Consider the following 60948-nt stretch of genomic DNA (forward strand, 5'->3'; position numbering starts at 1 on the left):
CTTGTCGTTGTAAACTCTTGTTATTGAAATCAAGTGTTACGTTCTATATCTCTCCTTCTCACTTCGCGTATCTACAAGTCTCTCTCTCTCTCTCTCTCTCTCTCTCTCTCTCTCTCTCTCTCTCTCTCTCGCTCCTCGGTTCAAGACCCCCGTGGTCCCGCCCCTTCTACACGCACGCGCGTAACAACGCGACATATTTGGTGAACCCGACGTGAACGGGGCACTGTTCTTCTCTCTTCCCATCCGGAGGGACCTGTCTCCCAACAAGGCGGTCTCTTTTGACGACACCTTGGGAGAACTGCGAGAGGTGATCGGTGAAGACCTTAGAGAAGACCGGATCGTTCCGGTCGGGTCAATGGGAATGTACGAAGTCATCGCGGACTTCGGGGAAAGGATCGGGTCAGATTGGATGGCCCGCGTGGATACAAAGTACAAGACTATGGACCGGAAGGTGAGGCCAGTTGCGGCACCCTTGCCAGAGGGCAGTGAGGAGCGGATAAAAGGGGTCGCGTCGGACCCAAGTTTACAGAATCCAGCTGGCATAGGGCACCGGTTCACCGACATAACGCTACGGGAGCTCAAGGTCGGTGGGGGCGGCTTTCTACTGCCAGCGGAGGAGGACCGGTTTCGGAGAATGCTCGGGAGGCACGGGAAGGCTTTCGCATTCTCACCGGAGGAGATCGGGTGCGTAGACCCGACAATTGTCGAACCGATGGTGATCTTCATGGTACCGCATGTACCGTGGAATCTCAAGCCGATTCCGGTGCCGAGAGTTCACATCCCGAAGTTGATGGAGCTCCTGAAGCAAAAGCTGGAGATGGGCATCCTCGAACCGTCGAGTGCCCCGTATTCGAATCGGTGGTTTACGATGCCGAAGAATGGCACGCTGCGCTTCATTCAGGACCTGCAACCGGTCAACAAGGTGACCATCCGTAATGCAAGAATCGGACCGACCATAGACGAGTTCGCGGAGGCCTTCGCTGGAAGGTCGATCTATTCTGTCGGTGATCTGTACTCGGGGTACGATCAGTTCCAACTAGCTGTGGAGAGCAGAGACATTACGACGATGCAGACTCCTCTCGGCCTAGTGCGAATGTGTACCCTGCCACAAGGAGGGATGAACTCAGTGGCTCACATGGTGAACGCGATGAACAAAGTGCTCAGGGATTGTATCCCGGACATCACCATGCCATTCTTAGAGGACATCCCGATCAAGAGATGCCTAGTGGAGAAAAAGGATGAGGCAATCGGGCCAGACGGATGTCGGAATTTCGTGGCGTCCCACATCGATTACTGCGAGAAGGTGCTGCAGAGACTAGAAGGTGTGAGGCTCACCTTCTCCGGGGAAAAGTCGGCCTTCGGGCAATTAGAGATCATGGTCGTCGGGCACCTATGCAGACCATACGGTTGGAAACCGTCTCCGACCAAGGTGGAAGCCATCTCCGCGATGAAGCATGACTGCAATTCGGTCACGGAGGTCCGCAGATTCTTGGGAGCATGCGCGTTCTACCACATCTGGATCCCGCACTACACACATGTCGCGGAACCCCTCTACGGACTATTGAAAAAGGGGCGTAGCTTTGAGTGGAGAATGGAGCACACGGAGTCCGTACGGAGACTAAAGGAGGCGCTTACAGTAGCATCTGCTCTCCGTAAAGTGGTTTACGGCAAGGATGTTCCCATCTGCGTGACGGTGGACACCAGCCCGACCGGGATCAGGTGGGTAATCAGTCAGGAGGACAAGGATGGCGTACGATTTCCAATCCGGTTCGGGGCAAAGGTATTGAGTGAGCGGTAGCGAGGATACGCCCAAGTTAAGCGCGAGCTTTGGGGTGTCGTTTCGGCAGTCAAGGCCGACAAGGATTATCTGATCGGGACGGAGGTGATCATCGAGACGGACTGCCTGTCGATACTCGGCATGGTTTCCGGATGCACGACGCCGGACCTAGCAATGCTCCGGTGGATAGCGTACATTAAGTCCATGAACCCGGTGATACGACACATCTCCGGAAAAGACAACGCCATGGCCGACATGCTTTCGAGGGCATGGTTCAACGACGAAGACGGCATGGTTTCGGATGACGAAGAAGTTGGCGAGGACTTCTTCGGGTCGACTAACATAACAACGAGGAAAAGGGACACTCCGGCGCTTAACGAATTTGACGAAAGCAGGTACGATGGGGAGTGGCTCCAAATCGGGAGGTTCCTACAGACGATGACGCCGAACGCAGCATGGGCGAGAGAGGAGGCGAACCGGGTCCGGAAGAAGGCGTATCGATTCTTCCTGTGGGACGGGTGCATATGGAGGCACCCAAAGAAGAGAAGCGGCATCCCACTCCGAGTAGTGGCAAAGAAAGAAGAACAGGGGAAACTACTGTCGGCATTTCACGAGAGCCCATGGGCCATACACCGCGGAACGTGGGCCACGTTCGAGAAGCTGAAGGAGAAGTACTAGTGGTCGGGGCTATACCAGGACGTGCATCGGTTCGTAACGACTTGCGAGAGCTATCAGATGCACTCCACAGTCCGACACCGGGACAAGCTACACCCGACCTACCCGCCTACGGTCCATTTCAAGTGGATGGTAGACTTGGTGACGATGCCGATGGGGGTAGGACAGATGCGATACCTGGTGCTTGCACGGGAAGACTTAACGAACCAGGTGGAAGGTCGTGCACTGCAAAGCAAGCCAACCACGGCGGTATGCCGCTTCCTGATCGAAGAAGTGGTGTGTTGGTACGAGTGTGTCAGGAGGATCGTGGCGGACCGGGGAGAGCTGGATGCGCGGGAAGCTGAGGAGTTGTTCGACCGGCTAGGCGTCAAACTCTCCCTCACTATGGCGTACAATCCGGAGGTGAACGGAAAGGTGGAACGTGGGCACGGGCCGATCGTAAAGGCGTTGGTGCGTGCATGCGGAGGGCAGGTCGGGAATTGGCTGCGACTCCTTCCTTACGCATTGTGGGCGGACCGAACTACGCACAGTTCGGTGACAAGGTTTATGCCGGCAGAGCTGATGTACGGACAGAAGCCGATCATGCCGGTGGAACGGACGGTTTCTTCATGGGCGGCGGTAGATTGGAAGGAAGAAATGAGCCGGGAGGAGTTGCTGGCGGCGCGGTGTCGTGAAGATTTTCATCCACAAGCGGAAACCCGAGCAACGAGAGCCAAAGAGCGATGTGCAACGTTGCACACGTACATAATGTATTTGTAATAGTAATAAGGGAAAAGTGTATGGTGCTAGAAATGCCCCATAGGATCCCTAAGGTATAAAGGTGATGTGGTCTTGTGCGCACATCCACGCGAGAGAGAGAGAGAGGTACTATGCGGTACATGGGTACCTAGTTGTTTGTGTGGAGGTGGGAGTAAAGGGGCCATCAATCTCACCCTCCCCAAATCAAGGAAAATATCTCCTTTGAATGAAAGGGGATATTTTAGTCTCACTCTTGTAAACGGTCTTCCCTCCTTGTGCTATAAAAGGAGAGGGAAGGCACCATTGTGGGGGTTGCCTATTTTGAGTGTGCGAGGTATACCACATAGGTCGAGCGTTAGGGTTAGGGTTAGGGTTTCTTTATCTTTATCTTCATCTTCGTCGGTTAGGGTTTCGAGTAGTCGTTTGGTGCAGCCTATGCGGCCACCATTTTGTAATCGTTCATTTCGTTTTAATACATCTTGTTGATCATCTTGTCTCCATCTTCCTCTTGTTCGATCTAATCTCTTGTTCATTCTTCTTCTTCTTGAGCAAAGCTTCCATTCCATGTCCGATTCCTTCTCCTCTACTCCTTAGTCCAAGACCCACGTGGTCCTGCCCTTCTCCACACACACGCGTAGCAACGCGACAGCGGATTCGGCAACTCGAGCGAAGGCCGGAGGACGTGATACAGGCGAAGGAAAAGCTGCGAGCGGCAAGGGAGCGGAACAAGACCCGGTTCAATCGGACGCACCAGTTGCGACCAAAGAAGATCGAGGAAGGTGACTGGGTCATGGTGTTCGACAGCAGCCTCGACAATCAGCACAAGGCGGTGCGAAAGTTCGCTAGGAGATGGTTCGGGCCCTACACGATGATGAGCACGAACGACAACGGCACGTACCACCTCGCGGAACTCGACGGTACATGGTTAGCAGTGCCGGTGGCCGGGAAGCGGATCAAAGAGTTCAAGAAGCAGTTCGAAGACGAGCCGAAGCCGGCGAGCGAGAGTAACAACGACGATCAGTTCGGGTCCGGCGGAGAATTGGAGACCGACGAGTGAAGGCAGTTTTCTTCGGTGTCTACCCTTCTCTAGCGCATGCCGATGGATGCGCGGTTTGGTGGGGGTGGATGTCGTGAAGAAAACCGGCCATAGGCGGAATCGAAGAAAAAGGCGCATGAACTGGCTCTTACACGGGTGGACGCGAGGATTGATATATTGTACATATTTCGTATTTAAGAGGACTGGTGTAAATACTAGGTAGTGCACATTTATTAGGGGATTTTGTGCGTATCTCTGTCGACAAGAACAAGGAATAAAGCAGTTTGGCTAAGGAAGGGGGCACCCCTTTTGGGGGGAACTATTTAAGGAGGGAGAGAAGGAAGGAACAGGTATCGTGCACTAGGGAGGAGGAAGTGTTGCTGCAGATCTGGGGTGCCAAGCTCTCTCTCCTCCGGCGGTCGGTCTCTGTGGGTTGGAAGCTTGCTACCTCTGCTTCATGGACAACCCGTGCGCTTCCAGCAGAGGCTCTCCCCCTTTTTGTTTGTTTTTGGGAGTCGAGCGAGTGTGGTCTGTGCGTGTGAGTAGGATCCCTGTGTCGGGTCCATCGCCGCCTTGCCTGTTGTAACCGTCAGAGTCGTATTCTCTTGTATTCTCTTGTTATTGTATTCTCTAGTCGTAAACTCTTGTTATTGAAATCGAGTGTTACGTTCTATATCTCTCCTTCTCACTTCGCGTATCTACAAGTCTCTCTCTCTCTCTCTCTCTCTCCTCGGTTCAAGATCCCCGTGGTCCCGCCCCTTCTACACGCACGCGTGTAACAACACGACAACGGCGTGACTGGGGTTGTTGGCATAGGAAATATAATTCTGACCACAGGCATGGGTTGCAAACTAGTATTAAAATATGTTAGGCATGTACCATACATTCGGTTGAATATTATTTCAGCCGGTAAGCTTGATGATGAGGGTTACACAAATTCCTTTGGTGAAGGAAAATGGAAGCTCATCAAAGGCTCGCTAGTATTAGCAAAATGTCTAAAACATAATTCCCTCTATGTACTTCATGTTGTGGTTTCCGGTGGAGGGGTAAATGTAGCCAACAAGGATGCCTCGATTGAGCTATGGCATAAGAGACTTGGGCACATGAGTCAAAATGGATTCGATGTTCTAGCAAGGAAGAACATCCTACCAGACATAAAAGGTATGCACTTCGAAACTTGTGTTGATTGCTTGGCCGGCAAACAACACAGAGTTGCCTTTCAACATCTGCCCCCCAAAAGAAAATTTCAGCCATTGGAATTGGTGCACAAGGATTTGTGCTATATGAAAGATAGAACTCTTGGGGGAGCATTGTACTTTGCCACATTTATCGATGACTTCTCAAGGAAGTTGTGGTGCTTTGCATTAAAGACTAAAGATCAAGTGTTTGAAATCTTTAGGAACTTTCATGTAAGTGTGGAAAGAGAAACTGGAAGAAAGCTTAAATGTATCTGTGCCGATAACGGCGGTGAATATCAGGGACGATTTGAGGAATATTGTCATGAGCCTGGTATTAGACTAGAGAGAAGTGTCCCGAAAACACCTCATCACAATGGTGTGGCTGAGAGGACGAATAGGACAATTTGTGAGCGGATAAGATGTATGTTATCCCACTCAAAATTGCCTAAATCCTTTTGGAGTGAAGCAATGAGGACTACAATTGACCTCATAAACCTGTCTCAATCAACCCCCTTGGATGGCGATGTTCCTGAGAGGGTTTGGACAGGTAAAGATGTGCCATACAAACACTTGAGAGTGTTTGGATGTTGGGCCTACGTTCACATCCCAAAATATGAAAGATTCAAGCTTGATGACAAATGCAAACCATGCATATTCTTGGGATATGGCCATGAGGAATTCGGCTATAGACTTTATGAACTAGTAGAGAAGAAGGTCATTAGAAGCAGGGATGTGGGATTCCTTGAGGATCAAACCTTACAAGATCCGAAGCCGAATGAAATGCTGAATCTCACCCTTGATTTTTCAGTCACCGAACACCCAATGCCTGCCCTAGACACACAAGGTCATGGGGGAGATACCGAGGAGTATGATGATACGGCTGATGATGCAGCTGATGATGATGATGGCCAGAATCATGACCATCATACTCTAGGTGACATTTCAATAGCTCCTCCGGAAGAGGAAGAGGTTAGAAGGTCTATGAGACAAAGAAGACCTTCTACTAGATACAACCCACATGAATATGTGATGCTTTCAGATGGAGGAGAGCCAGAAAGCTTTAGAGAAGCTATGGAAAAATATCATAAGGAGGAATGGCTTGACGCCATGAATGATGAGATGAAGTCTTTGCAAGACAATCACAATTATGATCTTGTAAAGCTGCCTAAGGGCAAGAGAGCGTTGAAAAACAAATGGGTTTGCAGGCTCAAGACTGAGGAACATTGCTCACAACCAAGATACAAGGCAAGATTGGTTGTGAAGGGGTTCAACCAAAAAAAGGGAATTGATTTCGAGGAGATTTTCTCACTAGTGGTGAAGATGTCCTCGATCAGAGTTGTACTTGGGATCGCAACCAGTCTCGATCTAGAAATCGAGCAACTCGATGCAAAAACCGCCTTCCTCCATGGCGATTTGGAAGAACAGATTTACATGGATCAACCCGAGGCGTTTGGAATCAAAAGGTAAGATAAACCTAGTATGCAAGTTAAAGAAGAACTTGTACAGCCTAAAACAAGCTCCTAGACTTTGGTACAAAAAGTTTGACTCCTTTATATTGAACCATGGGTATAATAGAACAAACACATACCATTGTGTGCTTGGTAAGAAATTCCCAGATGGGGATTTTGTCATTTTTCTCTTGTATGTTGATGAGATGTTGATCATTGGTCAAGACGGCAACAAGATTGAGAAGCTGAAAAAGGAACTCAACAAATCTTTTGCCATGAAAGACTTGGGACTAGCCAAGCAAATCCTTGGGATGAAGATAACCAGGGACAAGGCAAGCAAAAGACTTTGGTTGTCTCAAGAAAAGTACATTGAGAAGGTACTTGAGAGATTCAACATGGCTAAGAGTAAGCCGGTCAACACTCCACTCAGCTCAATGCCCTACGAGTGATGAAGAGCAAGAAAGAATGAAACAAATACCATATGCCTCTGCAGTCGGTAGTTTAATGTTTGCTATGGTATGCACGAGGCTGGATATTGCTCACGCAGTTGGTGTAGTGAGCCGTTTTCTCTCGAACCCTAGAAAAGATCATTGGGAAGCAGTGAAATGGATCCTGAGATATCTGAGGGGTACCTCAAGAGTCTGTCTAAAATTTGACCTTGAGAACCAAACTATATTAGATGAATATACAAATGCTGATATGGTTGGTAATGTTGACTCCAGAAAGTATACATCTGATTACCTAATGATCTTTGCAGGGGGAGCGGTCTCTTGGCAATCGAGATTGCAAAAATGTGTTGCATTATCCACAACGGAGGCCAAGTATATTGCTACCACAGAAGCTAGTAAGGAATTGTTATGGCTAAAGAAATTCCTACAAGAGTTGGGGCTGACCCAAGAAAGGTACATTTTGTATTGTGATAGCCAAAGTGCTATCCACTTAAACAAGAATTCTTGCTTTCACCTTAAGTCAAAGCACATTGATGTTAGATACCATTGGATTAGAGATGTGCTTGAAGAAAAGAAAATGCACATTGAGAAGATACATACCAATGAGAATGGTTCCGACATGATGACTAAAAGTTTGTCAAGGGAGAAGCTTGAAGTTTACAAACAAAAGGCAAACTTGGTTGTGCCCCCCACTTGAGACGGAGGGGGAGAATTTTTGGGGCTTGTCCACTCAAGTGAAGCCCACAACATTGAGTCGGCTGAACGCCAAATAGGCTTAAGGAAAAGTATAAGAAAAGTTATAATTAGTTGTATTTATATATGTATATGTATGTATGTATGTATGCCTTTTTTCTTTTTTGTATGTTTTTTTGGGTGTGTGTCTTTTGTGTGTGTGTGTGTGTGTGTGTGTGTGTGTGTGTGTGTGTGTGTGTGTGTGTGTGTGTGTGTGTGTGTGTGTGTGTGTGTGTGTGTGTGTGTGTGTGTGTGTGTGTGTGTGTGAACACAGATATAGACATTGGACTACAAGAAGACAGAAAGAGAAAAACAGAGAATAGAAAAAGGGAGATAGCGTGACCTGTTTTTTTACACACAAAAAATAGAAAACAGAGTGAGAGAAAAACAGAGAACGAAAGAGTGAGAGCAAGAGGAAGAGTGTTCTACCAAAGTGCAAAAGTGGAGACAGAGACCTACGAGGGGTTGTTCGTGCTATCAAAGAACCATGATTGAACAGCAACTATCCTGTCTACTTTGCATCAAGTTTCTTTGTTTCATGTTTTTCCTTGTTTCCATTTTTTGTTAGTTTTTCTATCCACCCAGTTGGGTGAGGAATTGTAATCAAGGCTACTGCCTTAGCATACAGATCCCTCTAGTCAAAGCTAGAGAGGTTGTATTCCTTTGTACTAAGAAAAATAGTGAACTTGTTTTGAACCCGAAGGGGTTCTGTGGTTTTTCCCTATTTTGGGATTTCCACGTTAAAATTTTTGGTGTACTCTCATTTTCGTCTTGTGGTTTCATCTATTGTTTAATTTGTTTTGATTGAGTTGGTGGTCCAAATCATCCCAATTCGGATCCATATTCCTAACACCAAATTCAAGGACATTACGTGTTCTGCGTTACACATATCCAAGGAATCTTTGTGCCTTCGTTTGAGGTAAGGTGATTGTGTTTAGGTGTGGGATGATAGTACTCCTGATTTGTTTGTGCCTATTTTGGTTAGTGTATGAAGTCTGACCATCTAAATATATGAAGTCCTTGAGATAGCCTTCCTAAACCTCATTTACTGACTACATCTATCTAATACATTGGTCAATCCATATAGTATGCACTATAAGCATTGCTCATATCGCTCCAAGCCTTTAGAGGGAATGATTCAGTCTCACCTTGTACTTGTTAGTTATATGAGGGAGCTCTTGGACAAGTTTTTTCTTGGCCTTTGATTAATGGGGGCGATCCTTCTGACCTGCTAATCTCAACGTGTAATGAGTGATCAAACACTATTGAGTACATCATGTAATTACTCTCAAAAGAAAGAGATTGGACGCTACCAGCAAATCATTCCTAGCTTTGCTACAATCAATTTTGTCGATTGGTCAAATTATCATGTCTTGCTTTTTGTGACTCTATGCTTGCCAAATCTTGTTAAGTACTTTCACCCAAAACCATATCAAAATGCTAACACTAAATTTATGAAAGAAGTCTTACAAAGTTACACTTGTCAGAGACATATAAGTCTACAAAGCCTTCAACTAAAATGGTCTTAGCTAATCCATTAGATATTGTGACTATTATTTCCGCTAGATATTCTGGGTACATGTAGGGACTACTTTGTAGGCTTACTTGGGCTGGGACTCCACTTGTAGGAGGGTTTCTACTTCTGACGTAATGTTTTATAATTTGGTCAAGTAACAAGTCTCCTCCACATATATAAGACTACATAAAACATAAAACAACTTCTTCCCAAATAGTGCACCTGGCTACATATTGTGATTGATTATATAAAATAATCAAATCAAGATATTGTTGTGCTTTTGGTCAATTCAGAGAAAATAGTTGATCATCTTGTTTGGTCCATTTTTGCTTAACCCACACAAAAAATGAGTTTTGGTCCATGCATTTCTCCCTTGATTTACATCCTTGAGAGGGGTTCTTCTTGCAAAGACATGCTTAACAAGGGTTTATAGGGCCATTTTTCATTTCAAGGTCTGTTAGACAATGGTGGCTACTCATTACTTTATGGAAATGGAGCAATTTTGGTATCCATTTGAGTACCTCCCTCCTTTTACTATCAAGCAAGGAGTTTCTCAGTGTTGAAGTGTCAAATAATCGCAACAATGGTGTAATTTTGGTATCCACTTGAGTACCTCCCTCTTTTTAGTGTGACACAAAGTGGAATCTCTTAGTGTTGGTTTTTCTCAATCGTCCACTTTGCATGAACTTTGGGATCTTCCATAAATGGTTCTTGTTTGGGTTAATCAAAAGTGACACCATACAAACAAGTGGTAAGTAGATCGTCTTGTAGCTTGGTGCAACCTTATACTTACATCATTGACACTAGTCCTATCCCAGAATAGAGGATTCTTGAGGTATTCCTAGAGGCATCACCCTTACTTGTACTTGGCTTTTTCCATTTATGGAATAGGACTCTACTCTCCCATGGCTGATGTTACTATAGAAACTAACCAATAAAAGGTTGTTCCCTGGTTGTTTGCATGTTCCTTTCAAACATAAGAAAACTACACCTTCCCCAAGTTTACTACAAATCATCAATACCATTGCAAATTGCTAATAATGTATATAGCCCCTTCCCTTGATAATGCCTTGGAAATGATTGTCTCATATCATCGCATACATTGTTTGTTCTTTACTTATACGACCTTGAGGGTCTTTATCATGCAACTATAGTTGGACGCTTCTTTCTTAACCAAAGAGTTATGTACTTCAATCTAAACAAAGCTTCAATGCAACTTGGTGAATAATAAAGCACCGAAACTGAATTGCACCTAATGTTATGCCTCAAAGAGATGTAAATCCAATGATGCGATACAAAAGAATTGAAGTTTACAAAATTATCTAGTGCAAAAAATTCAGTTCAGAAATATACTTCCCCCTCTTTTCTACAAAGAGTTGACTCAATGTTAGTATATGAATCCACCGGTTCCCGTAATTACCAAAACAGAATAGGCAGACTAAGAGAATATCACAAAAAAATTGAGCTAACCTATTGAGATGAATTGAAGAAAAAAAACATCACCACAAATCCTCTTTCCTTCCATTATCACATAAATTTCAAAGCGATGATAATGGTGATGATGGTCACAACTATGATGGAGAGTTATCCTCTACATTCTTAGAAATTTTGAAAGAGAGAAAGAAGGCGGGTCATCCTGTTAATTAAAACAGCTAGAGCACAAAGACTTTAGAAAGAATCCCTTCAACGAAGTGCTAAAACATTTGTGCATATTTGTTTACCTCTTCGCCATCTGGATTTGTGCAGGACATAACCAGAATCAGTTGCCGTAAGAGCCTCTCCAAAGAAGGATACCTTGGGCGTTTATAATAAGCTGACAGAAGCTTACTCTACGAAATTAATTAGACCATTGATTATTTGAATATTATAGCATTATTAATCGATCTTGTTTCACCTAGAATGCTCTGGTTTAAACTGTCTGCAACATTTTGTCGATGATTTATGCTCAGAAGTTCAAATACAGGTGACATCTCTGGTTCCTCATATGCGAGAAGCATCATGTAATTCTGAACAAGGTTTCAGATGAGAGGATTAATATGCAGAAAACTGTACGATCAAAAGAAGATCCTTTTACATAGCAGACTATAAACCATGAAAGAAGTTTGAATTTTGTAATCATGTTCAGATGTCACATTTACCCATCTTCATTTGTTTCATTGAACATGCTGAAAATGTGTGCACACACATGTAGACATTAAAATAATATTGACCATACAACAAAACTGGGGCTCAGAGAAAGATCTACTTTTTGTTTTGGGACTGATTACCATGCTCTTTTAAAGATGTGTCCATGTGTCCAAAGATTTTAAGAAAATTTGAAGAACTGCTAATACATATCAGGTAAAGTTAGAAAAGGCGCTCTCATTTCCCGTATAGACAAAATCATAGGTTTCAAATATGTAATTTATTCAAAGAGAACGTTGGAAAAGGATAAGATAAGACAATGAACGTACAAATATTCTCACATTTGGCAAACAAATTTCCAAGATTTTTAGAAATATTTCCATCATCAGAAACAAAAAATTCATTTAAAAACATAGTTCATCACATTATGCAGTGGTGAAAAAGTAGGGCACGACAGTAAAGAGAACAGATAGATTGCTGCATACGCCAATAAGGATACCAAGCTCAACATATCAGAATAGCTTGGTAATGGCCTCGATTCAAATTTCATTAATGGTGGTGACTCGGTGAGGTTGGGTAAATCAGGCCCCAATGTGTGGATGAATCTTCCCAGATGGACAATTGTGGAATAACTAAAATTTACTAAAAGCAACAATAATGTAAATAATACTGGGATTCCACCTATGAGGTTGAGGGCCTCCTTACTTGCCTCATGTTTCTTTATCTTTTTTTCTGAGATTTCTTTAAGTTTCCACAAAAAATATTTTCTTAGAATTATTCCATCTATTTATTTTTGGTTTTGGTTTTCTTTTTCTCATGTTTTTTTTTTTCAGTTCCATTGCGTTATTCACAGGCTCAGTTCGATTTTATACTTTCATTTTCATTGTTCTCTTTTACCTTTTACCATCGAATAATAGTTTCTATGCATAGATTACATCTACAGAAAACTCTGTGACAAAACGTCAATAGAAGCAGCAAGGAGGATTTTCCAAGCTCAAAAATAAGGAAAATGCTCTTAAACAATGTTGAATGAAGAAGCCTTTGAAATGAATACCAAGCTGTGCACTCATAAATTAGCTTGATTTCCAATAAATGTACAGTTTTGATCACTTTTTCAATAACAACGAATGCAAAAACAATTCACTCATCTACATCTAAAAAGCACTGTTTGAACATGTAGACATACCATAGTCAGACCATTCTCATGGGGATAGGAATATTCTACGTGTCTTTTCCAAAATGCCACATTGATTTAAAATCAATTACGAATATGTTATTGTTTTAGAATACTATATAGGTAGCTTCCGTTTATATGTTGATAAAACAGAAAAGAAAATCTTACCATGGGAAAAAGAAACCTATGTTTAATTGCGTCCGTGGCATTCATATGGTGCGGCTGTATCTAAGTTATCTTAACTAAAAAAGTATCTACAACACATTTTAAAGCATTGGAGTATGAAGCTCTTTGCATATGGTTAAGCATTAAGCTAAAGTTTTCTGCTACAGTTAATACCTCTAGCTTTTCATTATATTTTCCCATTTTTCCATAGTCTGACAACTTCGTTTGAGCAAATTCCAATGCACCTATACTGTTCACTTACATCTAATTATCACTCTCATCAAATGAACTGTGATCAAATATAATAGCCAAAGATACCACTTTTTACCATTTGTTAGCTCGAACTAGCTCCACAAAGTATTGCGCCAAAAGGTCAAAGAGTACATCTTTACTACTTTCAAACATATCAGGAGAAATCAGAAGTGAGCATTCAATAGCTTTCAAAGGATCTCCCTCCATGACATGGTTGTAAATTCCTGAGAACAAGTAAAATCATGCAAAATGATAAGGATTCATTTTAAACATGACTTTTTCAAAAACTTTGGAAACTGAGAATTCATATGTCATTCACATGGTCTGCCCAGTGTAATGTTGTCGGCAAATAAAACAGAATATAGAAGGAAAAAGTATTGACGTTATCTTTCCAAACTTCCAAAAATTACTTCCTTACAAATTATGTATTCACATAAAGAATGCAAAATGACAAGGATTCATTCATGTGATTTTCCAAAAAACAATACTTCCCTCACATAGTTGATAGGATACAATGTCTTCTCAAGTAAAAGAGATGCAGAAAAGGAAGAAAAAGATTAACTTCAGATGATTTCATCAAAAATAATGTTTCCATTACATAAAAGAGCAATCAAGGCGAAGAAAAATTTGCTAATGAGTCATTCACATGATTTGCCAAAACCAATGCTAACGTTCACATGATTTGTTAAAAACACTGTTTCTTTCCTCCCATAAAAGCAAGTATAGGAAGAAATACGTTTCCGTGTGTAAACATCTGCGAAGGTATCGGGACTACATTCCAGCTCTGTGCAGCTAATAAAAGCCTCTGCGGTCTCTGTAAAACAGTTATGCACGAGATAATCCAGCAAAATTTTGCGAACATCAATATCCTGTCATTAAACTTCAAGATTAGCATTGATTACAAAGAGAGAGAGAAAGCCTACATAGTTCTAAATCAGGATATAAAGAAGCCGTGTAGCATGATGTAGAGAAGGACGATAGAGAGGAAATTCAGACATGTCCATAATTTCCAGAGGAAACAACTTCGTATATATCTGTGAGATATTCAGAAGAAGAGACTGCATACACTTGAAGAAGAACAGGCTTCAAAGATTTCCGTGGCATTCAGAAGAAGAATCTGCAGAAATATAACATTTAATCCGTGGCTTTCATGAGCAGAAACTGCAGATATATTTCAACATTACCAAGTTTTGTTTTAAAATTACAATAAGTGTGATATTTTCTCCATAATTTATATCTGAATGTAATAACTGCTTCAAAATTCATATCTGAATGTAAAACTTGTGCCAGAATCTACATCTAAGTAAGGATTTGCTTCATCTCATTTGCTCCGAAAGTTATGTTGAGATGAAGATTTGCTTAGAAATTTACACCTAAATGCAAGATTTCCCTCAAATAGATTAAATTACTGCAAAATTCATGAAAACGCAAGGTTGTGCTTCAACATTCATATGCAGCAGCGTATCTGGTCCAAATTACATTTCGATGAACTGTTTTATACCAGAATTTATAGTTCAGCTGCAATTATTGCTCCACATCTTACATTGATATGCAAAATAGTTCGAAATTATAACAAAACACAAGATTAGCTAGATAGTTTCCATATGAATGCAAGATATCCTCAATATTTACGCCAAAACTTTGCATTCAGATGCAAATATTTGCTCCTAGCTTTGCACCTGAACGAAAGAATTGCTCCAATACTTGCACCGTTTCTCTCTAATTTACTAGGGAATCTAGATTTACTGCATATATTACATCGAAATGCAAGATTTTCTCGAAGACTTGACATGGAAATGCAAGATTCGGACCTGGAATGTTACATCAAAATGCAAAATTTCCTCCAAATCTAAAGAACGACAGTCTCCAGAATTTAAACCTAAGCGCTTAATTTGTTCCAATTTTCACGTAGAAACGAAATGTTTGGTCTAAAGTCTACAATATCGAAACGTAAGGTGGCAAACTAGACCAGGATATCACTTCTCCTTGCGACTATGTGAAAGTTTCATTTATGCGTGATTAAAACAAGAAGGTGAAAGTTTCATTTATGCGTGATTAGGGATAGTGAGAAGGAAGAAGAGTAAACACCATGTTTGAGGGATCGTTGGGATCATCTTCCATAGCTGTGCAGAGCCAATATTACACGGATGGCGATGAAGAAAACGGTTTCTTGAATATCAGAAATGCAATGAGGTGGGAAAGACTAGATAGAGAGACCGTCATTCATTGAGAAACTGCAGATCCCATGGAAGGAATATGGAGTTGAAGAAAAGAAGAAAGAGCCATGGAGATGGAGAATTCACGTTTCAACAGTAGACCAGAGTTATTGACATGAAGGTGGTTAACGAAAGAGCTAAACGCTCGATTTTCTAACTCTTGAAAATGCCCCTCGGTTTTCGCTATTTCCTCCACATGCCCTTGCGCAAAACGAGCGAGAAATTGCATTGCTATTTGAGCTATTGAAACTTTTATGTGTTATGTAGTAGCCTAAAACCCCCAAACCTTACTACCTCTTCTATTTCCCCGAAATGCCCCTGCAATTCTTCATTATTCCCCACTACATAACCCTTGCAAAACAAGCAATTATATGCGAGGTTCGAGCGTAATTCTATGACTCATTTTCCACCATGTTTATTCTACATTATGCCCTATAGTAGATTCAATGTGTGTGTGTTTTCTTTTGCTATTGTTATATTGTATTATAGATTGACAATTTAGCATAGATAATTGCAAGCAAATAAGAATGACACAATTTCAAGATGGTAATAGAGTTGGTTCTCATTCTCAAGCCACATTACAGAAACTTGGTGAAAACAACCTATTAACCTTTATTCTCAAAGTAATTATTCTTGTAAAAGAAATTAACGGAAATAATAAAAAAAGGTGTATGCTTGCATCAATCATCCATAGCTGAAAACTACAAAGGTATGGCCCATGATTGAATACTTGTACCATTGTACAATCCACTAGCCTAGCTACAAGTGTTGTATCCTGCATCATATTCCCAAACATTGCGCCAGAATTTCGTAGCATCCATCAACCAAGTTAACTTAGGTTTAATGCTTTAAGCTTGCACAATCTCCCATCATACAAAGGTTCTAATTTGAATATATTGAGCTTCGTCACATTGGTCGAAAGAGTGTGAGCTCAGTTGTATCAATGCCAATAAGACTATAAAACTTTGCATCATTATACATAGAGTCAAAAACTTTGCATCAACATTCACCATTGAACTATGTTAAAGTGACATGGATTGAAACTTTTAAGGTGGCATGCGTAGACTAGAGTCGAAGACTTTTATGAACTCCAAAGGCTTTCCTTATTCACTGAAAATGCCCTAAGTTGACCTCATGTCCATGATATGACATGGTGAAGACATTCCTTTTCTTCTCAATTACATATGGGGGAGGAGGGGTAGACTTGAGGCTATTATCGAAATAAAAAAAAGCACAGAATTATATTATAATTCCACTCCTCCATCACTAGCTACCCTTTGAATTTGGATCAAGATATACAGGTCAACCCTAATTAGGGCTTCCTTTTCTTGCTTCCTTGGCGATGGCAACCCCTACCTCGAATTCTCTCCTCAACTCCTTCCGCCATAGCTCATCTCGCTTCTCCTTCCGCATCAATTCGTTAAGCAACAATACTAACTTCTCCTCATCCATTCCTTCTTCTGCCAACCCTCTTCTGCAGCTCCTCGATTCAAGGCTAACAGATCAACTAAACGATCTCAACCTCGATCAAGATGAAGAAACAGACGATGAAAAGGAAAAGTGCTCTACTTATCTCTCTGCAAAGTGGCTTGTCAGAGCCATGGATGTTGCAATCTCTGCAAACTCAAATGTCAAAGCCTTCTTACCGGATCTGCTGCGAGAATTCGTTTCTTCTTCGCCCTCCTATCACTTAAAAGAAAGAATGGAAGACAATGTGAGGCTTCTTGACGTCTGCAAAGCTCTGCAAATCGCAGTTTCTACCTTGAAAGCTCGTCATAACTTGGCCAGATTAGTATCTCAGATCTTGAACATTTCTGCTTCATCATCGTCATCCTCTTGTTCTTCTCGGCAATCGCTGAGGAGAGCGAGGCACGCCATAGCCGAGTACAAGAAGCTTTCTTCATCATCATCATCTTCTTCTTCTTCTACAAAGAAAACGAGGACCAACGATCTGGTGACACGTGGAGCTGTGGTGAAGAAGATGGGGGAGAAGCTCCATCATAGTCAGGTCGTCAATGATGGCGATTCCTCTAACTCTAAAGGCAATGGCATGAGCCATGCGGCCATGGGAGCCATGTATGCTTCCCACATTATCACCATCATCATCTCTGGATTCCTCATATGTGCCCTCGACATCCATGGCATTGACGTTGGCCGACACCCCATGAAAGGCTCATTCTCATCTACCCTCTTATGCATCCCCATCGCCAAGCACTCCCGTTGGTCCATCGAGCTCTCTGACCTCCAACGCCAAGTTAGAGACCAAGTCGAGCGGCAGAGAACCAACATAAATAGAACACCTTATTTGGAGGAGCTCGAGAATGTCGATACTCTCCTAGGCTTGTTAGAGATGTCAATCGAGGATGCCATTGCTTGCAAGTGCACTTGTATAGTCCCCGATGCCATCACTGGAGGCTTGTCCACGACTTTGTCCCATGACACTGCATGCACAACCTCCATTGGCATATTCCCTAGTGACATGCATACATCGACCCCTTGTGCCAATGCTCCCAACGACATGCACATCTCCACCTTGGGTGGTGCATGCACACTAAACTCATCTAGTGGCTCGTGCATGACCTCCATTGCCAGATCAACAATCCTACGTTTGGTCACTGACCTTGCAATATTTGTGGATGCGCTCGACGTTGGCTTATCCCAAATTGAGCAACACATCTCTGAGCTCTACCAAGTATTGATTACCATTAGGATGATGTTGCTTGAAGTTTCTTACAAGTCAACTCCATTTCCAAGTAGGTTATTTGTCTAGCAAAAGCAAAACTAATCATAGAAGGACAAATATAGTGCATCATATTCAACTATATTCACAAGATATTATGTTATATCAAGTCTAGCCAATTTATATTAAATGTCTAGTGTATCCATATGGATGTGCATATCATTTCAATTTCCCATCACTAATATTAATATTGTGCCCTTAGTTTCTATTGGGAATATAAGAGCAACTCAAATACATGGTTTAACCTATATGAGGAACCCACTATTGTTGGCATTTGTGTCATCTGAAGACATTTCCTAGGATGTTATAGATTTATCTACTTTTTGCCTCTCATAAGAGTATAGTTTGAAGAATGGAAATTTCTTTTCCTTCAATTATTAATGGGTGTCTTCATCCCCAAAAGCTTGACACTATAATGTCTTAAGAGTATAGCTAGAAGATAGAAAACTCTTTTCAGGTTCAATTATTAATGGGTGTCTTCGTCCCCAAAAAGCTTGACACTACATGGCCATATTTAAGTTGTAACAATGGTAGCAACCAAGAGGGATGTAACGGGAAAAAGTGACATCTTAATAAAGACAAAAAAGAGAACATTCACACTTCACAAAATGGGCATGTGTGTGTGTGTGTCTGTGTCTGTGAAAGAGAGAGGGGGGGGGACAATTGTGAAGTATCATGTGAAAATGATTTGATTCATCCTTAAAAGTGCATTGAAGATTTTCCAAATGACACGACTAATGAGGTGAAAGAACCAAGCAAGAACCAAGGAAGAATATGCTCATAAGGAGAATATGGAAGGAAGCTAAACTTTTCCATCAAGTTTGTGATCATATGTTTCTAGAAGAACATAGACGTGATGATATGCCAACATAGCTACGTGTTTATGATGTTCATGGTCAACAATAAAAAATGTTTAATGGACATGTGTCTCAGCAATATGATGTTGATGATCCTCATTGAAAAGGGTTCAAGGTTACCCAATTGAGCATACACATAACCTCACACTTCAGTGAATGTTCATTTACAATGTCAACATCCATCACATACCAATTAGGACGATCATTTTGGTGTAAAAATACAACTTTCTAGAAGAATGCTTTTACTTTAGCTATATATAGATAGTACTAACAATCAACAACGGTTCGGTTTACCCAACTGAACCGTGAAAGCGCGGCTTAACGGGTTCAACGGTTTGGTTCGGTTTTAACGGTCATAAACAGTGGTTTAACGGTTTTTTATTTTTTATTTTTTATTAAAATTTTTTTTAAATTGTTTTTAACCAATCTTTTCATTTTTAGACCTCATTCTCACATTTTAGGAACATCTTAAAAAGTTAAAAAATTAAAAATAATGAAATATTATAAATTTTGAATTTTGACCTATGTTGAAAACCGAAACCGAACCACGAAACCCCGGTTTTTACGGTTTAACGGTTTGAAATTTGTTTACCAGTTCAATTTAACGGTTTCGTGGTTCAGTTCGGTTCGGCTCAGGTTTCAAATAATTGAAACAGTTCGGTTCCAAACCGAACTAGTTTAGACCCTCTCGAACCAAACCAAACCGTTGCCAATTGGTAGATAGTACTATCTTAATACCATAAGTTACTACATTATGAACCAAGATGTTAAGGCTTCAACCCATTCAAAATTTCCTGTAAACATAGACACGACAAAGGTATATGATGCAATAGACCATGTACTTAACTACATTAGTACAAGTGAGCATGAGTGATGGAGCTAGCGAACTAGTGAAGAGTCCAAATCTAAAATCTAGAATTTGGGATTGACTTTACACCTAAGGGGTAACAAGCTTCATCCATGCATTGGGGTAAGGTCAACTTAACGTTAGATGTAATTACGCTTGGGGGAAATTTTATTTGAATTGTCAGCTTGGTAGTTGCATCGAGGATAGTCTAGGGTACTTTTGCTATGTGCTACCATGAATTGTCCAAGCAATCGAATGATTACATCATTTCGGGAATGTGATCCTCTAATTATATTTTCATCTAGAGGGCAAGGACAAGCATTTAGAGGTGGTGGTTGGGTCAAATATTCAAGTGGGGGTGGTGCATTCAAAGTGTCGTTGGTTGGGGGGTTAGAGTGTGAAGGGATACATCAACCAACTCGGGTGTATTAGGCTCCAATATCTAGGGGTGGGTGGTCATCGTCATCTAAGCTCGCCTTGGGCACATAGCTATGCTTTGTGGTCGGCACAAGTCTCGTCTAAGGTGCCAAGGAGCCTCTAAATTGGCTAAAATCAACATGGCTAAAAGCAAGTTAGAGCTTAGCCACTTCATCGATGTCCAAGAAACATACAACCCGACCAACCGTTTGGAACTACAATTCGTCTCAAAGGAGGTAATATTCTCTTTGATGTGAGATGAGACATTGGGGCATAAGCGAGGAGACTCGTTGACTATATTGCATATTTTTCCTAAACAAGTACGAGAGTTCGAGTATATAATTTGACCTTTAAGGGCAATAAAAACCTCTATGTCAAACCCACACCCACACAAAATCGCAATGTTCACTCTTGATTGTAACATTTATTAAAAAAATTCTTGAGTATCAAGAGTCGCTACTCAATTTTGCACATACAATGTAAAAATGATTCACTTTTGGTTCCATAGGTCATATTTGACCTCAAAGGATGATAATAATTTCTATTTCTCTCCTTTAACGTATACACACAGTCTAGATATATCTTGTGCATATATTCTTGATCTTCAATGGAATAAAATCTTATTTATTTACAATGAGAGTGGCTTAAGTTTCCCACACAACAATATTTTTTTCTTAAACAAGTGCTTTTACAAACTCACAGGGTTGAGAATGTTAACATTGGGGCTCATCAAAGGAAACATTAGTAAAGAATTTATATCTCTTTCTAATGTGTATAAACTTATGTACGTTTTCCTCACAACTTGAAGAATTTCATCATGTACAAGTGGGAACTTTAAAGTTACAATAGAATAGATATTTCTATGTGATCTTATTAGGAAATTAAGAAGAAAAAGTGATTACTTAAGATCATCTTCTTTCAATCCATTGTATCATTTGACTACTTTTCATGAAACTTCCAAATCATGGAGGTTCCGAATCACACTAACTTGACTTGTAATTATATATATTGCCAAATTATGCATACATTGACATAATGCTTTGTACTTCATCAAGAGAATAGAAATGTTATTCCCGTGAAAAGAAGGTTGTGAAGAATATAATGCAAAGGGCTCAAATGTTAAAGCCACTATAAGTTGTTTATGATCCAACTCAATCAAACACTTGAGGCAACCTCCCCTTAGGTGGGGTTGTCATGTGGATTATGATTCCACTTGTAGTCAAGTCTCAACATTCTTAGGTCATACTTTATCCTCGATACTTGAGATGCAATGTAAGCTTAATGTTTGGAGGGTCCCTCATTATGTGTTTGGATATATTTGTTGTCTAAATAAAGATTATGATATGTTGCAGTGTATTGTGAAGTTGGGTTGTTCTCAATTGGGTTTCTTCAGTGCTCATACATAAGGTAGGATTCTAATCACTCTACTATGCACAATTTCATCTCAAAGTGAATGAATGAGGAAGATAAGTCGTTATGTCATGTTAAAATGGAATGTATGTCAACATGGTACAACCTCAATCAATCAATTGATTAAAAACACAACATCATGAATTTGCTTCAAACAAACTTGATTTTGCTGAGGTATAAATGTACATCTAGATTATCAATATATTGTATACTAAAGCATCAAGGTTCGACTAGTGGAGAAAAAAATTGTGAGTAAATGATAAAAAAGATTGAATTGCATTCTAATGATCCAAATATGCCAGAAGATATCATAAAATGGGGCACCAAATTGGCGATCAACATGTCATACATCACCTATTATGTGAATTATCGTAAGGTGTCAAGACAATGATGGCTAGATTTACAATATTCGGAAATGTGATGGGGTGAGTTTTATTTGGAATTTTTGGAAAAAGTAGAGAGGTCCCCCCTATATCATGTGTGTATGCAATCTAAGGACAAAGGTGCACGTAGAAAACATGAATGATGAATGCACTGGTGTCAAACGGATCCTTCCATCTCCAGGCATTTTATAGCCAACCAATCGATAAGCAAATGGAGATATATATACGACGGACAGGTCATAGGCAACCAACCATTCCATGAATATTAGGAGATAATATTGGCTGATAGCCAATCAAGCATTGATGGAAAGGGTTATTTTGAGAGGGGGGGGGGCGGAGAGAGTATCTCAATACATACATCTTTCAAAGCCTCTTGTAAAGATGTTTTGAAAGGTTGAGATATTTTTATTGGTTGCAAGGGAGACACACATATGTTTGTACATAATACGTATGTATATGAACCCATCACATTTGAAAGGAGGGCATATAATATATGTAAATGAAGAACTAAAAGAAAGACACTCCCTCTGCAGGCCTAATTTAGGCCAGATCTTTTGATTCTCTTTCTCTCAAAGAGAGAGAGACAGAGAGAGGGGTCTCCACAGTTTCCATAGCAAAGAATCTTGAAAGAAGGTTAGTCTCTGTGTTCTTTCCTCCTCTCTGTTTCTGCCATAGTCATGTATTCGGTCTTGATTTTTCTCTGTTTTTCTTTTCTTTTCTTTTTACTTCTTTGATGCATGCTAAGCTTTTTGGCACAATAATTTTTTTTTCAGTTAATGTATACTTTGAACACCATAGATTCTTCACGTACTTCTGTGATTTGCTTTGCTTTGATATTTTTTTGTGAATTTGTGCTTTTTTGGCACCTTAGATTCTTCATGTACCGGTGTGACTTTCATTCATTTGTTTTTTTTTGTGGAGTTATTCATTTTGGACAAAATTAATTTGTCATATACTTGTGAGATTTGATTTGATTTGGATCTTTTTCTTTCTCTCGTTTTGTGAAATCGTGATTTTTGGGCTTCATATTTTCTTCATATTCCTTTGTAATTTGCTTTCCTCTGATCTATTCTTTTTTTTCTTTTGTTTATGATCTATGCGTAGTGAAATTCAAGATTTATTTATGAAAAATAAGTGCTTCTAAATGGATTGGTTTGTGATGGCAGAGGAGAGGGCTGAACATGAACACCATGAGTTTATCCTGCCCATCTCAGATTGCAGTGCAATCGGGGCTCATTCGTAAATCTGTACATGCTACAAGCTTTCGAGCAGCCAACCTCAATCTCATCCGAACAGCCTTTTTGTCTGGCCAATCTCGAATCCCAGACAAGTTGTTCACATCACCATCATATGACCCTTTGTATAAGTTGGGAGTTAATGTTAGGGTTCGTGCACAAGCTTATGAATCTGAGAAATCAGATGGGATTCCTGATGGTCCTATTGAACCTAAAGAGGTTGTCCAGGCTGAACCCACAGGTTGGAAACTCAAGATCGGGGTCTATTTCGTCACTTGGTGGGCTTTGAATGTCGTCTTTAACATTTACAACAAGAAGGTGCTCAATGCTTTTCCTTACCCATGGTTGACCTCTACACTTTCTCTTGCTGCGGGTTCATTGATCATGCTTGCCTCTTGGATCACTCGAATCGCTGAAACACCTGATGTGGATCTCGACTTTTGGAAAGCTCTGGCGCCGGTAAAGAGCACATTCATATAACTTAAGCTGATGAGTATATACATATATAGCATTTTTCTTGTAGTAAAGGGGTGGAAGTTAGGATTTGTCCTAGGTGCTAGGATACTTTGCTTACTTCAATCAATAGGTTGGCTGAGTTCGAGTTCCTCTCCCAGCCCTCTGTTTTTGCAAATGCCCATTAAGAAGTAGATTTTTGTTTTTAATGAAGAAAAGTGTCGAGTGATCAATGTATATTTTTATGTATAGGTCCTGCATGTGTAACATGGTGTACCATGTTTGAAATATTTCGATGATATCCATATTAATGAGATCATTTAATTATTGTGCTCCAAATATGTGTATCGTTATGTAGCAAATTGAGTTTTTCTTTGCTTTCGGTATTGTCAGGTAGCATTAGCTCATACGATTGGCCATGTTGCTGCCACTGTGAGTATGTCAAAGGTGGCAGTCTCTTTTACACACATCATAAAGAGTGCTGAACCAGCTTTCAGTGTATTGGTATCACGATTCCTTCTCGGAGAACAATTCCCCATACCAGTTTACCTCTCTCTCATCCCTATTATCGGAGGGTGCGGTCTCGCTGCTTTAACTGAATTAAATTTTAATATGACAGGTGATTGAATTGCTTGGGCTATTTTTTTCATCAATCGTTTGAATTGTTTTGCTCATCAATAACCTAAATGTGAATACCTGAGGTTTTCCACAAAAGGTATATTGAACTAACCTCAATTATGGTTATGTTAGGCTTCATGGGAGCTATGATTTCCAACTTGGCTTTTGTATTTCGCAACATATTCTCAAAGAAGGGCATGAAGGGGAAGTCAGTGGGAGGAATGAATTATTATGCTTGCCTTTCAATGCTTTCCTTGGTGTTTCTGACCCCTTTTGCACTCGCTGTGGAGGGGCCGAAGCTCTGGGTGGATGGATGGCAAACAGCCGTTCAGGAAATCGGTCCTCATTTTGTGTGGTAAGCAATAAACCCTTATTTAAACTTGCTTCATAAATCAATGTATGGATCTTGGGATGTTGTTGCATTTGGCATTTTATCTTTTTCTTAAATAACCAACCTGCGGAAGTTTTTGCCTGTAGGTGGGTGGTAGCGCAAAGTGTGTTCTATCACCTGTACAACCAAGTTTCCTACATGTCTCTCAACGAGATCTCACCATTAACCTTCAGTATTGGTAACACAATGAAGCGAGTGTCAGTCATAGTGTCATCAATCATTATCTTTCACACGGCAATTAGGCCCATCAATGCAGTTGGTGCGGCAGTAGCGATCTTGGGGACCTTCCTTTATTCACAAGTAAGCAAGTTTCTATGCAAATACTTTGGCAACTGTTCTATTTGTATTATATTGTAAGATGCATGCTTAAACCCACTTTTTGTTTGTTTACCAGGCAAAGCAATAAGGTGTTCATACCTTTTGACCATCTGGTTATAAATGAGCGACAATTTATTGCACGTATGATCCTTTAGCCAATTGAATTTTGACTCGAACAGACTTCATGAGCTTCATGGATGTAATCTAGGATAGGTGTCAGCTTGTGAGTTAAGAATGCAAAAATTCTTTGGTATAAAAAGCAAGTTTTTTTTTAATAATGATATGGCATCATTATATGATGAGGAGGCATGTGAGGTCATGGGGCCTTCAACGCTTTTATTGCAATTGTATTTTGATCTAATACTACCTAATATATTAAATTGTCTTCACTGTTAATTTTGCTCTGTTATGTGCACACTGATAATGTAGTCTTGAGAGCAATTCAACGTATCTTGTGATGGGTCATCATGAAATCAATAGTTTGTCTGAAAACTTCAGGCTGACTTTTTTGATCCAGGTACCTTGGGGGAGGATCAAAAGAATAAGTATTTAGTCATATAGGATTCTGTTTTATTCCTCATAATATAGGTAAAGTCATGGACTTCGGGAAGTTCCAATAAGGCATTTGGTTTGCAAGGAAAGAAATTCTTCATCCATGCGAAATGACCAATTTCAACTTCATTCTTGTTTTATACGCATAATTGGGTTATATCTTTGTATGATAAGCTGAATTTGAATCATAGCTATATGATGCATCTAATTATATCTTTGCTTTGTATGAGCAATAGCTCCAAACTATCCATGGTGCTCTTTGATTGTAGCTTGTTTGTGACAAGGCTTTCCATCAACTAAGCAAATAGTTCATTGCTTATTATTGTTTGTTTCTAGGTCTGAATTCACTTGAGGTTGACATTAACTTGCTTGTGTGTTGAAGTATCTAACCCCATGCACATGTGCACAAACATCCACAATAATACAATTATCAATTGCACAAGATTTTAAATTATGAGCTCTATTGTGTTCAAACATTTGCCTCATCTTATTCTGTGTTGATTATACCATGACCTGAACAAAAATGTAGTATGATTATAAAGGGATAGAATGAGACCTATAAATAATGTAACTACAAGTTTATTGGATCGTTTTTCGATGACTACTAATTGAAGGTATTGTGCATTTGTTTGGTAATTCTAGGATTTAAGAACTCTAGTTGCATTGATAGGATCAAACACCTCACAACTTACGAAGAATCATATCAATAGAGCATGCTTTCAATAGAGACTAAACATGGTCCAATTTTAGAAATGTGCAATATAAGTACTTTCGTAGTGTAATTAGACACGAAGAAATGTACCCATCATTTGCATTCTGTGATATATATGCTTATTATATGAGTTAAGAATGAAAAGGAGTTTGAGGTAAGGACATATGCTAAATCATACCCCATTTGGAGAGATTTGAGAGGCCTTAGCAATTGGAGAGTGATTGAAAATATCTAAAATATTTTCTTCGGAAACCCCATAAACGGGCCACTTCCCATTCAAATTGAAATTTGTGTACAAGCTTAAGTTTTACAAAGCCCTCAAATCAATTGCAAACATTTAGCTAAAGAGATCCATGTCTAACATGTTATCTAGCATGCATTTTAAATTGAAGATTTTCGCATACTCACTTGATTTTCTATGATAGATGTCTACATCATATTGATCCAAGACGTGCTTCTTATACAATATCCAAGCAACCTCGTACAAAATGGCTTCAAGAAGGTCTTGTCGCGGAGAGGCAACAAGTCAAAATGTTCACTTGGATATCCTTGATGGCCCTCTTGACTCCATGTCTTGCATATATAGCTATGATGAACCAATGGTTGGGCATTTTAGAGTTTGCAAAACTCTAGCACTAGTTAGTCAAAAGTACTAGTGTCCTCATATTTGTAATGTTCTTAAGGGCTATGTTTGCACTTCTAACACTTGTTATCAATCTAAGATTTTTCAACATTGTCCATATGGGTTGTTGCAGCTTTTACCAGGTTTCTACGTTCTATGAAAATCCATTTCTTTGGATTTCATCACAGGTCTCCCATATTCCAGGGGTTTTGACGCCATCCTCACAATGATGGGTTGGTTCGCTACGACATGTTCTTTGGCATGCACCAATACCATTAAAGTTATGAGACAATTGACCAAGTTATGAGAGAAGTATATAGACATCATGGTTTCTCATATGGCATTATCAACGATTGTGGGCTATAGCCTACGATTCATCTAGAAATTTTGGAAATACTTGGTCAAGTTGTTCAAAATCTTTTATAAGACCTCTCATCAAGTTATCATCTAAAGAGTGACAAGTAGATTGCTCATACAAATCATACTTTAGAGCAATGACTTTGTTGCTTCATCAACTATCAATAGGATGATTGATGTGACTTCTTGTATTTATCAAATTTTTCTTAGGTTTACTCCATTTTCTACCATATAAACTCCCTTAGTCACAAACACAACATAGCACTAGGGCTTTCATTCATTAATACAAAGGAAGGAAGCCATATTGAGATGGAAAAAGCATACAAAATATTGTAGAAGCAAACAACAAAAAATGGATAGGATGTTCAACAATTTATGTAAGGCATTTCTTGCTTCACAAAACATGATGCCATTGTAAATGGCCCTTAAGGTTGAAGTAATAGTTCCCATGAAATTCTTAGATTTGAGCTTATAGAAACTAGCATGGAAAGGTGATTCAAGGACGGATTGCCTTCAAGTTGGAACAAGAGTTGTTGGAGAGCAAATTCACAACAACGGCGGTATTGCATGTGTCCAAAAATTCTCGAGAGTGGGCGAGGGTACTACAAAGTATTTATGCGAAAACAATTTGGTTTCTTAAAATATGTTGTCATATCAATATATTATTATTTGATACATGTTAGCTATCTAATTAGCATTACATACTTACAAAAAAATACATGAACACTATTTAATCTTTGAGCTTTTTAATTATGTGGACAAATTAATGGACTAAGTCAATTAATTACCGGCTTCAGTTTTTATGATACAAACACTTTTGTTTAATCTTTGAGTTTTTTAATTATGTAGAGAAATTAATGGACTAGTCAATTAGTTACTGACATCCGTTTTTATGACACAAACACTTTTGTTTAATCTTTGAGCTTTTTAATTATGTAGAGAAATTAATGTAACTAGTCAATTAGTTACTGACATCCGTTTTTATGACACAAACACCTTTTCTCCCTATGAGATACTCTTTTTGCTACTATGATACATGCTAATTTTGTTACAATAGATTGCCAATTAATAGCTAGCATTGTTTATTACACGTAGAAGTCTCATAACTAATGAGCTCAAGTTATGACTTTTAATTAAAACCTTTTATATTTTCTGTGACAAAAGACATACTTTATTGAGCAATGATAATGCATAACTAGACAAACACATGAGAGAAACATGTATGAGTTGTTGGGATTCCTAATAAGTATGATGTGTATTTATTGTGTCAAATATAAGACACTTTAGATATACAACTAAAATCTCAGATCTACCTCTGACCTAGTTTGTTTTTTATTAAAAATGTGAACAAATTCTTTTCGTTGCTTTTCTTTTTTACTATTTCCCATTTCTTGCTCGAGGCTTCAAATTATTGCTTCATATACACACGATATACTAGCTTCACTTGTAGTGAAAAAGAGGCTTGCATTTACTACTTTGCATGTTTATTAGTATAATTTCCATTAGAAACAATAAATTGATTATAAGGGACTTGCTATGATGTGTGATGATGAAAATTTATTAGCACTTTAGAAGAAAAGAGTCAAAATCATGTTGTTCCAATCCTTCCATTTCAGTAACTCACTCATAATCATGCCGTCCAAAATGCTGCAATCTTTCCAAGTTCTTCTCTACCTATGCAAAGTAAAGTTTCGCACTACATGTATGAGGATGCTCTGAATATGTTGCAACGTTTGTACTCATTCACGTGTTATGGTAATTCACGAAGCAGCACGAAATGCAAGTTAGTGTGGGTGAAAGAAGGCAAACCAATAGGCATGGCCCCATCCAAATCATGTGTCGGACGAATGTTTGTGTTTTATGGTTAGGTCAAGTGATGATACATATACATTATACATTATACATTATACACTATACATTATATACATTATACATTATACATTATACATATGTATCCCTCCATCCATCCCACTAGAAGAAATTGAAGCAGACATCCATCCGACTGGACACAAATTTAAACAAAAACCCAAAAAAGGGGCCACGGACACGCAGACAGTCTCAGTCAGACAGTCACACAGAAACACAGAGCAGCGAAACAGAGTTTTTGTGGATCTATTCTTCATTCTTTCCTTCCTTCCCCCTCGGCCCTCCAACCTCCCACCGATCCTTTTTTGCAACCTCAACCACAGCTTCGCAGGTATCTCTTTTTCTCTTTCATTTGCCTTTTCGATCGTCTTGCCTCGCCCTCATTTTTCCTCATTCACAATTTAATGCATAGATTCAATGTAATCCTTTCTGCTTTCTGTCATATCTTTTGGCTTATCAGAAAAAATTCTCCTCTGTATATGCAATCTATCTATCTATCTATATATATATATATATATGCGAAACAGGAGCTTCGTCCATGTTCAACAAGGTTTTTCTTTGCATAAGCTTGGACAAACCTTCTTCAATTTGTGGAAAGACGAAAGACTTCTCATTGAGCCGGATCCAATCATTCCATCTAATGCATTCTAGATCCGGGATTAAACTTGAGACGAGATTGAGTTCTCGATAGATTTTTGAAGGGAAGAAAAGGCAATAAACTCAAAAGGAACGATGAGGATGCAGCAAGATGTAGGTGATAATAGATTCTTGTTGAGATCCGGATCTTCAGGATCAGATTCTGATATGGAAGCTCAGCGTGGTCATTTGAAGCTAGCAAGAGAACTTGAGAGGAGGAAATCAATCCGAAACAGTGTCCCTCGTCGGCCTTCAATCTCTCAAGTGAGAGAGAGAGTCACCGAGAAAGTGCAACCAGAATGGACCTTGCTTCTTGTTGGTTGTTTGCTTGGACTCAGCACTGGCTTGCTCGTCGTGATGTTCAACAAAGGGGTAAGTCCACCAGTTTTGTGATCAGTTTGAGCGAGAGGGAGAAATATACGCTAACATCTTTTTAAGAGGACAAAATGGCGTATAGACCAAACCAGAGATTACATTGTTAAATGTTGTCTGCATTCGAGAACAAACCAAAATAAATATAACTAAGTAAATAAGATAAAATATGACTAGCAAATCTTGTTAATGATACATATAAGATTCTCAAGTTAGATAGGTTCAGAATTTTGTCTTCGAAAGATCTCTAGCACAGGTCTATCCAAAATGGAAAGATCTCTGGGGTGATGGAAGCACCTACGATGGTGGGAGACAATGGACTTTATCTGTTGATACAAGGGTGGTTGGGCTTGTTCTTTGTTGATGAGCTTGTGTGGCTGTATTGCGTCCTTTGACAACTTCTCCCTATATCTCTTGACTCCACCAAGAACAACCCCTCTTATTTCATAAGAAACAGTACACTGATAAACATAATGTTCTTCATATTCTACTCCTTGATGATCCAATTGGCGAATCCTTTCTTCTAGAGAGGTATGCGTGCATATCACCCAACCTCAATTTGTAGCTGACGTGAAGAGGTTCACAACTGACCTATCACACTTTGCAGCGCATAGGGTAGATGTATGTCCATATAGGAGGGCCCGCTGACGAAGTCATCTCTGATTTGTGTAAAAAGTGTGCCTTATAGTGGGCTATCTTCCTACCATGAGTTGTTGTGGGGCTGATCCATGTTCCAACATTATTCAATTTAATAATATCTGTTTGGATCAATCTATTGTTTTCTGCTCTGTTAATGTTTAGATAGGGACAATCCAAGCTATATTGAAATGTGGGTAGTGCATTTATACTCATGCCATGTTACTCGAACCGTTGTTGCATTTCAGCAAGTTGTTTTGATGACATAAGTGAGAATCTTGAATACCTTTGCTTAGAGAGCTCCCACAGCCATTGGAAACCGGTCACTGATGGGAATAATGCCTCAGTGATTATCGAGACTAAAGGTCTCCTTGAATTTTTTCAATTATTTGTCTTGTCAAGACTCAGTCTCCAGGTTTCTACTCCATAGATAAGAGTTAGTGCAACAAGTGTATAAAATAGCCACAACTGGACCTTTGTCTTTCAACAACACCAAGGGCTGCATATCCATGAGAAAGTTGAGCACAAACATATCCATGAGAAACTGGACAATTATTCTGGTTCCAATCTTGTTATCCATGCTTGAGTGGTGTTAAACACCATCCTTTTAGTTTTATCTATGTTTGCCAACAAACCTTTCTCTCCCTCTCCCTTTCTTGGTCGGAAGATGGCCCACTATAACTCACTCTTTTTCCGCTTGTCACAAGATGGATTTATCATCAGATCCTCTTATATGGATGCCCATCTATCTCATGTGCTTCATTGTGTGATAGGAAATTTAAAGCCCTCTTCACATTAGCTAGAGATTGAGATAAGCAGATATGCATGCAAATCTATGAGAGGATGAATCTGCCATTTGTGCCACCAGGATGTAGAATCAAAGGAGCACAATGTTCACCATTTTACTCTCTGTGTGTGAATTTCAAGGGAGATATTCACATTCTCTTCAAACAAGGCTTTGACCCACTAGGTAACTTAATGGATTACGAAAATCAACGGTGCTTGGGACTTTTCTTGCTAGAACATACTCAAAGTTGTTGGACAACAATACAACGGTCCAAGGGTACTACCCATGTTTCGGAGACCTCTTCTTCTTACATTGGCCCATGTTGGAGATCTTTCAAAGATAGAAGTTTAAGTGCATCTAAACTTGAAATGTGAAGTACTTAACTAATGAGATTTTTTGGTACCAAGATCAGAACCAGAATTCTTATTGAGAGAGGAAAAAAGTGGGGCAAAATAACAATTACAGGGTTTCAGTTCTCTTTACCAGAGGTTGCATGTGCTCTACTTTCTCGTGGGTATGGAAGTGGTGGTGGCATTGAAAGTACACATACAGCTCCAAGAACCACATGAAACACGTGAAACACAACCTTCTCTCAAGCAGCAGAAACATGCAGACCGAACCTTCATAGGGCACATAAGTTATAACTGGATACATTTGGAGATACCTTTACTCTCAATGATTGTCTGCATGATAAGGAGCAAAGCATCAATGTCCCATGGGAATAATCCAGACAAATATGGGAGCAGCTCCGATGGTGACCAAAGAACCAGCATCCTTGTTGGCCTCAGATGAAGGCCATTATCACCCAACATTGGAGGTGTTTACCTTGTTTTGGAGATGTCTCCATCTTGGATCGGCCCATAGTGGAGATCTTTTGAAGGCAGAAGTTTCAGTCAATCTAAGATTAGAATGTTAAAACCTTAGCTTAACAAGATTATCCGATACCTTAGGCAGATGTTCTCAAAGACAACACAAACATTTTAACATGTCATCTCTTGTTCGGTCTCATAGGTGATTTGGGCTTTTAAAAGATGTTACATATCTTTTTTTCTTTGTTTTGACATAATCAGAATATAAACTCCAAACAGGTCACAACATGTGGGCAACCATACTTTACCCCTCTGGTAGAGCAAAGTTATTGCAATAAACACTCTCTAATATTGTATCATATCATGTCATAACTCCTCAAATGAACTCACACGGAACTCCCAAGCTCCGGAATCAGCATATCAATTGTGCCTGTGGAACCATTCAAAAGCGTTCTACATGTTGCCCCTTTTTATGTGCTTAGCCCTCAGCAATAATAGCCCATACTGCAAACATATGGTTTAGGGTATAGAATCTCATGAACAGTTCCTATGTTTAAGGTTAATGTGGGACAATTGTGTTACAACCTGAGTCTTTTGGAGCAGCCAAATCTCGTATCTATACAATTCTACAACATACTGCAAGTTGCAGGGTTGAAGAACTTTGAACTGCCAAAGCGTTTCCAAAAACACAGTGCTGAAGGTTGGGCCATCATTACAAGGAGCAAACTGTAGAACCTCAATCTCTTATTCCATGTATGAAAACGAATGGGCAATGAAGATTGGTGTTCACGCTGGTGTAGTGAACTTGTAGATGTTGAGGCATGGCATAGAATAGGGAATTTAAGAGAGTTACAAGTATTAGGGTTCTTAGGTGGGGCAGAAAGTATCAAACAAAGGAGAGGTGAGAAAAGCCAATGTGAATGAGAGATTTCTCCTTCTGGACCAAATTTGCCTATGGTTAAATGCCCCATCAAAGAAAAAGTTACATCACGTGAATAACCTTAAAGCCTTTTTCTATGTGCTGTTTATATTTCCTATTTGAAGTGAGTTATCTATGTACACGTAGATAAATGGAATGGTATTACTTTTGGATAGAGTGAAAAATCATTGAATGCAGGGTCATTACACTAGTTGTGCAAGGCCATTTCATTTGGTTTTAACTGTATTTGATTTTATGTGTAGAAAGATATATTAACGTCTTTTAAGAGGCCAAAATGGCCAATAAGACCAGACAAGAGATTGCATCTTAAAGTGTTATCCCGTCTTTGAGAACAAGAAATCAAAATAAATAAATATTACTAAGTAAAAAAGAGAATCTTGTTATCGGAACATGTAAGATTCAAGTCAGATATCTTGTTATTTTTGTCTTCGAAAGATCTCTAGCACAGGTTGATCTAGAATGGAGAGGTCTCCGAAGCAAGGGAAGCACCTGCTATGGCGGGAGATAATGGCATTTACCTGTGAATGAGAAGGTGGTGAGATCACGGCCATGGGATTGAGGCCTATGTGCATGACAAGTTGCTGTTGCCCAATCTATTGTAACCCCTTTGTTATGTCTTGGTCGGGAGCCCATTTGTGTAGCCCTTGATTAACTTGTAGCATGAGTAGGAGTGATGGGGCTAAAGAAAGTCGTGATTGTTCTTTGTTGATGACCTTGCGTGGCTGTACTGTCGAGAGAAATGTCCACAGTTCAACTAGACATATAGGTTTCCGAAAGGGATTCACAACTTTGGATCACATAAAGGAGAATCTATTGCTGATTTGTGGACCTATATGATGTGCTTGCTGAAGCAGAAAACCTAGGAATATATATACATGTATATTCCCACACATATAGCTGATGATGTGATATTGAAAACAAGGCCCTACACATCTGATTTGGGCTGTAAATCATGCATACACCTACACAAATCATATCTTGATGATGTGATTGAAAACAAGGCCCTTTACATATCTGATTTGTGGTACAGCAAATCATGTATACACCTCCAAAAGGGCCTCTGATCTCTCTATAGGAGGCTGTATGAGCTTGACTTTCTTGTGGATATGCAGCCCTTGGGGCCTTTAGAAGACAGTGTGCACACAACCAATTCCAAGAACCAGAAACTACATGGTTTTTTGGTAACAATCCTAACGCCTAGTATTCTGTATAGAGTAGAATTTTGGACAGATTTGGAGGGCTTTTAGTCTCAATGTTTGCCCACATGATCAAGACCAAACTATCAGTCCCATTTTACAATTTGTGGAAAAAGGGAGGAAGCTGATAGTGATCGAGGCATTATTATGATCAGTGATTGCTATCCAAAAGATTTGGGAGTTCCTTAAGCAAAGTTACCCAAGAATGCCAATTATGTCATCAAAGTAGCTTGTGGAACCTAAGGATAATTAAAATTTGTATGCTGAAATGTAAGAATTGTTCTAGCCTCATGCCATAACTATAAATGCACAACCCTCATTCCAATATATCTTGGATTATGCATTCCTGAACATGACCAAAGTGGGAAAAAATTTGAGTTATCCAAAATTATATTGTTAAATTGGATAATGAAAGAATATTGACCAACCCCACAACATCTGTTCTATAAGAGACTCTTTTTGCGCATGTGCCAGGATGGATTTATTGTCCCGCCTTCTTATACGGATATACATCTCTCTCATGCGTTCAAATGATAGGACAGCAAGGTACTAGAATATGAAGACAAATGGAACTCGAGACATAGAGAAGTTGTTAAAGGGTTATAAAAGATTGGGCAATAACCATGTAGACCACATGTGATCCTTGTTATTGACAAATAAAGGCCATTATCGCCTTGCACAGAAGATGCTTCCCTCTCTTTAAAGATCTCTCCATATTGGAGTGACTCATGTAGAGATATTTTGAAGGCAGAAGTTTCAATCTATATAACTTCAAATTTCTGAGTTCATTGATTATGAGGTTCTTTAGTGCCCTCTGTTTAGTTATATTTATTTTGGTTTGTTGTTCAAAAAGACAAGACATCATTGTAAGATTTAATCTCTTGTTCAGTCTTATAGGCCGTTTTGGCCTCTTAAAATATGTAATATATTTTGCTTTCTTTGAAGGCATTGCTAACGTAGGAGTAAGCTTCACATGGATGTATTGTAGGAACTATGTAGAGACTTTATCACTTCCATTGAAAAACTTCACATGCATAGATGATTGTGTATGTATGCCAATTTTTTGATCAAGTATATTTATGAAGTGGAATATGTGAAATCTTATGTTTCTGTTAACACTACTCTGTCTGGCGAGACTCTAGATTGGCAAACAGATTTGTGTCATTGGCAACAAACACTTTTAACAACTGCATTCTTCTTTTAAAACCTCTAATTTACTATTATTTGGGTCTTGTAGGTTTTGTTTTTCATTTTATACGTGCTAATACATATATTTTTCATGACCAGTATACCATTGAATAATACTAATGTAAAATATCACTGCAGTGTATGAATATGTTGAGATTATATGAACTATTTTGTTTCATTATTATGTGGATCAGGAACATATTATCCATGATTGGGCCTGGGCAGGAACCCCTCACGAAGGAGCAGCATGGCTTCGATTACAGAGCCTTGCAGATACATGGCATCGTATTATGCTCATACCTGTAACTGGGGGAGTAATTGTAGGTGTAATGCATGCAGTATCGGTGATCATTGAACAAATCAAAGCATCAAGACCTGGTGAAACACAAAGGTTTGATCTACTTGCAGGATTGTGCCCTACAATTAAAGCTATTCAGGCTGCTGTGACACTAGGCACAGGCTGTTCATTAGGACCTGAAGGTCCGAGTGTGGATATTGGCAAATCTTGTGCCCTTGGTTATTCTAAGGTGCTCAATAATAACAGACAGAGGAAAATTGCACTTGTTGCTGCTGGAGCGGCAGCTGGTATCTCTTCAGGTAATCCAGTAACCCAGTATGTAACTAGTCAGAAACCTCAATATGAGGTGAAGAAACGCTAAAACAGTTTACATGAAAGGGGAGCACTCGCCAGTATCTCCCTTGAAGTTACTAGAAATATTCAAAGAAGAAGAAGTGTTTCCCTCTCAGTGTCACATGAAACATAGCAAGCATAGAGATTTCATCCTCAGGGATTGCTCAACTTGAGATGGCATTTATTCATGTCTGTATGGGTTCTGCAGGTTTCAATGCTGCTGTATCAGGATGCTTTTTTGCAATTGAGACCGTCTTGAGGCCATTGAATTCTGAGAATTCCCCACCTCTTACCACTGCGATGATCATTTTGGCATCAGTATTATCAGCCACAGTCTCAAATGGTTTGCTGGGGGAAAGACCTGCGTTTACAGTGCCAACATATGAATTGAAGTCAGCTGCTGGTGAATGCCCTAACTAAGGGCTGTTTATCCTTTTTCTTCTTCTATTTATTGTTAGATCATTAATATTTAAACTTCCCAACTTGCCTTCGGTCATGTCCTTGCAGAGCTTCCACTATATTTACTCCTCGGGATGCTATGTGGAGTAGTTAGTGTGCTATTCACTCGGTTAGTGGAATGGTTCACGTCTGTTTTCGACTATGTGAAAGAGAGATTCGGCATTCCAATGACTGTTACGCCGGCTTTAGGGGGTCTAGGAGTGGGTATAATTGCATTGAAATACCCTGGAGTCCTTTATTGGGGGTTCACAAATGTAGAAGAGATTTTGCAATCTGGAAAGAAAGCATCAGCTCCTGGAAAATGGCTACTAACTCAATTGATTGCTGCTAAAGTGGTGGCAACAGCTCTCTGCAAAGGATCTGGGCTGGTCGGTGGTCTCTATGCACCAAGCTTAATGATAGGAGCAGCTGTAGGCTCAGTTTTTGGAGATCTGGCTGGAAGAGTTATTAACGCAGCTATTCCGGGACATGATGCAGTTGCACATCCTCAAGCATATGCTTTAGTATGGATTTTTATCTATGTTTTCTTTCAAGAAGAGAACTTCTAGTTGTGTAACCTAGCTAAATAATGGATCACTAGGTTGTTGCATTACACTGCAAGTTTAATAAAGCATATGAAATTAGGATGTGCTGTTTGGGTTTTAACGAGGCTCTCACTAATCATTAATGTTGATATAGTCAGTAGTTAATGTAGAAACAAACTTTATTTAGCGGAAGTATGCTTGGAGTTGCTATAAGAAAAACTGAAAAGGTGGAAGGTAATCCTCTTCTGTTGGAAGTTATCTCAGTGAGATTCACGCAAAGCATGTCTTCTGTCAAATGTAGTGGTCAACTTAGTTTTAAAACTTCAGAGCACAATTGGCTTACCACAGATGCATGAAAGACAATGTTTTATATTTCACTAGGCTTTCTATCCTTAGCTAGTCTTGAATATGCAGAGTCTTTGTAGAGCTGGTATTTGTATTCACTCTTTATTATATTCCTTCTCCAGTTTCGAAAGGTGTTCTAGCTTTGGCTAGAAAATCTTTACTGAACTTCAACGTTAGACAACGTTTTATTTCTGTTAACTTAAAAGATGATGATATCTATCACTTTTACTTTATTCTTTTCGTTTGAGTCACTCATTATCATTTTGCAGGTTGGAATGGCTGCGACACTAGCTTCTGTTTGCTCAGTTCCACTTACATCTGTTCTACTGCTATTTGAGCTCACCAAGGATTACCACATATTGCTTCCCCTCATGGTGAGCCTATTGTGAATCTCATTTCCAAATGATAGCCACTGTCTCCTGGATAACCATTTCATTAAATCTTTTTTCTTTTTTCAGGGAGCAGTGGGGCTCGCCATTTGGGTTCCATCTGTTGAAAACCAAAGAAGATCTGGGCAACATAATACTTCTTTACCTATGTCGTCACATGATTATTTACCTGTTTCAACTGATCCACAGTTAGAACATGGCCAACGTGTATGGGCAATAAAAAATGGTGAAATGGATGTTGAGCTCTGTTCTATCGATGGGGCCCCTGAACCTGGCATGATCACAGAAGCGGAGCTTCTTGATGAATTAAAGGTTTTCCATTCATTTTCTTTGCTTTTTAGAACACTTTGGGTTATCTTGTTATCTTGTGTTCCACCCATCTTTCTGCCTGATAGCAAATTGTTATCTTGTCTATTGGCTTTAAGTGTTTCGCTATGTGTCAACTTGGAATAAGACCTTTCAACATGATGATTAACATTGTTACAGCATGTACATAATACTACCTTTCAACATGATGATTAACATTGTTACAGTATGTACATAATACTTTACACGATAATTCTAACAAAATCAATGAGCATACACATGATTCCTTTTGACATGATAGTAACATTTTTACCAGAATACACATAGCTATATTATTAGGGGTTAATTAAGGATAGAGTAAGGAAAGAACTCTAGTCATCTACTTTTATGGGTTATTTTATTAATCATGTTCCATTATATAATTAGGACTATAATGGAATTTTTTTGTTGTGGTTTTTTTCTGAGATTTTCATCTGCAGATGTTCCAGATTTGTTGAGGATTTTCATTAGAAAAACCTGATTTTTTTTCTTTTTTATTAGGTTGGACAAGCAATGTCAAAGTGCTTTGTAAAAGTGCAAGCAACATCTACAGTGAAAGAGTCGGTTCAAGCCATGCTTGATGCGCGGCAATCGTGTGTTTTTGTTGTTGATGAGAACGATCTATTGGAAAGCATCATGACTTTATCTGATTTGAAACGAGTTGTTCTCAATGCTGCGAAGGCCACTTCCCAGGGTGATACCACAGTGATCGATGTAAGATGTGATATCATGACATACATTTTGTCTACGGAATCTTATTAGTACCTCTTGCTAAAAATTTATTTACATTGTGAATGAAACATACTAAATGTTGTTAGATTCTATGTCCTGTTTACCATAAGATTAGGATGTGATTTTGTTTTAAAATGTTGTTAGGATTAGGACATCTAAAAGGAAAAGTAGAAACTCATGAAAAACTAGCTTATTAGAAATTTAGTAGTGTTTGAAAGAGATATAAACATGCAGATTGATTTCAACATAAACAAGTGTGGCCAATGCTTTGATAGTTTGTTTTTGAGTTTTAACGCGATACTTTATTAAATTGTAGTAGTGTCTTAACTTTGAAAAGTTCCATTTTCAGGTAAATAGTACACTTGTTGCTGCAGTTTGTCAGGAAGGTGATCTTGTAGTGTGTTATCCAGATATGAGTCTGAAGGCGGCACAAAACATATTTGCAACACGGCGTGTCCAATTGCTTCCTGTAGTCCTTCGAGGCAGTAGACGGTGGCAAGATCGAGGACGCAAAGTCTGTGCTATTCTTACAATGGATGATATTGACATCTGTCTCAGGTTTGCTATTAAGGGAATTGACATTAGGAAAATTTCAGGGTGGGGCCAGCAATTTCAATCAGAATGTCATTTTAGGTCCCACATTTCTAGAATAAATCCAACTTTAGGAGTTTCTTATGAAGTTTAAATTTGTCATTATTCCACGTGGCTAGGTGTCGCTTTAAAAATAGGGGTTTTGACTGTCTAATCTAATAGCCAAAGGTGGTATACTGGGGAACTAACAGTTGTCCATAGCTCTCTAGGACAGTATTATAAGTGGAGATAAGGCAGACACCACATAACCCTAGTAATACACACATAAGCTTAAGTGGGTGGCTATGGTCTGGAAACTAGGCCTACCATGTCAATAGATCTATAAACGGCCCATATAGGTGTCTTCATCTTTCGGGTAAAATGTTTCTTCATTTCCATTCATTTTTCTTTTCCTCCATGATTATAATGAGGGTTTTGAATGAGGTACACACCTATGTACATATAAGATGTCCCACAGGCAAAGATACTCTTTTATGGGATCTCTTTCTTGGTTCAGTGGATTATGATTGGTTTGGAGAACTAATATCTAAGCTTTTCATTTAACCATTTCTTTAAATCAAGACTACTTTGTTTTGTTTGGGCTACATTTAATTGCGATTGTGCACACTTACATTGCAAAATTTATCTTCTTTTCTTGATATTTGGAAAACAAAAATGTTTTGTAGAAGAGAAGCAACAAAACGAGTATTGGCTTTGGTTAAAAAGGAAGAGGAAGAGGAGGTTAATTTTGGACACTAGTTCTATACATCTTCAAGACACTCAAGAACCTGTTTCACTCCATGGTTTGATAGTTTATAAAGGCAGAAATTGGTGTGAAAAGCTTGGAGCTTCTGTTTATTTTCAATTCTCTTCTCCCAAGCTTCATCGTAATATCGAGTCATGGTGAAATCTTCTTGTAGCCGAGTGTTTTCGGCGAGTATTTCTACGGCTATTAAGGTTGTTTATTTGAGAAAAAGCTTATAGTTGAAATTTGTAAAGTTGCACACTGATATTTCTTCTTTCTTTGGCGTGAAATCTCAATCACTCAAAGCATTGTAACAAAAAAGAATTAATTTACCTTCTCTTTAACATTTTTGCAAGTTACAAAAGAAGTATCTTATAGTGATCTCTTCTTAATCTTACAATGAGTTTTTTTGTACATTTTGGCATCTATAAAACAATAGCTCTAGCATTCACACCAATGAAGTGCTTTTAGATAGCCAACTAAACATTCAATGTGATTGCAATTACATTTATATAGCTCATATCTTTTGGCCATGCAGAATGTATGTCCATGGTCGTGATTGTGGACCATAAGCTTTGTACTCACATGCAAAACCAAACGTCTACTATGTATGGATACTGTTTCACTTTCTTTCTATCCATCTTACTTCTTTTTGTGACTCACATGCACATTGCAGGCAGAATGCATTCAACTATATTTCCATTATTCATGCATAAACATATGCACACACAATGTATATGCACATTACACACATTTACATGTACACGCATTCCCATGCTTGCTTAGCGATGCATTATATTAGTGGTTGGAACCCCAAAGTGAGGTAAAAGCCAATAGAATACTTGAACTTCACATCAGAAGCAATCAAACGTTGGAACCTATGTCATGAGTGACATGAACATAAAGGTGTTAAGCTTAGGTGAAACCAAAGAATGTACACTCCCCAATATGGATACTCTGGCATATAAGCATATAGAGGTTTGCATATACCTACATGGATGCCATGCATAAAATAACATTTTTGGTGCCATCACATCAGCAACCTCATGCGTGGCACATCATTAAACACCAACCTTATAATCATAGAAAGGTTTAGCATGTCAGCTCATAAACTAAGAGTTGGGAAAGAGAATAGCTCATAAAACTAAGAGTTGGGACTAAATTTTAAGTTTTCAGTCAAGGTGTTCATCCCTCAAAGTAGAAGACATGGCGTTGTCTAATTGATTGAAATCATAAAGCCCATTGTACATAATAACGACTAAAGCCATGCCCTTAAAATGGATTTGGTGATAGTTGTTTAATGATACTGTTTCAGTTTATTTTACTGCTTTCTAGCCTACCTCTCACAATTGCTTGAATCCACGATGAGCTTGTAATGATATTTTATCTGCTTTCCAATTGCATAGGCCCCGTCATGTATCAACAATTGCACAATTGCACATTTCAATTCTCAGTATAGTTTATATTGAGTGTATCTTTTCTGTTTCAGAAATATCTCAACAAGCTATTTGTATCATATACATAAACAGATACACCCATAAGCAAGTACATAATTAGGCATATACATACATATATTATAGTTGTAACATTATATTTCTTCACTAGGAAAGAAAATACAACATACCACTCATAGAAAGTGACACACGTATTACCCACAGTTTTTTTTTCACTTTCACATCATACAACAATTACACTTGCATTGTATTCTTTTGGCTTGCTTACCCTTCCTTCTTAGTAATGCAGGGACTCGTATGTCTTCAAGATTTCCAATCACAGCATTTCCAATCCTTTCTGTCGGGCTTTGTTTCATTGTGATTGCTTCACTCTGTCGATGGATCATCCGCATCCTTTGCTTTTGCACGTTTGTTTCTTGCACTGTTATTATCGGGAATTGCCTTTTCCGAGTCAGAGGTATAGGTAATGCTTTTTGAACATCCGCTTTTTCGTCAGGCCCTGAGAAACCGAACATTGTTACAAACTCTTTTGTTGAGCTCAACAGATTCATCGAGTTTTGTTGTAGTTTGTGTTGCTCTGCCAGTGAAGCTGCAGTGTGAACAAGTTCTTGTATGATAGAGTTGCAAAATAAGATGGTATCAGTTGCTTCGGCAAGCGTCACACTCCGCTTTAGAGTTTCCAGCTTGCAACGGTCGCCTGTGATACATATATATATATAGGAACGTGTAAGGTTTAGAGAACCATAAATGAGGAGGCTTGTGCCTATGTAAGTTATAAACCCCTAGAACCCACAGAAACCCTTAACAAAAGAAATGATATTACAATGCTATGCAACATAGCATTGTTATAGTATGTTGGAATCATGTGCACCGATGATCATGTATATACTTTTGACATTCTATGTTGCATAGCATTCTGATAGAATGAGATTACAAAGCTTTAACCTATAATGTCAAAAACATATATATATATATATATATATATATGATGTGCACAGATGAGCTTACCTTCATGTTTTGTCTCCAACGTCATTTCTGCATCACGATCTAGTAACTCATCAAGATGGGTCTCTTGTATTGATCCATGTTTTATGAAATCAACACTTGGATCTTTGATCTCCATCTTATCATTATGTTGCTCATTTTGACTGGTATCGGCGGCACGTGTTTCATCTATAGATGGTTTCACCACATCTGAATCAACATTCTTTAATGCCATGGGATCACCCACAGCACGTGAATGCTCATAGTCCTCCAACTGATGCATAAGAGGACTCAGTGTCGGGAATTCACTCTGACAAGATGCCAATTCTTCAGGATGATTTTGGCCACAAGTATATGAGTGAGGAGGATCTGTGTTATCCATGCCAGTGTCAATATCTTTAAAACCCACAAGATCTGCAACAGTTTCTTGAATGTTTCGTCTAGATCCTGATTCATCTTCACCAAATTCAGTCCCCAAGTTTTTACGGCTACTGCTGATGGTATCAGAAAAGGCAGGTTCTGAGGCTTGAGAAATGCTACTATGTTCATCTTGACTAGGAGCTTCTTTACCACAATTGGAATTACTAACATTGTTGCCATTAGGTAATACATGGCAACTCCCACTGAAGGTGGTAGAAAAATCGCCTGAAGAAGAGCTCGGAAATCGATGCTTCAGGCCACGAGATGATGTCACAGGTGCACTCGACAGCAAAGGTCGAAACATAGGTTGTGAATTACGCCTTTGAGCCTGATCCAAATTGTAGATGAAACTTTATACTGATAAACTTGAAGGATAACAAAAATTAAAATCTTTAAGTAACTAATGACTGCAACATGTTTTTAAGATCATTTAATAAAAACAGAACAAACTCTTTCGACACCGTAAAAACCACGTACTGGTGAAGGTTTGTTTGTAGTTGGCGGGAAGTGTGTCGTGCCTCCATGAATACCACCAGATTTCATCTCTCTTTTGGCAGGAGAAACTTTTCGTTTGAGAAAAGAATCATCAAGCGCGTCCTTATCGCTCCTAGTACTTGATTTAGGCTTCTCAATATGGCCACAGGACGAAATAACTGATTCTTTACTACCTCCAGCAATTTTATAATCATGGGGAAAGATAAAATTTGTTTCCCCAGCTGATGATGCAATATTAACAGGACACTCTTTTGATTTGACTTGAGCTGTTACCTCTTTGCTAGGGTGATGCTGAGATCCACCTCTACGGATAGTTCGGTCAGACATAGATGTCCGAAGATTCGGTGGTGGCTCGGTTGAGAATCCAACAAGAGATGGATCCCACAGATGAAATTGTGGAGAGAGAGACTTCCCTTTGATTCCTCTACAAGTAGTAACAGGGTTTGTGCTTCCTGAAGATGGAGATGTATTATTGCTATAGTTGCATCGAGGTGAGGGTGTTAGAGGTCTTGAGATTGGGGATCTGGAGATCGATCCACTTCGGCTCCTTCCTGGAGATATACTATGCTTATATGGAGATGAAGATCTCAATGGAGACGGGTTGCTACGTGGTGCTGCCGAAGTAGGGCTAGATCTCCTACTGCATGACGGTGAAGATGTCCTTCTACTACTTGAATTTACAATGCTACTTGTTGATGATCCTATACCCAAGATTGGGGTCGGGTTCTCCATGATCATTTTGTGAAAAGGTTCTTGTGGGTATAAAAGCTGAAAGCAATTAAAAATACATATATAAAACATTCCCCATCAAAAATTCATATGATCATACATTATATGGTCTAAATACAGAATATTCTAGGTTATTAACAATCTCAAAGTTTTGCTTTTGATTTTAGCATACCCGGCCAGGCCTCGTCATCGTTGAGGCCGTTCTTGTGAGTACCCTTCTTTGTGATAGATTAAGGGGAACATCTTCATCCAAAGATGGGAAGAGAGGGGTAGTGGGAGGGGTTAAAAGCCTAGAAATGACATAAAATTTGGCTAATTTCAGCAAGTTATAGAGCATAATCAACTCTCTCTCAATCATCAACCTACATCAGATACAAAAGTAAATCGATGCTTCTTACCAGTCATAGTCATTCTTGTTTGCATCCAAGGGCAAGCTTCTATCATTGTGCTTTGGTGTGGATGGGGAAAACCCAATCGTAGAAGACAATCCATCATCATACTCTGGCAAGGAAATAAACCCTTTTAGATTCAAATTTCCATTTCATGTTTCCGAAACACCAATAATATAAACTCAAACATGTAATTCCTAGAAAAACACAAAACTCTAAAACCAAAATCATTCATTCATACAGAAACCATTTGAAAAGTTTCTGCAATTTAACCTGATATTTCCGAAAACCCAACATGGTAGAATGCATTGGCAGGGGGACAAAATCATAAAACGAATCAAATCTCTCACACAAAGGCATTTGAAAAAATTCTGCAATTTCACTTCATGTATGTGTCCAACACAAAAAGTAGAAGCAAAACTAAAATCTCAAAACAATTCCTAGGACACAAAACCACATAAAAAGGCATATGAAAAGCTCTGAAATTCACTTAAATATTTCAATGAAACACAATAAAAAAACATAAAACATAACTATAACCTCGAAACTCTGTAAAATTTATCACCCACAGAAGAGCAAAAGAAAATATCCATGAAATGGAATGCCGAAACTTACTTGAAGAGAAAGCGGACGAGAGAGAAGAAGAAGTAAGCAATTCGTCCTTAGAATGGTAAATGAAATTCTGTCTTTGCCTGTCTCTCATTTCATTGAATAATCTCAGGTCTCCATATCCTCTACTAATATCCTCTCTGTGCAAGCTTCCCATTCTCTACTCTGTTCTTCTTGCTTACATGAACTTTCAAATCATCAACAAAAGTAGCTGCAACTCACAATACCATGGGCATTTGAGAAAAATTCAAAGCTTTTTTCCAGTGAAGCGAGAAAAATGTACGCAATCCTCTGCTTCTTTTTGTTTTACTCTGTTTCCTTCTTCTTCTTCTTCTTCTTCTTCTTCTTCAGATGAAAAATCTCAATTTTAAACTCAAGTTTTTCAGCAATGACAAAGAGAACATGCTACATTTATCTGTTCTTATATTTTTCCTCTGGTTTTTTTTTGTTTTTTGGCCTCTGTTTTAATAGTAGAAGTAGAATTTAGTGTGGTCACTGGCAATATGACATTAAGCTTGAAATCCTTGCATTGTTAAGGTAGAGCAGGCAGAGAAAGGGAGCCAGAGAAGCACGGAGAGCAGATAAGCACGGCCTTGAGAGAGAGAGAGAGAGATAGAGAGAGAGAGAGAGAGAGGTGAGCTGAACACAGTATGTGAAGAAACCATGAGAAATTAGAGCGAGGCAAGGGGAAGAATCTAGAGAGAGTGCGGGAGGAGCAGAGTGTTGTTGAAGGAACTGAGAGAGACAGAGAATCTAGAGAGAGAGTGTGTGCCTGGGGGAACCAGAGACCAGAGAGTCTAGAGAGAGAGAGGGGGGGCAGGGGAGGAACAGAGTAACCAAGAGATTAGAGAGAGAGAGGATAGGGATTGGGGGCGGGGGCGGGGAAAAAAAGGGCGGGAAAAGGGAAGGGCAGGGACCAAAGCACGTGCGCTTTCTGGTTTTCGCGGCAAAGAGACAGGCCGTCCTGTCGTCCATTTGCACACATGTATATCATATATTATGTAATGTATGTAATGAATGTATGTAAGTATGTAATGTATGTATGTATGTATAATGTATGTATGTATGTGTGTGTAATGAATGAATGTATATATATTGTAATGAATGTATGTATGTATGTATTGTATGTATGAATGTATGTGTGTATGTATGTATCTATGTATCTATGTATCTATGTGTGTATGTGTGTGTGTGTGTAATGTATGTATGTATGTCATGTGACTATTCCCGGAGTCCATCCCTCCCGTGCCGTTCTTTGGTTGTTCCATCACCATGCTCTCTCTCTCTCTCTCTCTCTCTCTCTCTCTCTCTCTCTCTCTCTCAACCGTTGCCCTTCTTATACTTGCTCCCCTATTGCTCCTCGTTCAATTTGCCCATGCATAGGAACGGGAAATGTAATAAAACAAGACAACATCCATCGCCTCGAAACTAATTAGAGCTCCTCCCATCCGCACATCCCCGTGAATTGTACCACAACCATCTCCTTTTCATTTAATTTGCCTGAGCTCCTTGCCTTCTCTTGACGTAGGTTACCTACGCTTGGCCACACTCCCCCACATATGGTAAATAGGATCATCTCCTTTTGATTGAATTTGCCTAACTTTGTCAACTTTCCTCGAGTAAGGGCAAAGTTGTTCCCATCTTTGTTGGTCACACTTCTTGTGTACTAACATTTGCATTTGTGGATAGGGTGGATGTATTGATTTGGGCACCTTTGTCACTTTGGTACCACGCATGTTCTCATAATGATTCCATGACACCTAAAACTTAATTATCAAGTGAATATTGGATCAAGCAACACTTGATAACTATCACGTTCTGTTATAAACATTAGGATCACAAATCAAAGTTCCCAAACAATGGCACCAATTCAATCATGTGCATTACACCTCACAAAAAAGTTGGGAAACTATCAACTAGGTTAATATAGTATTTGTAATCAAATATGTTTATAGGTTATGTCATGGATATTTCATAGAAGAGCATCGATTGATGTTGAGAAACATGGCATTGTACACTTGCCTCATTAATCCGAAATCACACTTGTTAAAATTCTACCTCTGATAAGTTACCATTACAAACTATAAATAAGCCCGTTGCATGGGAAGATCAAAATCACATAGATGATCTTAAAAGAAGATATCATATAATATGTACACTTCTCTAGAAAAATTAATTTGTTTTGGAAAAACAATCCTTTCCCTATAGGATATATGTGTGTTTTGAAAATGAAAACTCCATCCCTAAGATTGCCGTGTTCTCAACCATTTTATTTTTATCTTTTCACATCTCATTACCATGCATGTAGTCGCCCGCCCTCTCTTTAAATTGGCCCGTGATTCTTAGAAAATGAAAACTACCATGACAGTAAAAAAAACACGAGTTTAAATACATATATATCATGTTTGATTGTTTGTGAGTTGAAACCTTCACTTAGAATTTACATAGTCTTGGTTCTTATTGTGTAAAAAACACATTGGAATTCTTTTCTAACAGACCTTTATTTTTATCAGCACCATCAAGAACTTTGATATCCTCCTTGTTTCTCGTATCAAGTCATTCTTTAATGTATCGTGGCAAACAAGCTATCATGAACCAAAGTCTTGAGCGTGGAGAACATACACAACAATTAGCTTTGTGTACAAACTACATTTTGCTTTTTTTACTTTGAGGCTATGGTTCAACGTAATAGTACCTAACTTAATATTTAATGGAAAGCCAAGTCAATATGTTTTTGTCACTTACCTCACTATTCACTAGACTTTTGCTATTCATGTCTAATTGGGAACAACTATGTATGTGCAATCCTATGTTGATCTCGACAACTAAGGAGTTGCAAGTTTTCGAATTTATTGAATTGCAAGTAGGAGTCATGTATGTAAAAAGGGCTAAATCCATGGTGTGATACAACTAGGTAAATTTCTCAAGCTATGAATGCAATTATCTTCATATACACACGCATTGTGAAATTGTAGCCCAAATAGAATTAGCTATGAGAACCACGTGGATGAACATGTCAACCAAGGAAGGTAGATTTATATCCCAACGCACTCATCAAGGATGTTTACTTCATGGCGCCATTATCCATACGACAACCTTGAACACAAAAGTCTTGCAAGTTGCAAACCAACAATAATGAAATGGGCATCCATGATACCACAATGAATCCATACTATAAACGAGATCAATGAAGATAAAAACACCTCATGGTTCTACAAGAAATTAGTTACATACACTCTAGATATCTCCTCCTTTTTTAAGTTATAGCTATCATCTTAAATAATTACATTAAATTCTAACTATATAATGTGAAGTTTGAACATACTTTCCTAACACTTTTGAACATTATATAAAGTTAGAGCTCGTTGGACATGGACAAGCAAGGGGCATAAAATCTCATCTATTGTCTTAATTCAAAGATTAGGTTATCGATAGAGAAACATTTGTCGTGAACTTGATGCAGATCTAAACCCAAGGCGTCAATAATCACATGCTCCATAATCAAACAATGGATATTTAGAATACAAGATTAAAACGACGACAAGAGAAAATACAAGTGTGATTTACATGTGGGTGAGATTTTGCTTCTCTTGTCGTGAACATTGTTCTATTATTCTTTTATCCATTTGTATCTCTCTATTACCTTATCTTTGTCTCTCTATTATTATCGTCTTATGTCCATTACGCACTGATTGGAGCAAAGGCTTCTTCTACTACGTGGTAGTTTAGTACTAGACTATTGCATATGGATAGGTAAATATTTTTTTAGGGCCCATACGAGGGTAGGTAGATGATGGGAGGGATAAAGAGAGGGGAGGCAACCTCAATTCAAAGCTTTATGATGCACGTCCCACGCCAACACACTCATGCATACAACACACACATGGACTGTTGAAATTCAATGTAACATATTATCTCAAACTTTGTACAATTATCCTTTCTCTTTTGTTTATGTATCAAGTGTCAATCTACATAACTCGAATACTTTTCACTGTCGTTGACTTGACATGTATAGTAGGCTCCTCTAGCCACATGGATCGCAATATTTATGCATGTATGAATGTGCATGGTAGTAAGAGGTGTTCATGTAAAATAATATGGGTTTATATTTTTTAGACATATCATTGATAATATTGTAAATGTTTGCATCAGAATTAAATGTGTGAAATACACAATTTGGTCAATAGACCATAGTTATTATGCAAATTAATATAGAAAAAGCTTTCAATGAGTTGATAATGTTGAGATTGGGATTTTGGCCCAAAATGTTAAATGCCATATTGGTCATACAAAGAAAGTTAAAGTTCACGTATTATTGATAGGTATCTAGTTGATTATTGGACATTATTCAAATAAGTAAGACAAGATTGTCCACTATGTGCCATATATATGTTATTCCCACACATTTTTTTCTTCTACACATGGACAATTTGGCTGCAATTCGCCCTTTTAAGGGTTACAAATGTCCACTCATTATCATTTCTCTTTGCAAGATTACGTGGACAATATATTTCTTTGTGTCTCATAGTGATCTCCACAATATGTGCAATGTTATGGATGCTTTATTGCTATAGACATTGTAGTAGGGTTGCTAAACATGTGTGATTGACACCAACAGTTGTGCTTAGAAGAGGACATTAATCTAGATACAATGTTTAGACATTGGGCCATCCATTAGCATAAAACATCACAAATAACAAAATAGATGAAACATCATTGCATAAAGTAAGATGAAACGTAAGTTATTGACAATTTGCAGCATGAACACTAAATTTAAGATTGAGAACATCACACTCAACATGGTCACTTGGGAGATTTGATGTCTTCATAAATCATTCTCAACATATTGTAGACAATTGTACTTTGGTTAGTGCATCCATTATCTCCTTTCTTGGCTCTAACTTCACAATTGTTTGGGCACTTCTCTCCGTTGAGGTGTGGCTCCTATAGGTTGAACCCTTGTCTCTATTGAAGCCATTGCAATTGAATGAAACTCTTCATTCCATTGGTGTTGCATAACAAAACAATCATGCACCCTCTTCATTGTGGCCTAGTATGGGTTACGATCGTCTTCCAATAGGGTTCCCAAGTTACACACACCCTTTACATCCACCTATTTAAGGAATTCAAAGAACCTTATTCCTATCTAGTATAGTTCTATCTATGGTTGAAATACACATGAACATTGTCTTCAACTCTTCAAGTTGGGTGTCACACTCATTCCCTTCCATAAGGACCCTACCCAATCCATTAGATATTTCTTTGTTCTTTCTAGAATTGTCAATATCGTATTCTTCGAATAATGCGACTTCCAAAGTTTCCAAACTTGGGTTGACGGGTTGAAGCTCTTGGATGTGGGCTTATAGATCTTTCATCAACAATCTTACAAAATTGTTAATCTTCCTTATTTCAAAGATTCCTCTCATTTCCATTTCACCTTTATATACTTTTAGGAAACAAGAGACGTTCCTCCTATTTGCATAACTAGTTATCTCTATTGTTTTCTTCATGGTCTTGCCAAGGTCGACTACGACATCTCTCTCTTGACTGTTTTATTCCATCGTTGTTGTCATCACCTAGGTGAAGTCATCAACTTGGTTTGACAAGAAACCCATCTCCTCCTACCGCTCCTTCCTGTTGTTTGCCTAAGATATCACGAGAGTCCATTTTGGCATAGTTTCTCTTGTAGTTATCCATGGAAATGTGCATGCAAGTCAACACACAAGCATGCTCTTGAAAATCACATGAATATGTAAATATATGCTTTTTGTCATGTTTGAGAATGAATGTATACATATGAGTAGGTGTTGGTGTAGATGTGTTCATATAAAATGTATGTGTGTTATATGTTTAATGTGTGAATATTGTATGTGTATGTATAAACGGAGTGTGAATGTGTGCATATGCGTATATGTTTCTGAAAAAACATGTGGTGGCCATGGCATTCAAATTCTTTACTTGAAATTGACATGATCATGCTTTGCTCCCATTCTAGACGACAAAATCATGACACTACATTCACACAATCTTCCATCAATTCGTTTTCCATGAATTCAATTGTATAAATGAAGTTGATTTTTTCTTCCAATGCATTTGAGCACAACTTTGTACATCAATATGTTTTTGTGGGTTTTCACCTAGTCTTCAAGTCTTCCATTGGTAATGTAAAGCATTACCAAAGTAAACACTATCCAAAGCGTTACAATAGGATAAATAGCTCGAGGTTGTGAATGTGTCTTGCTACCTCTAGAAAAGGTTTCACATACATTGGCTCTATTACAACATTGATTTATATGTAGATGAAGGTCCAAAATATAACATATATCGATATGAGAGCTTGGATAGTAATTTTCTTATAATATATCATGACACATTGTTCAATTAAATGCTTCTGAAGTATTTAATTGATAGTCAATGTAATCCCCAAACCAACGCTTTTCAACATTGATGTCAATTTTAACTATGGAACTTTCACTAGAGTCCAACAATCTTATGACATCCTCGCTTGCCAGCTGGAATTTTTAATATGATTGCATGTTTATTCACAAATTACTTACCTAAGTGCATAGTTCATGACATGGAATCACTCTCATAATTTACGATGGAAAACTCATGTGTACTTAACATAGATTCTAAAAGTGTTTGGCAACACTTTTGTACATTGAAAGTGTCATTGTTGATGTATTATGTAAACATTCCACTTTTCAACATAATTCCTAATTTATAGGTATAGATGACATGGCCGAGAAGAGAGTGCATAAAACGAGTCGCTTACTTTTGTTTTTACCCAAAAAAGTGTTTCCAAATATATGTGATGTATGTTTACGTGATGGAGTATAATGTAATGTGTGTCTGTATATGTTTAATTGCATGCGCATTATCTATTCTCCATGCAATAGTTATAATATGAAATTCACAAACACCCATGCAACATTATTAAGTTTTTTATCTGAGCTTGAGTTCCTCGAGAAGGTTCATCCCATTATAGTATGAGGCTTTTTAACCATGTACATTTATAACCCAACTTGGTATGAGGTTTGGATGCGGCATGCCCTCTAAGAAAAGGAGATTATCACGTTTGGCCCTCATAAATTTATATACACTCATAACATATCTTTACTAGGATTTCTAAATGGAGTTGAATTCCTCAAGTAGGTTTGACTAAGTTGGTCTAGGGTCTTGGGTGACCTCAAGGATCAAGTGATCAATACTTCAAGCCCTTAGAAGCATTATAACTAAGACTAGTGCCACATTCTTTTCCGTATTCCCTTTGTTATTAATTGCTTCTTGTACACCGTACTTTTCCTTACATACATACACTTCAATGGAGTTATAATTGTATACCAAAGTTGTTCGTTGAGGCCATATTGACATCCTAATACATACATGTGACATGAGTAGGAATGAATGTTGATTGTTTTATAAGCCTACTAACATTAGTTATAATAACTAAAGTGAATCTTAATTTGACCACTCCCAATGTTAACCTAACAAAGAAATGTACTTAACACTTGAATTAAAGGGCATGAAAGACCACACATAGGGACAAAACACACTTTGACCAAGCCTTAATCAACCATGCTCGATACAAGAAGCTTAAGCACTTAAAAGTGAAGACTTGCAACATGGTGTATATTGAACACACAATTTAGGTATTGATGTACATGCCCATAGTTGTGATGTGGCCAATCCAATGGCAGAAAATAAAGAATAAGGGGGAAAGAGGAAAGCCCCAAAAGGTAAATAAGTATGAAAAGAAAATAATAACAAAAAAATTATTGCCAAATGGTTAAGGCTATAAATTATGGGAGAAAGGGTACAAAGTTTGAGTCTTAGGGTTTTCTACTCCCTAAGTGTTATAGACTTCCCACATCCACTTGGGTGGTCATAATTTTTTTCTGACCACTCAATTTTGTTAGAAATCTGCCTATAAAATATTCCTTTGTCCCATATGCCATGAAACTCCGATCGTTGTAACTCTGCTTGTTGCGTATTACCTTTTGTGTTATCTAAAGAACTTATAAGATTTTTGCACAATCTCTATCCAAATACCTATAAATTATTTGGTCAAGGCAATGTGAGAACCTTAGCTCTCCTAATTGTGTAGAATGCCCACATGCATTAGAATCAATACGACATGCTCTGTGGGATTGCCCAACGTCCCATCGAATATGGCAAGGGGTTGGCCGCTTGTTGCAATTATGCTAGGTGCAAGGCTCAATCAAGTGGGGAAATATATGTTGGCTATCATGGCAGACTGCAGTTGGTAGATATGAGCATTAGGAGGAGGGGATGACTTTGGTGATAAAAGCACAAGAGGTCTCAAGAGGTGTTGGAATTGATCAGTCCAATAACTCTTTGGATAACGATGTAGACGAGTCTTCGCCAACCAAATCGCACATCCAACAAGGTTATTGCAAGAGATATGGAGTGAAATTGTAGCCACTCTAAAGAGCCAATACGATGGCCTCAAGGGCGGATTTGATGGAGTTGAAAGACAACAAATAGCCTTTATCCAACAATCGTCGTCCTCTCCCTTTCTTGAGTCAGTGGGCATCCACATAAGATGGAACTATCGCGTCCCTACAGGGATTTGTACATAATCCTCTCATTTGTAAAATTTTATAACTAATGGAAGGAGTTTTTTTTGGAAAAAAAAAAAAGAAATAAAGAAATTTGGCCAGACCTGTTGGTAACATTTCTAAATACCTTCAAAGATTTGTCCTTGTAAATATACGAAATTGTGATACTACTTATCAATTTCCATATTTAGGTTTACCAATCTTTATTTATGGATTCAAGGTATATTTTCTTTTTGCATTAGACCGGGTCTAATATAAAGAGCATTTGCAACATCCTCTTGTTCATATGATGTTGGTTGACCTTTACCACACCCCATGTATACACCGCTCGAGGATATACTGGTATTAATAATGTTATGATTCTTTTCCATATTTCCATCACAACTCCACAAACAATGCTCAGTAGTCTCCACTACATTTAACAATCGGCAATGGTTCGGTTCGGTTCGAGAGGGTCAAAATCAAACCTTTAAATTTTTTTGAAATTGTTAAACCGAACCATTAAAAGAATTTCAAACCATTAAGCCATTAAACCGTTAAAACCGCGGTTTCATTGTTCGGTTTCAGTTTTCAACTTAGGTCAGAATTCAAAATTCAAAATTCAAAATTTTAAAAATGGTAAATTTTTTCCAAAATGTGAGAATAAGGCATGAAACTGAAAAGATTGTTTAAAAATAGTTTTTAAATTAAAAAATAAATAATAAATAACGTTAAACCATTTTAACCGCAGTTTCTAACAGTTCAAACCGAACCGAATCATTAAAAAAAAACCCGAAAATGGAATTGAACCAAACCATTTAAATTGTTAAGCCACAATTTCACGTTTCGGTTCAAACCGAACCATTGCTGATTGTTAACTACATTTGTAAAAAAAGGACACGTATTGTCTGCATTCACCCCTTTTCTACACCCATTAAGTGGTACCTTACCTAACAAATAGCAAACATTGGTACAATTGATCGAAGGCCCTAGTCTAGGAAGAAGAAGAAGCTCAAATCATACTCATAAATGATCAAATAACCAAGCCAGAAACTCAAAATGTTTGACAAATTAGTGGTTCACTTTGGTTCCATCACAGTGTGTTTGAATCTCTTATCTTATGCATTTGCTCTTTGTTTTGTCGGATATGTTAGATATAATCAATTATCAACCCCAATGTCTCCATTTTTTCCCACATGTATTCTTATAGTGCACATTTTGTGATAACTCTAACGTGCTCTTTTCTTGACCATGGTCCACAATTAATTTAAATGAGAATTTGCACAAGATATTTGAAGTATAAATGATATTAAATTTTTTATTAGTACGCCCTCTTGATTCACAACCCCGACCTCTCTTCAGATTCCACAATAGTTTTGCCTTTTTTATGATTCGATAGGCTCTCTCACCCCCCCCGCCCCCCCACCACTTGCATGCTCATCTTCTCTATCATAACCTGCACCTTTGCATTCATTCATTACTTAATCTCCTATGGAGTCCAAGTTAGACTCAAAACCTTAACCTCCCACTCATAGTTCAAGCTCTTACTAATTGAGCTAAGACTTTTTAACACACCCTTGCTCTATCATTCAACCTTTATGATATTCCTAGTTTAACTTATTTCATCCTATATGCTTCCCACATCACGACGACATTACACTACTTCAACTCTTGGAAAATTGGGTGTGAGTTAGGGTAGGGTGACAAACCCATACAAGCAATATCCAACAATAAAGAATAAGAACACCCACCCAACACACAATTGTCTGTCTTGCTCAAGATTGTTCAAACTCACTTATTAGTATAGAGACAAGAAGTTGTCATCTAACCACCCAAGACCTTATGCCACATTCATGTCACTAGGCATAAACCATGTATGAAAAAGCCCAAAGAGAGGTAAAGTTGTAAGTTCCCACAAACTCCTATTTCAACAATCTTAGGCCGTATTACTTCTCCGAGATGTGGGTGTGAATTCTGACCAAGGTAGCGAGCAATGCATTACGAAAAGGCATCTCCTACAATAAGGAAGGGGCGACACAAAATCTGGGACTGCCAGACTCAACGTTCGACGTAGGAGTCTTGCTCGAGATGGTTTTTTGGCCACATGCATATTGGGCCTTTAGCTGGGGGAGAGTTGAGGTCCGTGATTACACACGTTGCTTTGCGTATGATGGTATTGCCCACATGGACACCCATAGGTGTGAACATGGATGGGAGGCCATTATGAAGCCCATTTGGGTGGACATTTATTAAGCTTCTTTCTCGAGATAAAAGAACAAATAATACAGGAACCGCAATTTCTGTCCTTCCCTACGAGAAGTGTCTCTCACCTTATCCATAGCTTGCCATAATCTGCGTTGGGACACTCCTCTCTGTCTCTCTGAGTTTTCTTTACCCATGGCGGGACTCGCTTCCGCGCCTTGCCTCTCCTCCTCTGCTGCTTCTCTTCAAGGATCACCTCTTCTCCAGGTAAATAAATAAACCCATATATTCTTCGGAGGTTGTGAAGCCATTTTGTTTTTCGTAAATTGAATGTGATTCTTATGTGTATAGTTTACGACGTGGATTTTCTAGGGTTCTAAAGAACTCTTCCGACAGGTTTGTTATCATAAAACACGTAATGATTGCAAGAATTTGAGATCCAAACTTAGGGTTTGAGAACATTTTTTTCCTCATAGTTTGAATGTAATCGTTATCATGAGTCATGCGCATAACATTATGAAATGGAAGCCCAATTTTGGTTTTCATATAAATTTGAGAGAGAATACGTTATGAATCATGTATTAATAATATGGGTTTGGACCCCACGTTAGTGGTGTATAAATCAATTTCCATTTCCATAGATCAATGGATTCTTTTTGTAAATAATGTATGTATAATAGCATGAAATTGAAGCTCAGTTTAATTGATGAGAGGCGGCTCCTGCTAAAGTCAATGTTGTTTTAGATGCAAAGAAAAAGAGGATACACTACTTTCCTTCTTCTTGAGTTATCACAAATATATTACATCCTTCATTCGTATGGATTGGTAGGATGCTATTATGTGGAAAATAGAACTACGTTTTTTAAAATATAAAAAGGGCTATAGTGTGGAAACTGACCTCGGGTGGTCTGTTGGTATACAAAAGGCTATCGTTTGAAAAAGTTCTAAGGTTTATTGGTATGTTAGGGGAAAGAGGATTTGAACTCTTGATACCTGAGTGCACAGGTAACTATATTGCCAACTTGTATTTGAGTTGTATTCATGAGTATTTTGTATATTCAACTAGGAAAGGCCAATTAAGAGATGTGAGACATGGAATCACCCTATTAAGATTACAAAGATAAGGGTGGATAGGTGGCACAATGCGACATCACTATTGTATTGTATATAACAGGCTTGCACATTGCATTTGTTAAGAAATGATTAGTAGTCATTTCATTTTGATACATTACTTTCTATATAACAATATTACTAATATCAGCCCGCAAGCCTAACCCTCACTATATAACCTTAGAAGCCTGTGCGAGAAACACAACTTCGTGTTTGTAACCTTCAACGGTGCTCTTTCAAGATTTAATGTTTATTTTTTTAGTCAAAGTAGTTTTTTTCGTTTTTCTACTTCATAATCTACCTAAGATTCAGCTTGGTTCAGAAGTCATGGAAGGAAGCATTAGGAATGGGCCCGATCCTGACATAGTGGCAAAGGGTTGGCTGCAAGTAAAATTAGGGACAGTAGCTTAGGCTTTGAAACAGTAAATTATTTGATCCAAAGTTGTTTCGTGACAAACAAATCCTTCATATATTTTTAACCAGTGATCCCAATCCCAGGTAAAGATTTTTCTAGGTATCCTCTTTTAGTCATTGATTCCCTGTGAACACTACTAATGTTTAATATTCTCTAATACAATTTTGCAAGAGAGGTGTAATTGGACCTTGGTTTTGTAGCAGCAATTTAAATATTCTTGCTCAAAAGAGGTTTTTCCTTATATGGTGTTTCAAATCTTTGCAATAAGCCTATCCCCACTAACATGTCCATAGCCATACAGATTTAGCTTATAGTATCCAGACTAGTGTGAAAGCCCCATAACAAGAATTGGATCTCCAACAAGTTAATGCAGTTGGAGGGAAGTTAACGAGTTATATGGGGGCACATAGAGTGCATACACTCTTATTGTCACAACCTATTATCTTAGTAGCAATAGGTTTGAATAATGGATGAGGAATTTAGGAGTTTCAATGCTTTTCTTGAAAGTAAAAAAAAAAAGGCTATTCAAAAACATTGCATCGTAATTCATTGGCCTTCCTTTTCACAGCCTGGATCATTTAACTTGTCTTCTAATATTGGTGATGTTCAAAAAAGGTTCGAGATAGTAGCCCAGAAGAAAACACAGAAGAGGTTTCAGGTGACTTTTGTTTTTCTGAGAACATATAAAAAGGTCTCATGACTAGCCAGATTTTTTTATTCTTGAATAACTCATTGAGCTTTGTGACTTTGTTATTAGATTGTTTTGAAAGAGGATGTCACATACCTTGGTAAGACGGGCGACCTTTTGGCTGTGAAGCCTGGATATTTCCGGAACTTTCTTTATCCATATGGCAAAGCACAAGTTGCCACACCAGAGTTTCTCAAGTAAGTCTATGAACAAGAAAGTATATTGATATAATATTCCCTATACTACTATTATGTATTAGTATTTAGTTGTTTATTCAAAAGTTGCATATCTTATGATTTTTATCAGACAAATCAGGCTTGAACAAGAAAAGAAAGAAGCTGAAAAACGGAAAGTAAGTACCTTTAGGTTGTATTTTATGTGAACTCTATGATGATCTCTTTTTACAGTAGTTCGAAACATTGAAAGAGCGTGAATGCTTATTGTATGTAATACAAGGTGGAACCAACCTGTAGTGTGTGTGATCTTCCCGTGTCCAGCTTAATGTGAAAGTCCCCTTCCCCCCCATCCCCCCCCCCACACCCCCTAGTACTAAGAGGTCCATCCATGTAAAGATGCATCCAAATGCTACAGATCCAAGCTTTTATTAGTAGGAGGTCTTTTACACTAGGATGGACACCGTTGGCATCCACATGATGTTGAGGGGAATAATAAACAACATGAGTATTTGTTGAGACCCTTGTGTTCATCATCATTTCCCAAGGACCATGGGTTTGTGAAATATTTACGGAATTTTCATTAATCCATGAAATTATTATGTATACAGATTAAAGAAGATGCTGAGTCTGATGCTCTCATGTTTAAGACGATTGGCGTCTTCAATTGTCGTCGGAAGATTGGAAAGGGAAAGCAAATTTTCGGGACGTAAGGCTGTCAGTTATGAAACTTTACGTTTTCATGTAATGTAACTGTCAGAAAATTTACTATCTTTTTGTTGCCCATTTGACAGTGTCACATCACAAGACTTGGTCGATATAATCCAATCACAAACAAATAGGTACATGCTCTTTTTCTTTCGAGATATCATTGTTAGATGCCAATGTTTGTAATATTGTGTTCTTTGCAAACATTGGAATTTTCTTGCTCATCAAATTTTTTATATCTTCTTGTTTATGAACAAAATGTTAGGGTTTTTGACAAGAGGGATGTGACATTACCTGAGATAAGGGAGATTGGGGAGTATATAGCAGAGATAAAGTTGCATCCAGAAGTTACAGCCACTGTGAGGCTAAATGTGATACCTAATTAAGCTTCTACTTTTATCTCATAGAGCGATACAATTTGCACCATCTTATTTCAGATCAAGATTAACCTTATTGGCCTTCTCAAAGTATATTCCCAGACAGCTTTGAGCAAGAGACTAGTTTTGAATCATTACTGACCTTCTATTTCAAGGCCTTGTCCGTTCTCTTTTTTTGCTCCTTTTCCTCGGTAAGGACAAGACAAAGTCTCTTGGTTTCGTTCATGTTACCAAATCTTGAATTTGGATACAGTGGATAGATAAATTACTCTTATTAAGAGTTTTGTGTTGCGTTGTACGTAATGTTTGAAGAGTTTTTATGCAATTGAACAATGCTGAGGTGATCATTTCTCCTTACTGAGTAAAGATTTTATCAATAGATATCCAAATATTGATTGGCCTTGCAATTTTGGATTGTCCCACCTTTTGAAGTATTTCTCTTAGTTTTGTCTCTATTCATGAATAAGTATCTTCTAGCTTCAATTCTTTGATAAATGGCTTCACGGGACTCTCATTAGTACACCATTGGAACAGTTTAAACTTGTCTCAATTTTCATGCATGCAGCCAATGTTAGATTGGAAATATTTCAATACTTTTATGGCTTTAATGCTCTTTTGTCTAGCTTGAGTGTCCAAGCAAAACATATGTATATGTAGTGTGCTTCTCAACTATCCTACGAAGTGCATGCATTGCACGTATATGTACCCCCAATAAAGGTATGATCTTATGAATGTGTAGTTGGTGTCTTTTGCCAATGGTCAAATTCCTGCTACCTACTTCACATTGGACATGCATGTATTTTTTGAGCTTGATGTGCTTGCCTTGTTATATATGCATTTAAATTCCTTCAAACTGCTACCATATCCCACTCTATTTTGAGTTCACTGTGTGTGATCAATTTGTTGTTATTAGGTTGTTTTATTATTATTTTGGGGATTCCAAATCTTGTAATAACTAAGATGAATATGATGAGTACAAAAAATATAACTTAAAAACTTAATCATGAGATCGTTGTACCTTGTGGATAAAGACTTGGATTTAGATCATAAAGGCTTTGAGTCGAGTTTAGAA

General features: G+C 38.5%; 5 protein-coding genes across 6 annotated transcripts; 3 read left to right on the forward strand and 2 right to left on the reverse strand.

The window, feature by feature from the left end:
- Nucleotides 1–11050: 11050 nt before the first annotated feature.
- Nucleotides 11051–15576, reverse strand: LOC147858314 (uncharacterized). Its single transcript, XM_087326874.1, has 7 exons — nucleotides 15353–15576; nucleotides 14331–14381; nucleotides 14001–14133; nucleotides 13341–13488; nucleotides 13187–13262; nucleotides 11444–11555; nucleotides 11051–11362 (listed from the first exon to the last, which is right to left on the reverse strand). The coding sequence occupies exons 1-7, from the start codon at nucleotides 15383–15385 to the stop codon at nucleotides 11244–11246; spliced, it is 672 nt and encodes a 223-aa protein (XP_087183000.1). The 5' UTR covers nucleotides 15386–15576; the 3' UTR covers nucleotides 11051–11243.
- Nucleotides 15577–22611: 7035 nt separating this feature from the next.
- LOC147858315 (glucose-6-phosphate/phosphate translocator 1, chloroplastic-like) lies at nucleotides 22612–25545 on the forward strand. Its single transcript, XM_087326873.1, has 6 exons — nucleotides 22612–22767; nucleotides 23301–23828; nucleotides 24216–24441; nucleotides 24573–24795; nucleotides 24918–25131; nucleotides 25226–25545. Exons 2-6 carry the CDS (start codon nucleotides 23316–23318, stop codon nucleotides 25235–25237), a joined length of 1188 nt encoding a protein of 395 aa, XP_087182999.1. The 5' UTR covers nucleotides 22612–22767; nucleotides 23301–23315; the 3' UTR covers nucleotides 25238–25545.
- Nucleotides 25546–29472: 3927 nt separating this feature from the next.
- CLC-F (chloride channel F) lies at nucleotides 29473–40910 on the forward strand. 2 transcript variants are annotated; one of them, XM_087327010.1, is made up of 10 exons: nucleotides 29473–29589; nucleotides 29786–30266; nucleotides 36017–36419; nucleotides 36662–36856; nucleotides 36961–37415; nucleotides 38051–38155; nucleotides 38240–38482; nucleotides 39017–39229; nucleotides 39597–39805; nucleotides 40504–40910. In XM_087327010.1, exons 2-10 carry the CDS (start codon nucleotides 29991–29993, stop codon nucleotides 40574–40576), a joined length of 2172 nt encoding a protein of 723 aa, XP_087183136.1. In that variant the 5' UTR covers nucleotides 29473–29589; nucleotides 29786–29990; the 3' UTR covers nucleotides 40577–40910. The 2 variants fall into 2 exon arrangements, with proteins under 2 accessions (XP_087183136.1, XP_087183137.1); XM_087327011.1 differs by lacking the exon at nucleotides 29473–29589 and having other exon boundaries at nucleotides 29744–30266.
- Nucleotides 40911–42136: 1226 nt separating this feature from the next.
- LOC147858317 (uncharacterized) lies at nucleotides 42137–46364 on the reverse strand. The gene is made up of 6 exons (XM_087327319.1): nucleotides 45649–46364; nucleotides 45043–45145; nucleotides 44817–44934; nucleotides 43898–44683; nucleotides 43025–43748; nucleotides 42137–42713 (listed from the first exon to the last, which is right to left on the reverse strand). The coding sequence occupies exons 1-6, from the start codon at nucleotides 45797–45799 to the stop codon at nucleotides 42235–42237; spliced, it is 2361 nt and encodes a 786-aa protein (XP_087183445.1). The 5' UTR covers nucleotides 45800–46364; the 3' UTR covers nucleotides 42137–42234.
- Nucleotides 46365–56508: 10144 nt separating this feature from the next.
- On the forward strand, nucleotides 56509–60231 carry RPL9 (ribosomal protein L9). The gene is made up of 7 exons (XM_087327634.1): nucleotides 56509–56672; nucleotides 58499–58588; nucleotides 58688–58815; nucleotides 58925–58970; nucleotides 59403–59500; nucleotides 59586–59633; nucleotides 59765–60231. Exons 1-7 carry the CDS (start codon nucleotides 56601–56603, stop codon nucleotides 59883–59885), a joined length of 603 nt encoding a protein of 200 aa, XP_087183760.1. The 5' UTR covers nucleotides 56509–56600; the 3' UTR covers nucleotides 59886–60231.
- Nucleotides 60232–60948: the final 717 nt, after the last annotated feature.

This window comes from Azolla caroliniana, unplaced genomic scaffold (genome assembly GCF_043228905.1).
Source record: "Azolla caroliniana isolate FFs.n. ecotype wild unplaced genomic scaffold, voAzoCaro1.0.p SCAF_11, whole genome shotgun sequence".
Classification (NCBI taxonomy): Eukaryota; Viridiplantae; Streptophyta; class Polypodiopsida; order Salviniales; family Salviniaceae; genus Azolla; species Azolla caroliniana.

Bases quoted from the DNA above. Each gene is read 5' to 3' on its own strand.
- LOC147858315 (XM_087326873.1), top strand. From the start codon at position 23,316: ATGAACACCATGAGTTTATCCTGCCCATCTCAGATTGCAGTGCAATCG. The intron at 23,829-24,215 runs GTAAAGAGCACA...CGGTATTGTCAG, and splicing joins TTTGGAAAGCTCTGGCGCCG to GTAGCATTAGCTCATACGAT. The intron at 24,442-24,572 runs GTGATTGAATTG...TGGTTATGTTAG, and splicing joins ATTAAATTTTAATATGACAG to GCTTCATGGGAGCTATGATT.
- LOC147858317 (XM_087327319.1), bottom strand. From the start codon at position 45,799: ATGGGAAGCTTGCACAGAGAGGATATTAGTAGAGGATATGGAGACCTG. The intron at 43,749-43,897 runs GTACGTGGTTTT...AATTTGGATCAG, and splicing joins CTACAAACAAACCTTCACCA to GCTCAAAGGCGTAATTCACA. The intron at 42,714-43,024 runs GTAAGCTCATCT...TATGTATCACAG, and splicing joins GTTGGAGACAAAACATGAAG to GCGACCGTTGCAAGCTGGAA.
- RPL9 (XM_087327634.1), top strand. From the start codon at position 56,601: ATGGCGGGACTCGCTTCCGCGCCTTGCCTCTCCTCCTCTGCTGCTTCT. The intron at 58,589-58,687 runs GTGACTTTTGTT...CTTTGTTATTAG, and splicing joins AAACACAGAAGAGGTTTCAG to ATTGTTTTGAAAGAGGATGT. The intron at 59,634-59,764 runs GTACATGCTCTT...ACAAAATGTTAG, and splicing joins ATCCAATCACAAACAAATAG to GGTTTTTGACAAGAGGGATG.
- LOC147858314 (XM_087326874.1), bottom strand. From the start codon at position 15,385: ATGGAAGATGATCCCAACGATCCCTCAAACATG. The intron at 13,263-13,340 runs GTAAAAAGTGGT...GTAAGTGAACAG, and splicing joins CTAGTTCGAGCTAACAAATG to TATAGGTGCATTGGAATTTG. The intron at 11,556-13,186 runs GTATTAACTGTA...AACCTTGTTCAG, and splicing joins AATATAATGAAAAGCTAGAG to AATTACATGATGCTTCTCGC.
- CLC-F (XM_087327010.1), top strand. From the start codon at position 29,991: ATGAGGATGCAGCAAGATGTAGGTGATAATAGATTCTTGTTGAGATCC. The intron at 36,420-36,661 runs GTAATCCAGTAA...TGGGTTCTGCAG, and splicing joins GGCAGCTGGTATCTCTTCAG to GTTTCAATGCTGCTGTATCA. The intron at 39,806-40,503 runs GTTTGCTATTAA...AATGTTTTGTAG, and splicing joins GATATTGACATCTGTCTCAG to AAGAGAAGCAACAAAACGAG.